The sequence below is a fragment of the Canis lupus genome, chromosome 24, assembly GCF_011100685.1.
Source record: "Canis lupus familiaris isolate Mischka breed German Shepherd chromosome 24, alternate assembly UU_Cfam_GSD_1.0, whole genome shotgun sequence".
Lineage (NCBI taxonomy): Eukaryota > Metazoa > Chordata > Mammalia > Carnivora > Canidae > Canis > Canis lupus.
In genome coordinates, this window is record NC_049245.1 from 19,933,368 (window position 1) to 20,005,456 (window position 72,089).

Consider the following 72,089-nt stretch of genomic DNA (forward strand, 5'->3'; position numbering starts at 1 on the left):
CAAGAGCCCCTGCTCTACCGATGAGCCAGCCAGGTGCCTCAAGCACATATAATTTCTGCGGTCCACACTGTACTGTACATTGGGGTGAAATTTTACCAGTTCCATCAATAAAGTGTTGGAATAGGGAGTCATTTCTGGAGCAGACTTCATTTTATCCGAAGTTCTTTAGGCCCTGTCAAACCTATTTCTTCCTCCAGCTGAGCAGCTCTTGGTGGAGAGTGGTACAGAATGAGGCCACAAGTCAGCCACTCGCAAGTGTCCTGGGCTCAGGAGTTTGGGACACAGCCACCAACCACAGATCCTTCTTGGCCTGGGGCTCCCAAGTGGAGGATCACCCTGAAGACCTCAAGATGGAGGGAAGGGCCCAGTGCAAAGGGCAGATGACCCAGGAGGGCAGGAAGCATCATTTCTGCTGGGCCTGTCCACTCTCTCTGAAACATAAGAAGAGGCTCTCCTCACCATGTGAGGTCTTCTTTGCATGACTTTTGTTTCACAATCCAGAAGCAGAATGCTCCCTCACAGCCATGTCGCTGCATCAGATGCTTCCTCTTACATCACAAGAGGGGCGGGCTTTTCCTCTACATAGAATAGAGGCCTGTTCTCCCCAGCACACACATTTGTATAGAGCAGAGTCCTCAGGCCTCCACAATGTCAGCTCCTGCCTCCGGACTCAGCCCTCCTACTTACCTGCTGCTGGCTCTGCTGTTGGGACTCACAGGTGAGCATTGCCTTAGGGGAAACTCCTCATTCTCTGCTCCCTCAATCTCCCCTACCCTTGGACATTTAGGGCCTCCAGGTGTGCTACCCAGGCCTGCCACAAAAGGCCAAGGACTGGGTGTCATCTGAGAGCATGAAATAAGGGCTAAGAGCATTCCCTCCATGGATCCATCACCTGTAGCTAGTTACCAGAGGCATCCAAGCTTCATTCAGCAGCAACAACAATTTTGCATGTATTATATGACCTAATCTTCATGACGTCCCTGCCTGATAGCTCAGACTGTACTCCTGATTGCAGATGAGGAAACTAAGGCAGAAAGAGCAATGGGCCCAATGTCACCTATGAAGTCAGCAGCGCAGCTAAGATTCATGTCCAGGCCACCCAGCTCCACAGATCATTCTGTTAACCATATCATGCTGCTTGGTTCCTCAGTGGAGGTTAACTGCAGATACGTTAGAAAACAGAGAGGCAAACAGAAGAAGAGCCATCACTTATCACACTCAGAAGTCTCAGAGTTCCACTTGTACTGTGCGTACTCCCAAACTTTCATTAATGATGTGTTAGGTGTTATATATGTGTCAATTTTTTTTACTGAACTTTAACATGTATTACAATTTCATTTAATCCTCAAAGTACTCTATATATTAGCTTGCTTAGCCATACTTTTTAAAAAGAAATTATTTATGGAGCCTCAGTCACTCAGTCCTTTAAGTGTCTGCCTTCGGCTCAGGTCATGATCCCAGGGTCCTAGGATGGAACCCTGTGATGGACTCCTTGCTCAGCAAGAGAGTCTGTTTCTACCTCTCCCTCTGTCCCTCCCTACTACTTATTCTCAGAGTCTCTCTCTATCTCTTGCTCTCTCTCAAATAAATAAATAAAAAGAGAAAGGAAGAGCCAGAGAAATCATAGAGCGAGAGGAAAAGGGAGAACTGACTCACCACTGAGCAGAGAGCTCAACGTGGGAGTAGATCCCAAAACCCTGAGATCATGATCTGAGCCAAAGGCAGACACTTAACCAACTGAACCACCCATGCGCCCCTAGGCGTCACTTTATATATGTTTGAGAACACACTTATGTGTATGTATGTATGCATATGAGTGGGCATGAGGAAAAGTACATACCCCAGGTGTGCACTCACACAGGATTCTTGAAAACACTATCTGTATTTTTCTCTTTACATCAGGTCCGGTCTACACAAGATGCACATTGAACAGATGCTTGGTTCCCTGTCTCTCAGCTATTCACCCTCTTTATTACTTCTCCTAATGCACGGCTCTCCCTCCACCAAGCTCTTAAGCAAATTTCTCTCTTGGTAAAGTGAATAGAAATTTGGACATTACTATCTTGGAAATCTTCCATGCTGGATTGGGGATGGGAGGAAAAGGGGGATATAAAATGCAGAGACTCCTGTCATATGATCTGCAACTATAATTATACCCATATCTACATCCCGATCCGTCATCTAGTGCCTGATGATGCCTCCATACCTCAGGAAATCTCATAAGTCATAACTTTCCAATTTCCTAAATACTCACCATGTGCTACCCATACCTGAAAATGCATGTTTGTTATGTCATGTGATCTTTGTATCCAACTTAGACTTTTTCATCACCCCTACCTTATAGGTAAGAAAAGGAGACCCAGAAAGGTCCAAGGTCTTTCAGTGGTAAATGATAAGGCTAGGATTTGAGCTCAGGCAGTCTGATTCTAGGTCTCATGTATCTAACCATTGCTCTTCTCAAACTCTGTGGCCCCACTTCCATCCCATGAGATTTTTACAGAACTGCCAATGATTGTAGGGAAGAGTGGGGTGGGGGAAGAGCATTTGTGGTTTGTTTCTCTCAGCTTTTTTGCTTCCTGGGTATATGCAAGTAGTTTCCCCCAGGCAACTATGTGGGAATCTCAGCTTCTGATATAATTTCCAGAGAAATTCTCCATTGAAAATAGACTTTAAGGTCTCAGGAGGGGGACACACTGGGCAATTCACATATTACAGAAATATTTCCTATATACCTACTTGGTGGCTAGAACTATTACAAGAACTTAGGTCACACTGTGGATAAAAGAGACAAAGTAGTTGCCTTCATGCTAGATCCTAGTGAAGGAAAAAACAGGAAACAATAGACATAAATGCAGACAGAATGCAGAAAGTAATGAGCATTAAGAAAAAAGCATGATGGTGCAAGTGAATAAGGCAATGAGAGAATCTTCCAGGATGGGTGTATTTAAACAGGTAGCCTGAATGGGTATCAGTGAGAAGGGAGATTTGAGCAAAGATTATAAGAAGGTGGGGGAGTGAGCCATGTGATTTCCTTGGAGAAGAGGCTTCCTGAACAGCATGAGAACAACATGTAAGTAGAATTCTCCAACTCTGTTCAAGGATTTGGGCTTTTATTCTGAGTGAAATGGTTGCCATTGCAATGTGTTTTGTTTTTTGTAGTAAGCGTTTTTATTTCTTTTTTTAAAATTAGTTTCAGCATTAGAATTTAGTGATTTACCAGTTGCATATAACACCAAGTGCTCGTTCCATCAAGTGCCCTCCTTAATGCACATCATGCAATTATCCCTTCCCCCCAACCACCTTCCCTCCAGCAACCTTCAATTTGTTTCCTAGAGTTCACCCTCTCTTATGGTTTGTCTCCCTCTCAATTTTCATCTTATTTTTTTCCTTCCCTTCCCCTATGTTCATCTATTTTGATTCTTAAATTCCACCTATGAGTGAAATCATATGGAATTTGTCTTTCTTGGACTGACTTACTTTGCTTTCACATCGCAAGGTTTTGAAGACAGAAATGACATGATCAACATGAGTTTTAAATTATTTTAGCATTTGATTGATAATAGAGTACCACAGAACATAGATAGAAGCAACTAGAGCATTAGAGCTCATTGCACTCAGGCAAACAACGAAAAGAGGTTTCATGAAGACAGCAGACGGCAGAGAAAGGGGAAAGAGGTCAGATTGTGGGTACATGCAGAGGGGAGTCAACAGGATTTCCTGATGCATGGAATTTGGGGTGGGAAAGAAAGGCTCCAAGGGCTTGGGACCTGAGCATCTGGGAGAATAATGTGTCTCAGTTAAGATGTGCAAGGATGTGGGGGACTGAGGAGTTCAGTCTGAGATGTGTTAACTGTGAGAGGTTTTGTTTGTTTGTTTTTGAGAGGTTTACTTCTATCTAAGAAAAATGTTGAGTGGCTGTTTGGACATACAAATTGGAGTTCAGGGGCAAGGCCTGGGCTACAGATGAAACATGAGGATTATTGATACATAGATGGCAGACTTTTCACCTTTTCCTGGCTCCTCTTAACCTTCTGATTCCTCTTACTTCTTGCCTTCCATATTCCCTCCGTTTCTCCCTCCATGATGCATTACTATTACTTATCCTTTTTATCCTAGAAGTTCAGCTTTCTCACCTCAATCTTCTGCAGTTTCAGAAACCAAACCATCTGATGTTCTTGGCATATCCAAGATCTGTCTGTAATAGCATATGCTCTCCTTAGAGGCATTTTTGGTAGCAAATAGTACTAAGTAGGGATCCCTGGGTGGCGCAGCGGTTTGGCGCCTGCCTTTGGCCCAGGGCGCGATCCTGGAGACCCGGGATCGAATCCCACGTCAGGCTCCCGGTGCATGGAGCCTGCTTCTCCCTCTGCCTATGTCTCTGCCTCTCTCTCTCTCTCTATGTGACTATCATAAATAAATAAAATTAAAAAAAAAAAAAATTAAAAAAAAAAAAAAAAAAAAAAAAAAAAAAACAAATAGTACTAAGTGCATGGTTTTTACCAACTCACACTCTGCAAAGGTGAACCACAAATGTTCTCGCTGAGGAGTAGCTAAGAAATAGAAAAGAACACTGGGTGTATGTGTGGTGCCACAACAGCCTGCTCCTCTGATTTATATCCCTGTCTGGTCTTCAGAATACTTGAAGTAAAAAGGAGTGATTTTGTATTTCTCGATGTCTCCAGAGACTGACTAGTCACTGAGGCAGGTAAATCCAACTGCAAAGTCTTGCACTCGCAGTTAAATGATTGCCTGAAGGTGATTCATGTTCCTTCAATGCATAACTCAATTGTCCAGATATAGGATCCCCTACAATTCTTTTCAGAACACGAATTTGAATCTTCTTGTTATTCTTACTTGATTGCTCCCATGGTTTTATCTCTCCCTTCAAGGGCAGGTTTCTCAAATCTACTAGCCCTTTTTTCTTGAGTCATTTAGTACAATCAATGGACTCTACAAGGGGTGATCCCTTTGTTTGAATACATATATCTTATTGAGCTAAAATTTAGATAACATGAAATCTTGTGTTTCAACCATTTTCAGTGGCATTAAGTACATTCACAATATTGTGAAACCAGCACAGCTGTACATTTCAGGAATGGTTTCAATACCTTAAGCAGACACTATGCACCCATTAAACATGAATTCTCCATTCTTTTTCCCCCATAGCCACTGACAACCTCTATTGTACTTTTTTGTGTCTGTGAGCTTGTCTTTTCTAGGTACTTCATATAAGTGGAATCATATATTTGTCCTTTTGTATCTGCCTTATTTCACTTCAAGTATTTTTTAGATTCATCCATATTCTAGAACATACTAGACTGTCATTGCTTATAAAGGCTGAATAAAGGTCCATTGTATATATCTACATACAACATTTTATTTACCTATTCATCTACTCATGAAAATGAATTTTGTCTGCTACCTTTCAGTTATCATCAATAATGCTGCTATAAACATTGATGTACAATTATCTCAGTACCTTCTTGTAATTTGGGGAAGGGGGTATTTACCTACGAATGGAGTTGTTGGATCATACGGTAAATTATATATATTTAAACTTTAAAGAAAACATTACTGTTTCCACAGTAGCTGCATCATTTTATATTCCTACCAATGGTGTACAAGAATTTCAAATTCTCTACAACTTATGCAACACTTATTTTCTGATATTTTTGTATTATATTTTGTTTTGCTTTGTTTTGATTTTGATAAAAGCCATTCATTCGAAGGAATGAAGAGTATCTCACTGTGGTTTTGAATTTCATTTTTTCTAATGACTAGTGAAGTTCAACTTCTTTTCATGTAAACATTCTCACCATTTGAATATCTTCTTTGGTCAAATGTCTTTTCCAGTCTTTCGTCCATTTTTTAATTGGGCATTTTGTTATTTTGTTGTTGAATTATAGGAGTTCCTTATATATGCCGATTATTAATCCTTTATGAGACATACACTTTGCAAATATTTTCTCCCATTCTGTGAGTTGTCTTTTCACTTTTGATATTGTCCTCTGCTGCACAAATTCTTAAATTTTGGTGAAGCCCTATTTATATGTTTTTTTATTTTGTTATGTATGCTTTTGGTGTCATGTCCAAGAAACCTTTGCCAAATCCAATATCATGAGTTTTACCTACAGTTTTTTCTCAGAATTTTATAGTTAAGTTCTTACATTTAGATCCCTTCATCCAACTCGAGTTCATTTACTTATACAGATAGGGTGAGGGTTCAACTTCATTCTTTATATATAGATATCCAGTTTTCCCAGAATCTTATGTAGAAAAGATTATTCTTTTTTGGGGGGGTTAGTCAGCCTAGCTAAAGTTTTGTCAACTATGTTGGTCTTTCTGAAGAACTACTCCTGGGCTTCCTGATTTTCTCTGTTGCTTTCTATTCACATTGTAGTTATCTCTACACTGTCCTTTTAGTTTCTTTTATTCTGCCAGCTTTTGGGTTTGGTGTTTATTTTTCTCATATTTTTCTGATTTATTAAGATGATAGTTGTTAATAGATTTGTGATCTTTCCTTTCTTTAAGTGTAGACATTACAATTATAAATTTCCCTCTTGTGCTGATTTCACTGCAAACTGGCATGTTCTCTTTCCATTTTCATTCATGTAAAGGTATTCTCTAATTTCCCCTATGATTCCTTCTTGGCCCTTTTGATTTTTTAAGAGTGTGTTGTTTTATTTCAATATATTTAAGAAATCCAATTTCTTCTTCTCCGTCCAGGAGATGAGTGTGGTCAACACAACAATGGTCCTCAAAAGACATTCATATCCTAATACCCAAAACTTGTGAATAGTTTTAAACAGCAAAAGAAATTTTGCAGGAATGATTAACTTAAGACTCTTGACATGAGGCAATTATCCTAATTCATCAAAGTGGCCCTGGTATATTCACAAGGGTCCTTTTAAGAAGGAGGCAGGAAAGTCAACATTAGTGAAGGACAAGAGACAATAGAGGCAAAATTTAGAGTGATAGGAAAGATGGGAACAATAAGTAAAGAATGTAGGCAGCTTCTAGAATTTGGAAAAGCAAGGAACACCCCTCCAGAAGAAATGCAACCTGGCTAACCCTTGGTGTTAGTCCAGCCACACCAATTTTGGACTCTAGGTCTCCAGAATTATAAAATACCACATATATGCAGTTTCCAGGCACTATATTTTTAATAATTTGTACAGCAGCATTTGGAAACTAATATAACATGATTGCACTATGGGGGGAAAAAATCCCAGAGATTTGAAACACTGTTTTGTTTCTCATTTAAATTACCTGTTCCTTGTGTATTGGAAGCTCTGCCACCACTGCCACTCAAGTATACAGACTAATGAAGGGACCCCAGCATGTGATGTGCATGTGGAAGAGGAAGCTGATCCATAGAGGTTCTTGAAGTTAAATGCACAGCCCGGGAAATATATCCATCCCTTTAGCTCACACACAGTGGTCTAAGGAGGTATTATGGTCCCACTGAGTGCAAGGGACCAGAAAGTGCAATACTCCATGAGGCTGGAAATGGACAACCAGAAATATTTGGTGAAACATGGTGCTTTCAGTGAGTGATGAGGCACTCAGACGTGCTGTGTGCCACATCACTGAGTCTCTCTGTCCCTTAGTTTCCTCATTTGTGATAGGGTCTCACCTTACAGGCTCATTGTGAGGGTCACATGCTATGTATGTGCAATGCGCTGAGTCAAGGCCTGCTCACGGGGTGCACTCAATCAATGAGCTGCTGTGAATAAACCCTTGAGGAAACATGCAGGATCACATAAGGATGGATAAATACTGCTTTGTTTCCCCTCCAGATGTGGCAGGTGAGGTGGAGCTACAGGTGATCCAGCCTGAGAAGTCAGTGTCTGTTGCAGCTGGACAGACTGCCACTCTGCACTGCACCCTGACCTCTATGCTCCCCACTGGGACGGTTAAGTGGTTCAGGGGGACAGGGCCAGGCCGACAATTAATCTTCAGCTTCAAAGGAGGCCACTTTCCCCGAATAACAAATCTTTCAGATGTCACAAAGAGAAACAACATGGACTTTTCCATCCGCATCAATAACATCACTCCAACAGACACGGGAACCTACTATTGTGTAAAGTGCCAGAAAGGAAACCCCGATGTGGAGTTCAAGTCTGGACCAGGCACTCAGGTCACTGTGAGTGGTGAGTATGGCATGACATCCTTCTTCCCCTGGTTGTGACAAGTCAGTAAGAATGTCCTCCCTCCATTGTCTGAGTAACAGCTAAGAATCAGGTGTTGTAGTGGGTGCCCCTGATTTCAGCCCCTTCCACAGATCAGAGAAGTTGAGGCCTAGAGATGTTATGCTATTTGCTCAAGGTGCCCCACTGGGAAAACAGTGGGAAACTCTAGAATCCCAGTCTGAGGGCTCCACAGCTCTTACCTTTTCCAATCCTAAACAGTCCTCTGGTTCCAGGAATGAGGGAATGAAAGTCTGAGTGACTTGTCTAGTCACGAGGTCTGACCTCAACCCTGGCTCCGGAGAGCACTCCCCTCAACGTATTACTGTTCTCTTTACTCAGCACTTATTGAGCACCTGCTGTGTGCAGGCTCTGCTCTGGGTGCTGGGGAAGCAGCAGGGAACAAAACAGGCAAGAGCTTCTCTCTCATGAAGTTTAAGTTCCCTTCCCTTCCGGTGAGGACATATGCACCCAGGGCAGAGAAGTGGGTCAATGTCTTTCTTTCAGCTTCAGAAAAATCAGTGAGAAGAGGCACAGGCTCACTGTTTACTCTGACAGCCCAGGTTGGAGAAGATGCCAGATTTTGGGCCTTTGCATGAGTCTGTCCAGAAAATCCTCAGCAGTTTACTGACTGACTATACAACAGCAACTGAGTCTCCCCACAGCCTCTGAACATAGGCAGGGAACGTGGTTTTATCCTGATGGTGCCGGTATTACAGAAGTTCCCAGTGGTGTATCCCTTGCCAGGCACCACAGTTAGTACATGGCTCCACCGCCAGACAAATTTGTGCCTCTGAGGCACTCCTTCCTCTTCCCCAATCTGCCCAGATGGTATTGCCCTAGATGGGAATGGATGGAGACAGTGGGGCCATCTCAGCCCCTTTTACAGGTGAGGACACTGAGGCTCAGGAAACCTAACCTGAGCAGGCAGAGGAGACAAGATTTAACCCAAGTAGCCTGACTCACAGCCTTGTTCTTTGCACAATCACTGTGCTGGTCAGAGTGGGAGAAAATTCTAACTTTTCTCCTGAAAATCTTGTATTGTTCTCTTTTTCAGCAGTAGGAATTTTTTTCCCGCCCCTCAGCAGTAGGAATTTTAAAACAATATGAGAGGTATTTGGGTAGCTTTGCACCCCCAGATCAGACAGATACACTTACATCTCATGAATTGTTAACCCTGTTGCTTGAGGACATGGTTCATCACACCCAAGAGCATCAGGAGTCTTTCCCATTGTGTAATGTTGCTCCTTCACTGAGCAGCCTGGGACAGTAGCTTAGACAGAGCAGAGGAGCCACTATATTCCAGCAATACTGGGCATCCCATTCATGGCTCTGCAGACTGGGGATGATTGGGAGACACATCTTGGAGGGTGTCTGGGGCCCCATGAGCAAAAGAGTTCATATTCTAGACTCAGCTATAGGGACCCCACATCTTTCCTCTGTTGCTGGAGGGTCAGCAGGTCTGGACACCAAGAAGGACTCTCACCATAACTGCTTGCAGGGGAGAATGTCGGAAGGACAAGGAAGGTAGAGGTCACTGTTGGGCTGGGAAGTTAGGACACTTACTCTGTTGTGGACAAGAAAACTGGAGGTCATAGGAAGTCCCCCAGGAATGCAGGGGTAGGAGTAATCCCTTTGTAGCTGGATCAAAGTAGTTTGGCTCCTTGGTGAGGTATAGACAGAGACTAGCTCAGGGGAGTTCCCTTAAAAAGTTGCCTTTATTTGTACAGATAAGGAGATCACAGGGAGTGATTTCCAAGGCCATGACCCCAAACGTCAAGCAGGCTCCATTTATTAGGGTTTGAGATCAATATTCAGAGAAGGATTTAATATTATAATGAAGCTGACTTAACTGTCAGCCACATTCTGATTTTTTTACTCCTTTCATCCGCATTTCCATGTTAAATTCCAAACAACTACAACATTGCCTCACTTGCCCCTCACTGCAACCCCAGGGAAAGAGAAATGCCCGCTGTCCCATTTCACAGATGGGGGAGCTGTGCTGTGCCATGGCCACACCTCTGGTCAGCCAGCCAGCCTGGTTCTGGCTTCCATGGGGTCCTGCTCCGCCCCTGCTTCCCCTGTAAGGAAGCTGCACAGGCTCTCTGAGGTTTCCAGGGAGGCAGCGAGGAACCCTGGATACCAAGAGTGAGAGCCATCAGAAATGTCCTTCCTGTGCCCAGATTGCTGGGAAGTCACCTGGCAGAGGAGAGAAGGGACTCTGAGCTCAGGCCTGGAACTGCACCTGAGCCCCTGGGCCCAACTCACAGTTCAGCTCTGGAACCTCGTGTCCTCCTCTGTTGATGAGGAGATGACACTGCCCTCCTCACACTATCAGGAGGGCTGAGGCTTCTCCACAGTGTCACACGTACGGTTAGTGCTGTTGACTACCGTCATGCTTACTGTTCATTGATGCTCCTCTTGTAGCCAAACCCTCTCCCCCCGTGGTGTCCAGCCCCACGGCCAGGGCCACGCCTCAGCAGACAGTGAGCTTCACCTGCAAGTCTCACGGCTTCTCCCCCAGAAGCATCACCCTGAGATGGTTCAAAAATGGGAATGAACTGACAGCCTCTCAGACCACTGTGTACCCAGACGAAGACAACGCTTCCTACAGCATCTCTGGCACAACCAAGCTGGTGCTGGCCCCGGGGGACGTTCGCTCCCAGGTCATCTGCGAGGTGGCCCACGTGACCCTGCAGGGAGGCCCTCCTCTTCGTGGGACTGCCAACTTGTCTGAGGTCCTCCGAGGTAGATCCCCCTCATCCCCAGTCCAATCCAGGTCTGGCCTCCAAGCCCTGGAGCCTGCCCCTCCCCCACTCTGCTCCAGGTCTTCCATTGCCTGGAGTCTGACTCCTGACAGACCCTCCCAGTCACCCTGCACCTGGATGTACACTCACCTCCCCTGTTTCCATGGCAGCTGCCTGGTGAACACCTACCATGTGCCAAGCACTATGCTAGGCAGTCTCATTTACTTTACTGTAGCGCTTCCAATTATTGAGCACCTGCTGTAATCCAAGCCACCGCGTGCTTGGTGATTTCATTTGTTTTGCTACAGTTACTCTGTTTTAACTGCATGCCAGGGGCTTGCAGTGTGTCTTGATTTCACTCATTCTTGCCCTAATAGGAGCTATCGGGTCCTTGAGCTCCTACTGTGTGCTGGCACTGTACTTAGGGGTGTCATTCATATGCGAAGACTGCCCTCAGTATTTGAGCACCAGCTGCATGCCTGGCAGTGTTCTGGGTGATTCCCTTGCTGTATGTGGTGGGAGCTAAGTACTCAAGCCCCTCCCCTGTGATGTGTCTGTTCCATAAGGTCAGAGCTTCTGCTCTGTGCTGTTTCAGTTCCGCCCACCTTGGTGGTTGCCCAGAAATTCGTGGCAGGGGATCAGGTGAATGTCACTTGTGAAGCCAAGAAGTTCTACCCACAGCATCTGCAGGTGACTTGGTTGGAAAATGGAAACATGTCCCAAACAGAAACAGTCTTGAGCTTCATAGAGAACAAGGATGGGACCTTTAACTGGATGAGCTGGCTCCTGGTAAATTTATCTGTCCACACGGAGGAAGTGGTGCTCACTTGCAAGGTGCAGCATGATGGGCAGCGGGCAGTTGCCAAAAGCTGTATACTGGAGACCTCTGCCCACCAAAAGGACCAATGCAGAGATAAAAACTTTGGTAAGACTCAATGCCAGGTGACCTGGTATTTAAATTTTATCTTTTGTTTTTTTTTTTGTGAAACTTAACTATTCCAGAATTCTATAAATACAAAGTAAAATGTGCACTGTGTTCCCTTCTCCCAAAGCCCACATGCCAAGAATGACCACTGGTAAGAGTTTGGTACATATCTTTATAGATCTTTTGATATAAACACACATTAGAGAAAGAAAGAAGAGGAGGAGGGAGATGATCCTGTTGTTAGTGTCCTACCTCCTGCTCCCTCACCTGACAAGGATTATGTCAGGACATAGGCCAGCCACCCCCTCTTCCTGCTCTTTCCTACCTGGGTCTGGTCTCTATCTCGTCTAGACCTTTTCATCTTCAACCCAGCAAACATCTCTTAAAACTAGAAGTATTCAGAAGTTGCATCATTTTGTCCACTAATGGATGCACATCTAGTTGCAAATAGAGTCCATAATTGTGTGCTCATGTGATTGATGACATTAGTTTTTCTACAAAACCAACACCATTACATAATATGAAAAATTAACAATAATTCCCTAATAGCATCTAAAATGGAGTATATATTCAGACTTCCCAAAATGTTTACTGTAACTTCATTTTGTACACCTACCTTGCTTTTAATTCATCTGTTAATGCTTCAAAGAATATTCCTGTGAAGCACCTGGGCCTCCACAATTCTTTTGCTGATTTGAAAAGAATCTGAATACCTAGAGCTACTCGAATTCATTTCATATTGGATGCTCATGGCAGGCTGTGCTCTTGAGGAATTTGGTCCATTTTCTCTGAGTTATCAGATTTCTGCCCATACATTGCTCATAATATTACCTTGTTATCCTTTACACATCTGTAGGGTCTGTAGTGATTTCTTATTTCATTCCTAATATTGGAAATGTGTCATTTCTCATTGTGTTCATTGTCAGAATTGCTAGAAAGTTTTCAATTTTATCAGTCTTTTCAAAGAATGTACTTTTGTTTCAATGATTTTCTATATTGATTCTGTTTTCTATTTTATTGCTTTTCTCCTCTTTCTTCCCCCCTTTTGCTTGATTTCTGTTTAATTTGCTCCTTCTCATTTTTTGAAATGGGAACTAAGATTATTGATACTAGACTTTACTTTGTCCAAATGGCACACCTGAGTTTCCTTCTGTGCCCAGGGAGTCAAGAGTGTGGAGACAGAATACTTAGTGTTGTGTTCTTCCTCCAGTCTGCAAGCACCTAGCCTGCCTGCCTTGCTCTTCCACCTTTCAGAACCCTTCTATGCTTGGACCTCATGTGATTTCCAGAGATCAGGCTTTTACTGAACAAGGAAAGCAAGGAAAGAGAAGTTCATCTTCTCTGAGGGGCTTAGGTTTAGTTTTCAGTCTTTGTCTTGCACTGAGCTAAGACCAAGGATGTTATTCTGGTGCTTCCAGTGTCCCTGAACTAGCAAGCCTGTTAGTGTGCTAAGCCTGTAAATAGATTATAGGATTGTCTGGGTTGGCATACTGGAGCCAAGTGCAAGATGCCTATGTGACCCTGCTGTACAAGGATGCTACCTCCCCTGGGCATCCCAAGTCTCTGACCACTGCCATCATGGGTCCAGTGGGTCTGGTGTAAAGATGCACATCTTTGGGGGAGCCCGGGTGGCTCAGTGGTTTAGCACCTCCTTGAGCCCAGGATGTGATCCTGGAGACCAGAGATCGAGTACCACAACAGGCTCCCTGCATGGAGCCTGCTTCTCCCTCTGCCTATGTCTCTGCCTCTCTCTGTGTGTCTCTCATGAATAAATAAATTTAAAAAATTTAAAAATATGCACATCTTTTTTGTTCATGTTATGGTATTTTACAATACTTTTACCTTAAAAGAATTCCCTTCTCTCAGCATAGCATGACCAAGTATGCTACTGTAGCTTGAGGCTAGTTGGTTTGTTTGGACAGTGGGAGAGAGGTTCTGAGTCCTCTGATCTTTCTTCTTCTTTCAGGACCCCATGTGTGCCTCCCACATTTTCCTTTATCCCTTCACCACTTAATTTTGAAACCGCACCTCTTCCTTCTTTTTTGCCTTTCCCCCCCAAAATATGCATTTTAAATCATGCCTGTCCCTTTTATTCACATCTATCCTTTTAAAATGTCCCTGCCTCCTTGTATTAGGTTCCTATTGCTACTGTAATAATTAGCACACATTTAGTGGCTTAAAACAACACACATTCATTATCTTCCATTTCTAGAGGTTGTAAAGTCTAAAATGGGGTGGGGGGGAGGCAGGACTCCGTTCCTTCTGGGGGCTCTAGGGAAGAGTCTGTGTCCTTAGTGTTCCAACTCTTAGAAACAGCCTCACTCCTCTGCCAAGGCCCCTGCATGCACTGACCTCTTCTGTGGTCATCACACCTCCTGCTCCCACTCTCCTACCTCCCTCCTTCACTTGGTAGAGTCCCTGCAATTAAGTTTTCTCTACCTCCCATAGTCCAAGATAATGACTCACTCAAGACTGTAGCTAATTACCATGTAGTCTCTCTTGCAGTATAAGGTACCATATTCACAGACTCTATGAGTTCTGAGCCAACCCTCTTGAGTCAGGCATATTTTGAACCTCTTTATATGATCTGTGTCCATATCTGCAGAACATATTTCCAATATTTTCTAATTTAAGCTGGATTTAGCATTGCTGGCGAGATTTCCAAATAACTCTCAGGCTCCTTGGCTGTCTACCCTTGTCTGTTTCTCCTGCCCTTTCCTGTGGCTGGTGAAGGTAAGAGGGCAATGACTTAAGGTATTGTGCATTTGAATTTCATTTTTCTCTATTGTCTCCTGGAGATTTTGCAGTTTGCGCATTGCTCCTCAATGACTACTGAAAGCAGTTTTCCATTGAGTTTACTGTTTTTTTTATTGTTTGTGTGTGTGTGTGTGTGTGTGTGTGTGTGTGTGTGTGTGGCGGGTGTGGAGGGACGTGGAGGGTGGTTGAGAGGCCATATTTGGACACAAATAGCTATGCTTCTGCCTTGTCCTCAGCAGCTCACAAGTGCCCTGAGGGCTTTGAATGCCTTAGCCCTAATGTTCCTATCCCACATCTCAGTATCTATTCCCATATTTCCACATCATGGCCCTATTCTGGCAGAGCAGGTGCACTGTAACTGAGAGTTCAATCCTCTCTACAGTACTGATGCTTATGAGTATGTCGGACCCAATTATGTACTCAAGCTTTTTCTGCCCTCCAGCTCTAAGAGGCAATAGTCTACAGTGTTGCCCAGAAGTCCTCTGATGTTTACACATAACCTTTCATGTGTGATCAGTTGGTCTTCAGGATGTACTGTCTTTCTGCGAAGGATTGATGCCCAGCAATAGCCATTCAACCTGTAGTTCTTATAATTACCAACGCATTTCCAGAATACCAGGGTACTCCCCTCTTCTGCTTACACTGTCCCAGGACAACACAGTGAGGTTTCAGCAGTGACAATAGCAGGGCTAGCTGGGACTTACCTTTCTACCTTCCACAAGAGCTGGGGGCTTCTTGGCCAGCCAACTGATAGAGACCCAAGTTCAAATCTGCACATTAGAGAGGGTTTTTCAGATCCCTCCCAGACAAACTCCACATGTCAGGTGCCCTGGGAAGCAGACTATAAGATGCTATTAGAAAGGGAAATTCACTATGGAGTGCTCCCTGATCCACATGCATGAGAAAGAGGAGGCAGGACTGGCAAAGTGAGATGTTGAACACAGTGCAGCACAACAAACATGGCTTTGGACAGATTGCTGGCTAACTGTATGCTCTGTGTGAGTTGTTTTAAATGGAATGAAAGACCTAAACCTCTATACTCCCACTTCTTCCAGTCCTTTAATGCGGGCTGCCCTCTAGAAGCAGGTGCAAAGTGGGCAATGCAATTCTTTCAACAGAGAAAGCCCAGAGGGCCACCCAGCTGAGGCCTGCCATCCTACAACAACCCAGGGGCAAATATGGTGAGGTCTCTGCTCCTTCCTTTAAGATTATCCCATATATTTCAAAAAATTATTTAAATTTCTTTATGTAAGTAAAAAGCAAAATCTGGTCATCATAAAACAAATCTTTTTTTGTATATTTTTTTATTGGCGTTCGATTTGCTTATAGCATAACACCCAGTGCTCATCCCATCAAGTGCCCCCCCAGTGCCCATCACCCAGTCCCCCCATCCCCCCACCCACATCCCTTTCCACTACCCCTTTCGTTCATTTCCCAGAGTTAGCAGTCTCTCATGTTCTGTCTCTCTCACTGATATTTCCCACTCACTTTCTCTCCTTTCCCATTTATTCCCTTTCACTACTTTTTATATTCCCCAAATGAATGAGAACATATAATGCTTGCCCTTCTCCAATTGACTTACTTCACTCAGCATAATACCCTCCAGTTCCATCCACGTCGAAGCAAATGGTGGGTATTCGTCGTTTCTAATGGCTGAGTAACATTCCATTGTATACATAAACCACATCTTCTTTATCCATTCATCTTTCGATGGACACCGAGGCTCCTTCCACAGTTGGCTATTGTGTACACTGTTGCTATAAACATCGGGGTGCAGGTGTCCCAGCGTTTCACTGCATCTGTATCTTTGGGGTAAATCCCCAGCAGTGCAATTGCTGGGTCATAGGGCAGATCTATTTTTAACTCTTTGAGGAACCTCCACACAGTTTTCCAGAGTGGCTGCACCAGTTCACATTCCCACCAACAGTGCAAGAGGGTTCCCCTTTCTCCACATCCTCTCCAACATTTGTTGTTTCCTGCCTTGTTAATTTTCATCATTCTCACTGGTGTGAGGTGGCATCTCGTTGTGGTTTTGATTTGTATTTCCCTGATGGCCAGGGATGCCGAGCATTTTCTCATGTGCTTGTTGGCCGTGTCTGTCTTCTTTGATGAAATTTCTGTTCATGTCTTTTGCCCATTTCATGATTGGATTGTTTCTTTGCTGTTGAGTTTAATAAGTTCTTTATAGATCTTGGATACTAACCCTTTACCTGATATGCCATTTACAAATATCTTCTCCCATTCTGTGGTTGTCTTTTAGTTTTGTTGACTGTTTTTTTTTTCTTGCTGTGCAGAAGCTTTTTATCTTGATTAAGTCTCAATAATTCATTTTTGCTTTTGTTTCCTTTGCCTTCATAGATGTATCTTGCAAGAAGTTGCTGTGGCCAAGTTCAAAAAGGGTGTTGCCTGTGTTCTCTTACAGGATTTTTTTCTTTTTTCTTGTTTTTTTGTTTTTGTTTTGTTTTGTTTTGTTTAGATTTTATTTATTTATTCAGACACACACACACACAGTTTGAGAGAGAGAGAGAGAGAGAGAGAGAGAGAGAGACAAGGGCAGAGGGAGAAGTAGGCTCCATGGAAGGAGCCCGACATGAAACTTGATCCCAGGTCTCCAGGATCAGGCCCTGGGCTGAAGGGAGACGCTCAGCCACTGAGCCACCCAGGGATCCCTCTTCTCTAGGATTTTGATGGAATTTTTTTAAAAGATTTTATTTATTCATGACAGACACAGAGAGAGAGAGAGAGAGAGAGAGAAAGAGGCAGAGACACAGGCAGAGGGAGAAGCAGGCTCCATGCAGGGAGCCCGATGTGGGACCCGATCCCGGGGCCTCAGGATCACACCCTGGGCTGAAGGCAAGTGCTAAACCACTGGGCCACCGGGGCTGCCTGATTTTGATGGATTTTTGTCTCACATTTAGATCTTTCATCCATTTTGAGTTTATCTTTGTGTATGGTGTAAGAGAATGGTCTAGTTTCATTCTTCTGCATGTGGCTGTCCAATTTTCCCAGCACAAAAGGCAACAAATCTTAAGCTATGCTTCCAGATCCAACTTTCTGTGCTCAACAGAAAAATGTCAACTGATGTTGGCACTGGCGTCGAGATGGGCAGGATGGGTTTTGAACGCCTTCCCCCAAATATTAGACCCCATTTCCTTACCTCTCCAGGATGCTATCCAAGAGCAGGTCTCATGAGGTCAGGCGACCATGAAGCCTCCCTTAGCACTTGAGTGCATGGGTTCATCAAGCCCCATGGAGCAAAGCAGGGAAGCCTTGCACCTTTCTCACCATGACACCTGTCCTCACTCCACTCAAGGTCAGGCTGACATTTATTTCTATGATCCTAAGAGTTTGGTCTTATTTTGGCCCAAAGACAAAGTCTGAGTCATCCTGTAGGACAGCAGTGAGGGACTCCCTGGGTTTGAATCCACTCATCTTATGACCCTCTCTAAATTATGAGCCTGTTCCTTCACCAGAAAGAGGATATAGGATCGGGCCCATAGGTCCTGGGAAACAAGTAAATCATGTGTGCATGTTACTAGGCACTCATTCTCTCCATCTCTTCCCTCAAGAAGGCAGCCTGAGAAAGGATTAACAAAATGGGGAACTTCTTATCCCAAATTCTGCCTGAGTCTGACTGCAGGGAAGATTCATGACCTTTAGAGAATTGATGAAGCCAGTCACCTCAGATAGAGTAAGTGGAGGCTCGAGGGAATGGACTCCTGGGTGCCCCATCTAATGGTGTCTCTGGTCCATTCATTTTCAGACCCAAAGCTATCTACTCTACTCCTGGTGATTGTCTTCCTGGGCCCCAAGCTGCTGTTGCTCATCACTGTCTCTGCCACTTATGCCCACAGGAAGCAAGGGCCTGACTATGAGTTTGTAAATAAAACTTGAACCATGTGTTGGGAGACTAATGTTATTTAACTGATCTGTGGCAACTGACATCAGCACCATGCAAAGTGAAAACTGCCTATGTGTGTTTGTCTCTTCCTCAAATAGGATGTCGACTCTGACAGAGAAAGGACTATCTGTGTCCTCAGTTGCCAGAACAATGACTGCCATGTGTTAGGTCATCACATTATTTAAAAGTAAATTGGCGACTACTTTGAAAACATGTTTCTATTAAATAGCGATTTTAAAATAAAATATTTCTTCATTCCATCACGTGGTGCATGTATCTAAAACCATTTTGCTAAATAATACTCTTTTAGGAGCTTAAAAATTCTCATAAACCATATCAGAAAACCATATTATCCAGAATGTAAGCAAGTGGAATTTAAAAAAAATAAATAAATCACTGATTGGAGTATGTCAAACGAGCACAAGAATAACCTGGAAGAGCCCTCAATGGCCAAACTACAACATTTTGAGCAACAAAGAAGTAAAATAGTATCTGGTTCTTCCATGCCCTAAATGTTCTTGTCCTCACAAAATTGAGTTTTGGAATTCTCAAGCCCATATCATGGTGTTAGAAGGTGGGGGCCTCTGGAAGGTGAGCAGGTCATGAGTGCTCCACCCTCATGAGTGGGATTAGCCCTTAAAAAAGAAACCCCCTGAGAGCTCCCTAGCCCCTTCTACCATGTGAGGAAACAATCAGAAATCCATGTAGGACCCTCTCCCAACCAGACAGGCCACCTGATATTGGACTCCAGCCTCCACAACAGTAAGCAAGAATTTATTTATAAGCAACCTGGGCTGGGATATTTTGTTATAGCTGCCTGAGTTGGCTAAGACTGGTTATAGCTTCACACATAAAATAAATATCTTTGAGCCCATATTGATATAAATAAATAATTGAATAAATAATTGAAAAGAAAAAATGGCCTGTGCAAGAAACTATGAAATTATTTAAACAGATACTTTACCCTAAGGAAGGGAAACTTAACTGCCCACTCCTGACATCCAGGCTACTTGAGGTGACTCCCTTCCAAAGAGGACAGAATGGGAGGACATATGACAAACAGTTCAGCCAGGTAATCACAAGTTTGCCAATAGTCATGAATCATGGCCATAGTGTGCACACTGATATAATGTCATGAAAACAGCACTTTTTCTCTTCCTCCCCAAACCCATCACCCCAGTCTGCTTATGAGAAGAGCATCTGACAAATTGAAAAGAGAAACATTCTGTGAGTAGCACTCCTCAAAACTGACAGGCCATCAGCCACAAGGAAAGTCAGAGAAGTTGTCACAGCTGAGAGGAGCCTAAAGGGACATGACAAGTAAATATAATGTGGTACGGAATTCTGGAAGACAAAGGGACATGCAGGTAAAAACTAAGGAAATGTTTTCTAGATTGAATGTTTGTGTCTCTCCCAAGTTCACATGTTAAAATCTAATCACTAGTGTAATGGGATTTGGAGGTGGGATCATCGATGGGTAATGAGGTTGTGAGGGTTGTGAGGGTCCTCATGAAAAGAGGCCAGCTCACCCCCCACCCCATTCACCAGGTGAAAATACAAGTAGTTGGCAGTCTGCAACCACAAAGAGGATTCTCTTCACAACCCAACTATCCTGGCATGCTGATCTCAGACTTCCAGCCTCCAGGACTGTGAGAAATAAGTTCCTGTTCAAGGCATCCAGTTTGTGATGTTTGTTATAGCAGCCAAAACTACAACAAAATCTCAATAAACCATGCCCTTTGGTTAATAATAATGTACCAATATTGGTACAATAAAATAATTACCACAGATGCACCAAATTAATGTAAGATGCTAATAAGAGGAGAAATTGTGTGCAGCTGTATATTGGAACTCAGTACTATTGTCACAATTTTTTTCTAAATGTAAAACTGTTCCAAAAAATTAAGTATATTTTTTAAAATGTCAACATTTTGTCATCAGCTGGATCTCTGCCTCTTACACCCCCTTCGGGGACAATGCAAAGACGTATGTGGTGACGAGACATTTGTGTTTCTATACTGAGGTTTCATCTCACTTCACAAGTCTGAGGTTCCCTTCTCCTCCTTCCTCTGTCCCCTGACAGAGCTCACTCCAGAGCACTCAGAGATCCCAGAAGAAACTGTTTCTCAGTCCCTCATGATATTCATCCTTAATGTTTCCAACTAGTAAAGCGCAAGTTGGTTAGACCAAGTGAGGCGAGAGAACTCTGGGCTCCTGGGTGCAGTGGGATAGCTTTATTTACTTATTTAAATTTTGTTAGTTAAATAAATAAATAAATAAATAAATAAATAAATAAATAAAATTTTGTTAGTTAACATACAGTGCAATATTAGTTTCTGGAGTAGAATTCAGTGATACTGGGGGCAGTTAATCCCTGTCATGTGCCCAAGGAACTGAGGTAGAAGGGGCTCTGCAGAGTGGATGCTGTGATGAACCAGGCTTCAGGAGATGGCCCTCAGCTGTCAGCCCTCTTTGGGATGGCCTCCTGAAAAGAGCCACTATGCCCAAGGTTATGTCTGGGAACTTGCCATATCCAGTGGCTCATCAACATGGAAACGTAAAGGAACAGCCCTCTCACCCCAGCTCAGGACAACTTTAAAGGAACATCCTAGCACCAGAGGTCCATGGAAAATCAGCTGAAGTTTTCTTTGGGACTTCATTGTAACTCAACTTCTTCTAAACAATTCTGCTCCCCTCTACCATTGGATCCTGAAGTATTCCTTAAAAATAACCTGCTTGTTAATATTTATCTCAGCCCCTATTTCCCAGGGAACCTGATGTGGAAGAGAAGCTGTGGTGGGTACCAGAAAAGATTGGGATCCCTTTGTCTGTGGGGGCCAAGCCAGTCATGGAAGGATGAATTGTTTACACTATCATATACCATATACCACATACCATATACAATAAATCACATACTATATGTCATACACCATATATCATCATACAGCAAACAGTCTTAATATAAGGAGCAATGAGAATCCACAGAATTCTTTATACAAAAAAAAAAAAAGGAATGCACTCAGATCTGTGTTGTAAAAGACCACTCTGGATGAAGTAGAAGGTAGATCTACAGCAGGCAAAAGATTTGAGGATAGCCTATTAAGAAGTATTAGTTATCATTCTAGCAGGAGATGACAATGAACATAGAGACATAGACTCAAGAAGTATTTAGGAGGTAAAATGAACAGGGTCTGGTACAGAGCAGACATGATTTGACAAGTGAGGGTGTAGAACATGGGCCCCTTCTCAGTTTGACCAAGTGGGTAGAGGATGTGCCACACACTGAACAGAGTATAAGGGGAGAAGAGAATGTCCGAGTTTTGAATATTTGAGCTATACAAATGAAAATTTCAAGGACAAAGGATATATAGGTCAGCCATGAAGAAGTAGACTCAGGATTGGAACCTAACTTGCATCTGGTTGCAAAGCCAGTGCTCTTGATCAGGGCACTAAAATCCCAGGCTCTGTAGAGTATTGGATCCAATGGAAGGTATGAGGTCTGCTGGAGGTAGAAGGGTAGGATGCTGGAACCTGGAGGAAAGATCCTGTCCAGCCCTCAGCAAGGGCCATGGATGGCCTTCCAGCATGGAATTCATCATTCCAGAACAATGTGATAAGATGGTGACATCACAAGAGGAGAGGAGTCTTGTCATCTCCTACAGGCAGTTTGCACTTACTGTGGACTCTCCTCTTGTTGTAACACCTCTCCTGGCCTTAACATCCTATTGATCTCTGAGAGGAGGCAGGGATCACAAGGAAGCAACAGGAAAATCACCCTAGAGTCAGTGCCTGACAGTAGACTTGTGGACATCAGAGGGTCACCAGCTGAGTGTGGACTGAGAGTCTCACCACAACCTTTGTGCTTGGGTAGAGTCTTTTGCAGAGGTGAGAAAAAAAGAAGCCGAAATTCTGGTTTCTCTCTCTTTCCAAGAGCATTTCTTATGTCCCTCCACTTCCTTCCTCCTGAGCTAGCCCCAAACTCAGCATAGACAGCAGAGGCAGCCTTCACCTTTCAAATGTATTTCTAGGTGCATTGCTTTCCATCCTGCAAAGTAGTCCCCCAGCCCCACCTTCCCTGTAGCCCCTTCTATCCTCTAAGACACAAATCATCACCATCTCCTAAGCTCCAATCTCTTTCCCACACCATATCTCTGGGCCTCTAAATTGGCAGAGATGCAGGGTGAAGAGACCTCAGATGAGAGGAGGCTCAGGAAAGAGCACAAGCCTATAAGTGTCATGCCCTCAACTATAGAAAACCAATCATTTCTAGCAGCTACTTATCAGTAGCTTGTGATCACCTTCTCTGTCCATTTGATAATCTCAAAGAAAAAGTGATAAGTCCTGCGGTCTTTCTTCTCATCACAATCCCCTTCCTCTGACCTCATGGAGGCAGGGAGTGTCTTCTCTCCTCAGAGCACAGAGTCCTGGGACCCGCTAGAACAACACTCAGACAGAGAAGGATCCAGGGGCCACCACAATGCCTGTACTTGCCTCCCAAACCTGCCCACTTCTGCCATCCCTGCTGCTGACTCTGCTGCTGAGATTCACAGGTGAGTTGTGTCTCAGATATGTGTGGTGGAGACCCGTATACTTGTTTACTTTTTCTCCTCATCTGTTTCCCTAGAATTTCCTGGGGAGGGGGGAGGTTCTCTATCACAGCCAGAATTTATAGAACTAGATTGGAATGGCTCCCAGCTCACAAAATTTCCCAATGGCCAAGTCTGTTCCAGACCCTTTTGTTTGGGAATGGACACCCCTAATGGTCAAAGGGTTGAGCACAGCACACATTAGAGCTCTCATCTCCTAACCCCTAGAAACAAAGAACCTATCTTTCAAATGTATTACCACCACACAGGTGCAGTTCTCTACAAAGAAAAACATGTTGGAGAACATGAAATTATGAAGCATGAAAAGAATCCACAATGTTTCCACCCTAAGATAGTCACTATTAAAAATTTGCAAAAGTTTGTGTGCTCATGGAATATTGGTGGGAAGTGGTCACTAGAGGTCTCTCTGGGTCAGTGATGGAAGCTGAACCCTGCAGGCTTGCTGAAACCCTGCTTGCTGAAAAAGCTGAACAAACATGTGGAATTTCTTCCCCAAGGCTATTGGTCCATCTTAGCAGAGGCTTTGAGTTCCAATTGCCAGAGTAGATGAAAGAGGAGGGGTTCAAATCAGATGAAAGAGAAAGCCAAGGCTCTTATCTGATCTAAGAAAGGAAGAAGAAACCTTGGGTGTTTTAGGAAAGAGTAAAATATATGAAACACCCAGGCCCACTGTAAAATATTAGCAAATATTTAAATGGGAATTAATACCAAGTTCATAAATCTCTTCCAGAAAATAGAAGAGGAGGAAACACTTCCCTACTTATTTTATGAGGCCATTATTATTTTGATAGCAAAACCAGATAGACTGTACATAAAAAAGAACTACAGACCAATATCCCTCATGAATCTAAATGCAAGAATCCTCAACAAAAGGTTGGCAAGTGAAATTTCACAATGTATAAAGTTATATACCATGACGAAGAAGGATTTATCCCAGGCATGCAAAGCTGTTTTAATATTTGAAAATTAATTACTGTAACCCATCACATCAACAAGTTAAAGAAGAAAAATGGCATGATCATATCAGTTGATGCAGAAAAAAAGCATTTGGCAAATCTAACACCCATTCACAATACAAACTCTTAGCAAACTAGAAATAGGGGAGAACTTCCTCAATTTCATGAAGAACATCTACAAAAATTCCTACAGCTATCATTATACTTAATGGTGAAAGACTGAATTTTTTTGTAAGATAAGGACTGAGGCAGGATGCCCCTACTCTAAACTTTTATTCAACACTGTTCTGGAACTTGTAGGAAAGAGGGACAGGAAGAAAGGAATGGAGGGGAAGGGACAGAAGGGGAAAGGAAAGGAAAGGAAAGGAAAGGAAAGGAAAGGAAAGGAAACTGAAAAGGAGAAATAAAACTTCCTTATTTGCAGATGACATGATTGTCTACATAGAAAATCCCAAAGAATCTACAAAAAAAAAAAAAAACAAACAAACAAAAAAAACAAAAAACAAAAAAAACAAGCCTTCTTAGGGTTAATAAGCACATTCAGCAAGGATACAAGATCAACACACAAAAATCAATAGTGTTTCTATATACCAAAAACACACGTGACAATTTACATCATCACCCCCCAAAAAAGAGAAATAGGTATAAATCTCATATTATGTGTAAAAGATCTATATAAAGAAAGCTAGGAAACTGATTGAAGCAATCAAAAAAGAACTGAATAGAGATACATCCCACATCATGGATGGGAAGACTCAATATTTTCAGGATATCCATTCTTCCCAACTTGATCTAAGGATTAAATACAATCCAATCAATATGAGCAAATTATTCGGTGAATATTGATTAACTGAATCTAAAGTTTATATGGAGAAGTTAAAGATCCAGAATAGCCAACTCAATGTTGGAGAAGAACAAAGTCAGAGAACTCACAACATTTGACTACAAGACTTACTAGAAAGGCACAGTAATCAAAACAGTGGCATTGGTGTGAGAAGAGACAGATCAATGCAACAGAATAGTCCAGAAATAGACCAACATAAATACGGCCAACTGATCATTAGGAATGGAGCAAATATAGTCTTTTCAACAAATGTTGCTGGAGCAATTGGACGTCTGGAAATCTATGTGCAAAAAGAAAAATTGATTCTAGACACAGACCTAACAGCCTTCATAAAAATAACTCACATATAAAACACAGAACTATAAAACGCTTACAAGATATCATAGAAGAAAATCTAGTTGACCTTTGATACGGTCATGATATGACTTTTATATATTGACTTCATATTTTTTAAAGCAGTTTTAGGGATCCCTGGGTGGCGCAGCGGTTTGGCGCCTGCCTTGGGCCCAGGGCGCGATCCTGGAGACCTAGGATCGAATCCCACGTCAGGCTCCCAGTGCATGGAGCCTGCTTCTCTCTCTGCCTGTGTCTCTGCCTCTCTCTCTCTCTCTGTGTGACTATCATAAATAAAAAATAAAAAAATTAAAAAAAAAAAAAATAAATAAATAAATAAAGCAGTTTTAGGTTCACTCCAGAATTGAGCAGAAGGTGCAGAGATTTCCCATAGGACTCCCCACCTCCACACATCACAGCTGCTGCCATTATCAATATCCTCCACCAGTGGTATATTTATTACAAATGATTAACCTACACTGATATGTCATTAACATCCAAAGTCCACAGTTCACATTATGGTTCACTCTTGGTTTTGTATAGTCTATGGGTTTGGACAAAGGTATAGTGATATCCACCTTTATAGAATTATACAGAGTAGTTTCGCTGCCCTAAAAGTCCTCTGCATTCTAAAGTCCTCTGTTTCCACCCTAACCCCTGGCAATCACTTATATATTTACCATCCCATAGTTTTGCGTTTTCCAGAATGTCATATAGTTAGCATCATGCAGTATGCAGGCTTTTCCTTTTGATTAATAATAAGCATTTAAGTTCTTTCATACCTTTGCAGGCCTTGAGAGCTCATTTCCTTTAGCACTGGATAATATTCCACAGTCTGCATGTATCACAATTTCTTTATCCATTCACCTACTGAAGGTCATCTTGGTTGCTTTCATATTTGGCAATCATAACTAAAGCTGCTATAAACTGTGAGGGGGAATCTGTTCCAGGCCTCTCTCCTAGCTTCTGGTAGCCTCAGACCACAATCTTCAGATTCTAAATGGCCTTCTTCCTGCATCTTCACATCATCTTCCTTCCCTCTGTGCATGACAGCTAGGCTAAACTGTGCCTGAACTCCTGGTCCACAGGAACTATGAAATAATATGTGTTTCCTTAAACTAAGTTTGTGATAATTTGTTATTCAGCACGTTCCCTTGTTTGTCTAGCACCTACTATGCTCCAGGCCATTCTCCTATTGTGATGCAGAAGAAAGGTACCTTTCCCCTTTCTGTACGTTGGTCGCCTTCCTCTCATCCCATATGGCAACCCAGTTTGTAATTTTCATATTTTGGCAAGAGTACATGTTGCTAAAAGAGTATGTATGTTGATGTAGAACCAGAACCTCAGAACATCTTGGGCCAAGACAAATAACATGGGAAATGATGCAAAATTTCTTTCCAGGAACTTCAGATCAAGAGTTCCAGGTGACCCAGCCTGAGAGTTCAATTTCAGTCAGAGCTGGAGAGATCTTAACACTGGGCTGCAACGTGTCTGCTCGCTCCCCAGCAGGGCCTGTCTTGTGGTTCAGGGAGAATGGGCAAGAACGACGATTAATCTACAATTTCAATGGAAGCCAATTTCCCCGAGTAACCCAAGTAGAAGACACAGAGTTCAACCAAACAGACTATTCCATCCGCATCAGTAATGTGTCACCCAAAGATGTGGGCACCTATTACTGTGTGAAGCTAACAATAGGCCATCCTGACATGTCGTATGTATCAGGTTCAGGCACCTATGTGTCTGTGAATGGTGAGTATAGTCTGACAAACTCCATCCCTTTGGTTTATAAAAATAAATTTTTTAAAATCTGAAACATGTATAAATCATCATACACACTAGATTCTGTTCCCTTTCAATCACAAACCACCTTTAAGTTAAGATTCTGCAGACGGCCCTACTGATTAACCATTCTTCAATCCTGTGCCTGATATTGAATCAAGCCATGTTGACAGGCCATGCCTTTCCCTGACAGACAACTCCACCAAACCAGTGACATATGGCAAGGGGAACCCTCACATAAAAAGACACCAAATAGACAAAATGCAACTACAGGTATGCACTTGATGATTCAAAAAGTGAGAAAAGTGAGACCTAGATGGCTGACTGGTTTTTCTAAGGTCTGGGGGACAATCCTGGCATGAAGTTATCCATTGAGTCTCTTCTAACCTATGCTCTGAGACCCAATTTTCATTCACTAACCCTTGTAGCCACATCTTATCTCACAGATTTAGGACAAAATCTTAACATGTACTCCCCTAAGCTTGATAATACCTCCTGAGCCAAAACAAAGGGATCCACAGGCTAGCAGAACCTCTACCAGCCTGCACCATTCCACTCACCCATTTCCAACTGGAATGTAATGGGCCCTGGTGGCAGGTCCCTGAGGGCCACCACAATGCAGGCAGGGACCCCGTTCCCCACACAGGAAGCCAGTGAGTGGGTGTGGTCTCCTATTATGGTTTCTGGGGAGCCAGAAGACCAGAAAGAGGGGTCTCGGATATCACTCACCCCCAGATCTTCTTTGGAAAAGCTGTCCTGGAGGGGTTGAGTCACTCTTCTGGCACTTGATCTTTCCCTGGTCTGCCCTTGTCTACCCCCAGCTCTGCTCTCCTCCTCTTTTCTGAGGACAACCAGTGCTTCCTGGTTCTTGCCACTCTCTGAATTCATTTCATCAAATACAGTGAGATCATGTGTCCATCGGTTCTTCTGGGAAAACCAGTAATGTTCTCTTCAAGCCCAGCCACATTCCATGCCACCCAATGGCCATGGGAAATTTACATATTTCCCTCAAGCTGAGAAATGAGAGTGTAGGCAGCTTACCTGCCATTCTCTCCCAGAGTTCCCTTGTTGCTCCAACCCACACCTTAGCCCATCTGTGGTTTTGACAGTTTGCCAACCTGAAAGGAGAGAGATTACCAGGACCTGACTAATATGGGGGAGTGATGCTGGTGGTAGCAAATGTTGGGGGTCAGTTGTGGGCCCTCCAAAATTGACAAGGTCCCTTGAGGTTCTACTCTTTTTTTTGTGTGGAGAAGAGGAAACTGTCTCTTCCCTCTTGACAGATAAGCAGAGGAAACATACTCTGCCTGCATGAACTTAGTAGTCCTAAATGGCTCCCGATTCTTTAGGCTTGCTGTCTCATGACTTACCCTTTCTCCACACCTCTCAGAATTAATATCTCCACAAGTTCAGTGGCTGCTCACCCTTCAGAAAAGAGATGAATGTCAATCTGAGGTTGGCAGAGGGCACTTGGACCCATCCCCAAGTGCACTGTGTGATTTGGGGCATTTAGATAGGGGAGAGACTAGTGTCTCTCTCCATGAATTCATAATCCCAGCCCTCTCCTTCCCTGTCCTCTTCTTTCCTTGGTTCAGAGCTGAGACATGGACCCGGGGAAGAAATACATCTGATCCACTGTACTGACTCCCCTCAGTCAGGTCAGGAGCTTCCACCACCTGCAGAGGCCTCTCTAAATTCAGTGTGTGTGTGCTCACACATGTCATTAAATGAAGTCCACCCATGATCTAGATCCAAGTTCTTCAGTCCTGCCTGGGTCAAAGGATGGGAAATGGGAAATGATTTTGTATTTCTTTGCAGGAACCACACATGAGATATTCCAGGTGCAACAATCTGAGATGACACAGACTGTATCAATTGGAGAGACAGTCACCTTGAGTTGCAGTGTACCAGATTCATTCCCAAAAGGACCTGTCTTATGGTTCAAGGGATCTGGGCCAAGCCGGGAATTAATCTACAATTTCAAAGAAGGTCTCTTTCCCAGAGTAAAAGAAATTGGACACATCACCAAAGCTGGCAACACAGACTTTTCCATCCGCATCAGTGATATCTCTCTTGCCGATGCCGGCACTTACTACTGCGTGAAGTTCAAAGAGGGGAAACCTGACAGAGAGTTCCAGTCAGGTCCGGGCACTGAGGTGTTTGTGACTAGTTGAGTTTGTCTCCTCCACCTCCTATCATGAGCTATCATCTCAGTTAACCAATCCTTCATTTATTGAATTACTAGATAATGCTAAATATTATTGTAGGTGCATTAAACATATGATATGTCATTCTCTCAGCAACCTGTGAGTTAAGTGTTTAACATGAGGAGAAACAGACTCAGAAAGGTCATTTGAGTAATGAGGGATATTTTGGTTGATGTCCCAATATTCTCCTAACAGCTAGACTAAACTAAGATAATTTCATGACTCCTTACTAGTGATTAGCTCAAATATGAGACTGGCTTAAGCCAATTTGTGTCCATAATGAAAAGGACAGACTTGCTGAGAAATCCGGGAAACTAATGCAATTCTCTCTCCTGTTGGCTAGGAACAAGCAATCATTTTGCCCCAGGTGATCCAGAGAGCCATCTTATGACCATGAGGGGAACCAAGTTGAGGAAAAATCTACTCTAGTGAAGTGCAAAGATGTAAAGAATGTGGGTTGACAACATTGCACGGCAATATTGTTCCTGGTTCCAACCCCACTTCTGGACCTTCAGTAATGGGAGAGAAAACATCTCCTTGTTAAGCCAGTTTGCTTAAAGTCAGCACTGTCCTAAGGGATGCCAGGTGATAAAGTTCCCACATCCACAGAGCACTGACGTACAATTTCAAATCATTTTTTTTTCTGTTCCAAAAGCCTTACTTTTTTATTTTGTCTATTTTGTTATAATCTCTGAACTCTGAGCAATATCCATCTTGAAAAATGATTAAATTGGTGATACTACAATACTACTATTTGTTGGGCATCTACTGTGTACTAAGCATCTACTTTTCCCATATTATTATATTTACCTGCATAGCAACTTGAGTATAAGAATGATTGTCCTTGTATGAATGAGGAAACTGAGACTCAAGGCGATTCAGAGATACAGATAATAGAAGAGGTAAAGGGTCTGGGCTCTCTCCAGAATGCTCTATGTATTAGTGAAGAACCTTTCTTTACAAGGGATAAGAACCCAAAATATTAGTTTAATGTGATCCTGTAGCTGAGAAGGATTCTAGGTTTCTCAAAGCATCCAATGCAGAGCTTTAGGACTAAGGGCTCAGTGCCACTGAGACTCTTATTCTTTGGAATTCTCTCATCTTTATTCATCTCTGCCTGGCTTTGTCTATCTTGCTGCACATAGATCTTTTTCATATAATGGAAGAGATTAAGTATAGAAAATGTTAATATCCATTACCTCATCTTAGAATCCCAGGGAATCATTTGAAATTTCCTTTCCTATGCCTTTCATTTACTCTTTATTACAAGGGACAGGAGGAGCTAGGTAGGGAATCCATCAACCCAATGAAATAGATGTTCAATAGACTAAAAACAACATTACGTCCATCTCAAGGTCCAATCCTTCATGTAACATAGGAGAAAGTTCAGATCCAGAGATTGGGCTTGCCTAAAATTATGCAGACAATGGATACCAGAACTCAAATCTCTTACTCCCATAATCCTGGGGTTTATGGCTTTGTCTTCTTCCTAATAGGAAGACTATAGTTAGAATTGGAGGTGTGGATATGCATGAAGATGATTTCGAGGAAAAATATTGTGAATGAGTTCAATCTCCCTGTTAAAAGCCAAAGAGTCAGAAATGTATTAGATTTACACCATTTCTACATAATAAATAAAAGGCATATATACATATAGTTTTAAAATATTGAGCTAAGTATATTTGCTATGGTTGATGTAACAAACTTTGTCACAAACTTTGGTGTTTAAAACAGGAATAGTCCTATGTGGATGGTATGACAGTGTGAGAAGTTCCATGCATCTACTCTCAGATACTGGTGAGAAAAATTTTTTTAAATCATTTAGGGTAGTGACAGCAGTAAAATGACAGACTACGAAGTCTCCAAACCCTCTCCAATGGAGACAACCAAATAACAACAATCTGTGGATTGTTTGAATGCCTTTGTAAGAATGCTAGAAACCAACTAAGAAGCAGCAGCAACCAGGCCAATGGAAAACCAGGAAAGGATTTCAATGAAAGTTATGGGAACTTTTGCAGAGTTTTGTACACTTGTACACCACCCCCAACCTGGTGTAGTGGCACCATTAGGAGGAAATTTCCCATATCTGCTCCACCCTCAGAATGAAAATAGAACAGACCATGCGTCGAACAATCTGGATTGTCTGAGGGATGCCTGAGGGGATGGATTCTGTGTCTTCTCATTCAGAACACTAGTAGGAACAGCAGAACTGTTTAGAAGTGACAGAGACCATTGAAGTGGTTCAGCTACAGACATTTTGCAGTTCCACAAGAAGACGCTGGGGGAATAAGATTGTGATCTCCTGAGAAGAAGAAAGGCAAGCTGCTTAGAGAATTTGAGATAGCTAAAAAAAAAACCCACAAAGACAGTATCTTCAACAAATGGTGTTGGGAAGACTGGACAGTGACATGCAGAAGAATGAAACTGGACCACTTTCTTACACCATACAGAAAAATTTTAAATGGATGAAGGAACTAAATGTGAGACAGGAAACCATCAAAATCTTAAAGGAGAAAACAGGCAGCAACCTCTTTGTCCTCAGCTGCAGCAACTTCTTTCTTTTTTTTTTTTTTTTTTTTTTTAGCAACTTCTTTCTAGACACGTCTCTGGAGGCAAGGAAAACAAAGGCAAAAATGAGCTATTGGGACCTTATTAAGATAAAAAGCTTCTGCAACACAAAGGAAACAATTAACAAAACTAAAAGCAACCAATAGAATGGGAGAAGATATTTGTAAATGACATATCGGATAAAGGACTAGTATCCAGCATCTATAAAGAACTCATGAGAATCAACACTTAAAAAACAAATTATCCTTAAGAAATGGGCAGAAGACATAAACAGACATTTCTCCAAAGAAGACATACAAACGACCAACAGACAAATTAAAAAATGCTCAACATCATTCATCATCAAGGAAATACAAATCAAAACCACAATGAGATACCACCTCACACCAGTCAGAATGGCTAAAACTAACTCAGGAAACAACATGTTGGCAAGAATGCCGAGACAGTTCGCACTGTTGGTGGGAATCCAAACTGTTACAGCCATTCTGGAAAAGTTAAGAGTTTCCTCAAAAAGTTAGAACTACCCCATGACCTAGCAGTTGCATTACTAGGTATTTATCCAAAGGATTAAAAATGCTTATCCAAAGGGGCACATGTACCCCCAATGTTTATAGCAACATTATCAATAATAGCCAAATTATGGAAAGAGCCCAAATGTCCACTGACTGATAAATGGATATAGAAGATGTGATTGATATATATTAGAATATTACCCAGCCATCAAAAAGAATATCTTGCCATTTGTAATGACATGGTGGAACTAGAGGGTTTTATGCTAAGTGAAATAAGTAAGAGAAAGATAAGTATAATATAGTTTCACTTATATGTGGGATTTAAGAAACAAAGCAGAGAAACATAGGGGAAGGGAGGGGAAAATAAGATAAAAATATAGAGGGAGGCAAACCATAAGCGACTCTTAACTATAGAGCACAAACTGAGTGTGCTAAGGGGAAGTGGGTGGGAGGATGGACTAAATGGGTTGTGGGCATTTAGGAGGGCACTTGTTGGAATGAGCAGTGGGTGTTATATATAAGTGATGAATAATTAAATTTTACTCCTGAAGCTAATACTAGACTATTATGATTAGTTAACTAACTTGAATTTAAAATATTTTGTGTGCAACTGAAATTGAGTTGTTATCAGCTTAAAATGGACTGTTATAACTTTAGGGTTTTGCAATGGTAACCACAAAGAAAATACCTATAGATATAGACAAAGCAACATGAGAAAGGAGTCAAAACATGTCACTACAAAAATATCAGTAAAAAACAAAAGAAGGCAGTAAGAGAGGAAAGAAAGAGTAAGAAGGGTACAAGACATACAGGAAACAATTAACAAAATATCTACAGTAAATCCTTCCCCATTAGTAAATCTTTAAATGTAAATGGATTAAACTCCCCAACAAAAAGATATAGATTGGCTAAAATAGATTTTAAAAGGGGACATAACTGGGTGGCTAAAGTCACTCGACTGAGTTGAGCATCTGTCTGACTGTTGATCTCAGCTCAAGTCTTGATCTCAGGGTTGTGTGTTCAAGCCCTGCATTGGGAAGCCATAAATAAATAAATAAATAAATAAATAAATAAATAAATAAATCCAACTATATACTGTTTATAAGAGATTCACTTTACATTTAAGAGCACACATAGGCTAAAAGTGAAAGAAGGGAAAAAGATGTTCCATGCCAATGGTAACCAAAAGAGATTAGATGTGGCTATTCTAGTATCAGATAAAATAGACTTTATATGAAAATCTGGTAGAACAGACAAAGCAGACATTACATAATAAAAGGGTTGGTTCAACCAAAAGTATATAAAAAGATTTATGCACCATACATCAGATCTCTAAATTTTTAAAGCAAATATCGGCAGAATTGAAGGGAGAAATAGGTAGAAACACAGTAACAGGAGATTTCAATACCTCACTTTCAATAATGGTTGGACAATCAGAAGATTAATTAAGAAACAGAGGAATTGAACACTATAAACAATCTGAATTTAACAGACATATATAGAACATGCCACCCAACAGCAGCAGAATATACGTTCTTCTCAAGTGTACTTGGAACATTCTCCAAGATAGACCATATGTTAGGCCATAGAACAAGTCTTCACAAATTTTAAAATATAGAAATTATAGAAAGCTTTTTTTCTGATTACAATGAAATGTAGAGATCAATAGCAAAAGAAAAAGAGGAAAATAAAAAATATGTAGAAATTAATGCAATCTTAAATAACCAAGAGTCAAAGAAGAAATCACTAAGTAAATTAGTAAATACCTTAAGACAAATAAAAACAGGGGCACCTGGTTGCCTCAGTTGGTTGAGCATCTGACCCTTGATTTTGGTTTAGGTCATGATCTCAGAGTCCTGGAATTGAGCCCTGAGTTAGGCTTCATGCTCAGCAGGGAGTCTGCTTGAAGATTCTCTCTCTCTCTCTCTCTCTCTCTCACTCTCTCTCTCTCTCCTCTCCTCTCCCTCCTCTCACTCATTCACTCTCTTACTCTCCAATAAACAAATAAGTAAAAAGACAAAAACAAAAATACAACATAACAAAACAGGGGACACAGTGAAGGCAGTTCTAAGAGGGAAGTTTATGGGGGTAAATGTATACATCAAAAAAACAAGGTATTACGCTAAGTGAAGTAAGTCAATTGGAGAAGGACAATCATTATATGGTTTCACTCATACGGGGAATATAAAAAATAGTGAAAGGGATTATAGGGGAAAGGAGAGAAAATGAGTGGGAAAAATCAGAGAGGGTGACAAAACATGAGAGACTTCTAACTCTGGGAAGTGAACAAGGGGTAGTGGAAAGGGAGGTGGGTGGGAGTGTGGAGTGACTGGGTGACGGGCAGTGAGGGGGGCACTTGACGGGATGAGCACTGGGTGTTATACTATATGTTGGCAAACCGAACTCCAAAAAAATACAAGAAGAAGAACAAGAAGAAGAAGAAGAAGAAGAAGAAAGAAGAAGAAGAAAGATCTCAAAAGCCTAATTTTCATCTTAAAAAAATTAGAAAAACAAACTAAACACAAAGCAAACAGGAGAAATTCAAAAATTAGAGCAGAAGTGGGCAGCCTGGGTGGCTCAGGGCAGCCTGGGTGGCTCAGCAGTTTAGCACCACCTTCAGCCCAGGGCCTGATCCTGGAGACCGGGGATTGAATCCCACATCAGGCTCCGTGCATGGAGCCTGCTTCTCCCTCTGCCTCTCTCTCTCTCTATGTCTCTCATGCATAAATAAATAAAATCTTTAAAAAAAAATTAGAGCAGAAGTAAACAATTTTTAAAATCCAGTGAAACTGAGAGTTGGTTTTTTTAAACCAACTGAGAGTTGGTTTTTTTAAAGACCAACAAAACTGAGAAATCTTTTGCTAGATTAAAAAAAGAAGAATATTCAACTAAAATTAGAAATGTAAGAGGGGACACTGCAACTAATGCACAGAAGTAAAATGGATTATAAGGGAATGCTGTAAACAATGATACGTCAATAAATTGGACAACCTAGAACAAATAAAAACCTAGAGTATCTAGGTTTATCAGACATGAATACTATCTACATATTGTAGATACAAGAAATACAAGACTTACCAATACTGAATCATGAAGAAATAGAAAACCTGAACAGACCAATAACTAGTAAGTATATTGAATTGGTTATCATAAACTACCCAACAAAGAATAGCCCAGGACTATATAACTTCACTGGAAAATTCTACCAAATATATAAAGAAGATTAAGCATCAATTCTCCTCAAACTCTTCCAAAGAATTCAAGAAGAGGAAACACTTCCAAACTTGTTTTATGAAGCCAGCATTACTCTGATACCGAAGTCAAAGACACTACAAGAAAAGAAAGACTACAGACTGTATTCCTGATAATAATTGATGTGAGAGATCTTCAGTGAAATACTAGCAAACCAGGGGCTCCTGGGTTGCTCAGTTGGTTAAGTATCTGACTCTTGATTTGGGCTCAGGTCTTGATCACAGGGTCATGAGTTCAAGCCCTACATTGGGCTCCACAATGGGTGTTGAGCCTTTTTAGAAAAAACATTAGCAAACCAAATTCAACCACATATTAAAAGGATTATACCCCCATGACCTACTGGGATTTATTCCCAGAACGTAAGGATGGTTTAACATATGAAAATCAATGTAATACACCACATTAACAGAATGAAGGAAAAAAAAAAAAAACACAGTCATCTCAATTGTGACAGAGAAGCATTTGACAAAATTCAGTAGCCATCATTAAAAAAAAAAAAAAAAAAAAAAAAAAACAGGAATAGAAAGGAACTACCTCAACAGAGTAAATACTATATATGGAAAGCTCACAGCTAATATCATACTTAATGTTGAAAGCCTAAAAGCTTTTCCTCTAAGATTAGGAGCAAACACCACTCTATTCAACATAGTATTAAAAGTCTTACAGGAATTAGGCAAGAAAAAGAAATAAAAGGCATTCTAATTAGAAAGGAAGAAGTAAAAGTATTTCTATCCACAGTTGATGTGATTTTATGGAAAACACTAAAGATTACATGCACACACTATTATGACTAATAAAATAATTCAGCAAAGTTACAGAGATAAAAAATCAGCATATAAAAATCAGTTTGTTTCTATTCAATGAATCATCCTAAAAGGAAATTTTTAAAAACAATTCCATTTATAATGGCAGCAAAAAGAATAAAATACTCAGGAATAAATCTAACCAAGATGGTGAAAGATTTGTATACTGAAAACTACAAAACAATGCTAAAAGAAATTAAATAAGGTATAAAAAAAGAAATTAAATAAGGTATAAATAAATGGAATGACGTCCTATGATCATGGATTAGTAATACTCAATATTGTATGTCAATACTACCAAAAGCAATCTGCGGATACAATGCAATCTCTATCAAAATCCCAATGACAATTTTTTTTCAGAAATAGAAAAATCCATCTTAATATTCATAGCAAATCTCAAGGAACCCCAAATAGTCAAATAATATTGAAAAAGAAGAGCAAAGTTGTATGTCTTACATTTCCTGATTTCAGACCTTTGTATGAAGAAACAGTAATCAAAACACTGTGTGATACCAGCACAGACATATAAATCAATAAAATAAAATAGCCAAAAATAAACCCTCATGTATCAATCAAATGATCTTCAACAAGGATGCCAAGAGCACTCGTTTGGGAAAGGACAATCTCTTCAAAAAATAGGGTTGAGTAACCTGAATATCCACCTGCAAAAGAATGATATTGAACCTTTATCTTACACCAAACATATATAAAATTTAGTCAAAATGGATTAACTAAGTTAAATTTAAGACCCAAAGCTACAATACTCCTACAAGAAAACAAGAAGGAAAATCTTCGTGATGTTGGCTATGGCAATAATTTCTTGGATATGACACCAAAAACACAGGCAATAAAAGCAAAAACAGACAAATGGAACCACATCAAACTTAAAAATTTTTATGTATTTGAGGACACAATCAAGTAAGAGTAAAAAGGCCACCTGTAGAATAGAAGAAAATATTTGCAAATCATGTGTCTGATAAGCAGTAATATCCAGAAAATATAATGAATTCCTACAAACCAACAACAAAAAATTAATGAACCTAATTAAAAAGTGGGAAAAGAAATAGAACAAATATTTCTCCTTCCAATTATCACATGAAAAAGTTGCTTAACTTCACTAATGATTAGAAAAATGTAAATCAAAACTACAAAGAGAAAAAAATTTAAAAAAAATAAAATTAAATTTAAAAAAACTACAAAGAGATATCACTTCACATCCATTTAGGATTTGATACAATTTTTTAAAAAGGATATAGTGATGAGGCTGTGGAAAAATTGAAACTCGTGTGCATGGAGGATTGCATAATGGTGTAGGCTCTATGGAAAACAGCATGAGAGTTCCCTGAAAGGTTAAAAACACAACTATCATATGTTCCAGTAATCCTACTTTTCGATTTACATCCAAAAGAATTGAAATCAAGGTCTCAAAGAGATATCAATACACCCTGTTCATTGCAGCACTATTTCAAAAGTCATGAAATATAAACTACTCAAATATCCATCAACAGATGAAGGATAAACAAAATGTTCTGTTTGTATACGAGGGAATATTATCCAGCCTTAAAAAGGAAGGAAATCGGGATCCCTGGGTGGCGCAGCGGTTTGGCGCCTGCCTTTGGCCCAGGGCGCGATCCTGGAGACCTGGGATCAAATCCCACGTCAGGCTCCTGGTGCATGGAGCCTGCTTCTCCCTCTGCCTGTGTCTCTGCCTCTCTCTCTCTCTCTCTCTCTCTCTGTGTGTGTGACTATCATGAATAAATTTTTTTTAAAAAATAAAAAAAAAAGGAAGGAAATCCTACCACAGGCTAAACATGGGTGAACGTTGAGAACATAATACTAAATGAAATAAGCCAATCACAAAAAGACAAATACTCTATGATTCCACTTATGTGAGGTATTTACCTACAGTAATAAAATTCATAGAAACCAAGTACCTTACCACAGCCTGGAAGAGCATGGAGGAAGGGAGTTGTCTGTGGGTACAAAGTTTCAGTCTTGCAAGAAGAGTTCTGAATACGTTGCATAATTATGTGAATGACAACACTAGACTGTGTTCTTAAAAATAGTTAAGATGGCGAATTTTATGTTGTTCTTACCACAATAAAAACAAAATAAAAAATATTTTTTAAACATTTGGCAGAAGACTTTGCAAGCTGGTGGAATTGGTGATAAACTGACAATAAGTTGTCCGGATTTTTCAAAGAACTAATTTATTTTGATCCAGAATTGGTCACCAGTATTACAAACTTTTCCAAGTATCACCCACCAAACTTTACAAGTATCACCCACTTTTACAAAACTATGCATATGCGGTAGAATCTAGATACAAGAATTACTACCTAAAAAATACAGCAGACACCTCAGTATAAGACTTATTAAGGTATCTGAGCATGTACATTCTGTATGTCAATTCAGAGTAATTTATTTAAATGATTAGTTTTCTTTACCTCTGTTTTTTTCTTTGGCCAAAAATATCTCGAACAAGCCTAATAGTCAGTAGATGCTCAACAAATATCTGCTATTAACAATGATAGAGGGGCACCTGGGTGGCTCAGTCAGTTAAGCATCTGCCTTCAGCTCAGGTTGTGATCCTGGGGTCCTGAGTTCAAGCCCCACATTGGACTCCCTGCTCAGCGAGGAGTCTGCTTGTTCTTCTCCCTCTGCCTCTCCTCCTGCTTGTTCTCTCACTCTCACTCTCAAATGAATAAAAAAAAAAATCTTTCTAAAAATTATAGGAAAAAGAGGAAGAAAATTCTGTCACCTGCTACAACATGGATAAAACTCGAGGATATTATGCTAGATGAAATGAGCTAATCATAAGAAGACAAATACTGTGGTTATATTGATATGAGGTATCGAGACTAGCCAAAAATGGACATCTTTGATTTTGGTTCAGGTCATGATCCTGGAGTCCTGAGATGGAGCCCTATGTTGGGCTCCCTGCTCAGCAGGCAGCCTACCTCTCCCTCTGCACCGACATCCACCCCCACCCTGCTCAAGATCTCTGTCTCGATCTTGCTCACTCTCTCAAATAAATAAATAAAACTTAAAAAAAAAAAAGAATAGTCAAACTCATAAAGACAGAAAACTTAATCATGGTTAAAAGGGGCTAGAGGGGGGAACCTGGGTAGCTCCGTGGTTGAGCATCTGCCTTCAGCTCAGGTCGTGATCCTGGGATCCTGGGATTGAGTCCCACATCTGGCTCCCCATAGGAAACCTGTTCCTCTCTCTGCCTATGTCTCTCCCTCTCTCTGTGTGTGTCTCATGAATAAATAAATAAAAATCCTTTAAAAAAATAAAATAAAAATAAAATGGGCTAGAGGAAGAGAAAAATGGGAGTTTTTAATGGCTATAGAGTTTCAATTTTGCAACATAAAAAAGTTCTGGAGATCTATTTACAATAATGCAAATATAGTGGACTGTACTGAACTGTCCACTTAAAAATGGTTAAGATGACTTTAAAAATACACAATGAAAAAGGACAGAGAGATTCAATTTCACTGAGTTTGCAGAACTGGCTCTATGACCGTTTTTATATCTAATTAGTAAGTGTGTGAGCAACAGAATTCAGACATTTCTCTCACTCACTGTAATACATGACTTAGTGGCAAAGTTTCGAGGGAAGAACTCTAGAAGCTTTTCCTGCCTCAACTATTGGAGACTACCACCGTCTATCTAAAAGAACCTAATGATTGTGCATGACCAAATTGGACTAGGTTATTTTGAAATAATAGTACAGATTTTTTTCTTCTGGAAACCTTAAGTTTTATTAATTATAGATAAACAGAAGCAACTATTACTCTCATTTTATAACAGGATTAAAAGCTTTAATGTCAAAGACATGTAATAAAAAACAATACTTTAAGTGAAATACATTTAGAATTTTGGCACAGTTTTACTGAGATATGATTGACATATCACATTGTTTTCATTTAAGATGTACAATGTAATGGTGTGATAGATGTATATATTACAGAGAGAGATTATATATAACATATGTATTTCAAAATGATTACCATAAGTTTAATGACCATCTATCACCTATCACCTCCCACAGTCACAAATTTTTTGTTTTACATATATATATTTTTTATTGGAGTTTGATTTGCCAACAATAGTATAACACCCAGTGCTCATCCCGTCTAGTGCCCTCCTCAGTGCCCATCACCCAGTCACCCCATCCTCCTATCCCCCCATCCACTTCCCCTTCCACTACCTCTTGTTCATTTCCCAGAGTTAGGAGTCTAACATGTTCTGTCACCCTCTCTGATTCTTCCCACTCATTTTCTCTCCTTTCCCCTATAATCCCTTTCACTATTTTTTATATTCCCCATTAAAAACTTTTAAGATTTACTTTCTTACCAACTTTCAAATATACACTACAGTATTGCTAACTATAGTGACCATGCTGTACATTGTAACTCCAGAACTTAGTTATCTCATAAGTGGAAGTTTGTACCTTTTGACCCCCTTGCCTCCCATCTTTAGTAATCACCAATCTGTTTTCTGTATCTATGAGTTTGGTTTTTTTTTAGATTCCACAAACAAGGAAGATCATACAGTATTTGTCTTTGTCTGTCTGACTTACTCAGCATAATGACCTCCAGATCCACCCACGTTGTTGCAAATGGAAGATTTTCCTTCTTTTTTATGGCTGATTAACATCCCATTATATATATTGTTATGTATATATCACATTTTTGCATCCATTCACCCACTGATGGACACTTACGTTGTTTTCATAACTTAGCTATTATAAATAATGCTGCAGTGAACACACTGTGCAGACACCTCTTCAAGACATGGTTTCATTTCCTTTGGGTATAGGTACTGGAGTGTACAGTAGCATAACATAGGATACATGATAAGATATATATGGTGCTGGATTATATGACAGACGTATTTTTAACTCTTTGAGGACCCTCCATACATTTTCCATAGTGGCTGCACCAATTTACATTCCCACAAATTATGCACAAGGAATCCTTTTCTCCATATCCTTACAAACATTTGTTATCTCTTGTCTTTTGACAAAGACAATGTCTTTGACAGCCATTCCAACAGGTGTAAAGTGGTATCTCATTGCAATTCTGATTTGCATTTCCCTGGTTATTAGTGATGTTGGTTATCTTTTCATGCACCTGTTGGCCATTTATAGGTCTACTTTGAGAAAAAATGTCCATTCAGTTGCTCTGCCAATTTTTTAATTATATTGTTTGGGAGTTTTTTTGTTGTTATTTTTGGGGTTTTTTGCTATTGAGTTATAGGAGTTCCTTTTATATTTTAGATATTAACCCCTTACGAGATACATGATTTGCAAATATTTTTTCCCATTGATAGGTTACCTTTCCATTCTGTTGATGGTTTCCTTTGTTGTGCAAAGCTTCTCCATTTGATTCAGTCCCACTAGTCTATTTTTACTTTTATTGTCTTTGTTTTAGTATCAAATCCAATAAAACTCTGCTAAGACTGATGTGAAGGAGTTTCTTCCCTGTGGTTTTTTTCTAGTTTTATGGCTTTAGGTCTTATGTTCAAGTGTTTAATCTATTTTGAGTTGATTTTTATGTATGGTGTAAGAGAATAGTTCAGTTTTGTTATTTGTGTGTGTGTGTGTGTGTGTCTGTTTGTTTAAGTAGACTCCTTGCTCACCTTGGAGCCCAATTCAGGGCTTGAACCCATGACCCTGAGATCAAGAGTTGAATGCTCAACTAATGGAGTCACCCAGGTGCCCTAAGAATACTTCAGTTTTATTCTTTTGCATTTAGCTATCTATTTCTCCCAACAGCAATTATTGACAGGACTATTCTTTCCCCGTTGTATATTATTGTCCCCTTTGTCAAAATGTAATTGATTATACGTGCATTAGTTTATTTATGGGCTCTCTATTCTATTCCATTAACCTATGTGTCTGTTTTTTTAATTTTTTATTTTTTCGATGCATTAGAGTATTTAATGCTATGTTAAGGGCATTTTTAAATTATTTTTTATTTTTATTTTTTTAATTTATTTTTTATTGGTGTTCAATTTGCCGACATATAGAATAACACTCAGTGCTCATCCCATCAAGTGTCCCCCTCAGTGCCCATCACCCATTCACACCCACCCCCTGCCCACCTCCCTTTCTACCACCTCTAGTTCGTTTCCCAGACTTAGGGGTCTCTCATGTTCTGTCTCCCTTTCTGATATTTCCCACTCATTTTTTCTCCTTTCCCCTTTATTCCCTTTCACTACTTTTTATATTCCCCAAATGAATGAGAACATATAATGTTTGCCCTTCTCCAAATGACTTATTTCACTCAGCAAAATACCCTCCAGTTCCATCCACGTCGAAGCAAATGGTGGGTATTCGTCGTTTCTAATGGCTCAGTAATATTCCATTGTAGACATAGACCACAGCTTCTGTATCCATTCATCTTTCGATGGACACCGAGGCTCCTTCCACAGTTTGGCTATTGTGGACATTGCTGCTATGAACATCAGGGTGCAGGTGTCCCGGCGTTGCACTGCATCTGTATCTTTGGGGTAAATCCCCAGCAGTGCAATTGCTGGGTCGTAGGACAGGTCTATGTTTAACTCTTTGAGGAACCTCCAAACAGTTTTCCAGAGTGGCTGCACCAGTTCACATTCCCACCAACAGTGCAAGAGAGTCCCCCTTCTCCATATCCTCTCCAACATTTGTGGTTTCCTGTCTTGTTAATTTTCCCCATTTTCACTAGTGTGAGGTGGTATCTCATTGTGGTTTTGATTTGTATTTCCCTGATGGCAAGTGATACGGAGCATTTTCACACGTGCTTGTTGGCCATGTCTATGTCTTCCTCTGTGAGATTTCTGTTCATGTCTTTTGCCCATTTCATGATTGGATTGTTTGTTTCTTTGCTGTTGAGTTTATTTATTTATTTATTTATTTATTTATTTATTTATTTATTTAATTTTTATGAATTTATTTTTTATTGGTGTTCAATATGCCAACATATAGAATAACACCCAGTGCTCATCCCATCAAGTGCCCCCCTCAGTGCCCGTCACCCATTCACCCCACCCCTCACCCACCTCCCTTTCTACCACCCCTAGTTCGTTTCTCAGAGTTAGGAGTCTCTCATGTTCTGTCTCCCTTTCTGATATTTCCCACTCATTTTTTCTCCTTTCCCCTTTATTGCTGTTGAGTTTAATAAGTTCTTTCTAGATCTTGGATACTAGCCCTTTATCTGATATGTCATTTACAAATATCTTCTCCCATTCTGTGGTTGTTTTTTTAGTTTTGTTGACTGTTTCTTTTGCTGTGTAAAAGCCTCTTATCTTGATGAAGTCCCAATAGTTCATTTTTGCTTTTGTTTCTCTTGCCTTCATGGATGTATCTTGCAAGAAGTTACTGTGGCCAAGTTCAAAAAGGGTGTTGCCTGTGTTTTTTTTTTTTTAAGATTTTATTTCTCTATTCATGAGAGACACAGATAGAGAGGCAGAGACATAAGCAGAGGGAGAAGCAGATTCCCTTCAGGGAGCCTGATGTGGGACTCGATCCCAGAACCACAGGATCATGTCCTGAGCTGAAGGCAGACTCTCAAGCAGAGCCACCCAGGTGTCCCTTTGTGTCTGCTTTTATACCAATACCATACTGTTTTGATTACTATAGCTTTCTAATACAGTTTGAAATCAGGAAGCATGATGCCTCCAACTTTATTCTTCTTTCTCAAGATTGCTTTAACTATTTGAGGTCTTTTGTGGTTCTATACAAATTTTAGGACTGTTGCTCTATTTTGTGAAAAATGTCATTGGAATATTGACAGGGATTACCTTGAATCTATAGATTGACTTGGGTAATATAGATATTTTAATAATAGTAATTCTTCCAATCCATGAGCACAGACTATCTTCCCATTTATATATGTCTTCTTCTATTTCTTTCATCAATATCTTACAGATTTCAACATATAAATCTTTCAGCTTTTTGGTTAAATTTATTCCTAGGTATCTTCTTCTTGATAAAATTGTGAACGAGATTGTTTTCTTTTTTTTTTTAGCATCCTTGCATTTTTTTTAATAATAAATTTATTTTTATTGGTGTTCAATTTGCCAACATACAGAATAACTCCTAGTGCTCATCCCATCAAGTGCCCCCCCCCAGTGCCTGTCACCCATTCACCCCCACCCCCCCACCCTCCTCCCCTTCCACCACCCCCAGTTCACTTCCCAGAGTTAAGAGTCTTCATGTTCTGTCTCCCTTTCTGATATTTCCCACCCATTTCTTCTCCCTTCCCTTCTATTCCCTTTCACTATTCTTTTTTTTTTTTAAGATTTTATTTATTTATTCATGAGCGAGAGAGAGACAGAGACACAGGCAGAGGGAGAAGCAGGCTCTATGCAGGAAGCCCAATGTGGGACTTGATCCCAGGACTCCAGGATCACACCCTGGGCCGAAGGCAAGCGCCAAACCACTGAGCCACCCAGGGATCCCCAGATTGTTTTCTTAATTCCTCTTTCTGTTGATTATTAGTAACATAACAGATTTTTGTATATTGATTTAGTATCCTGAAACTTTACAAAACTCATTTATTAGTTCTAATAGTTTTTTGGTAGTCTTTAGGATTTCCTATATACAATATCATGTCATCTGTAAATAGTGACAATTTTACTTCTTCCTTTCCAATTTGGGTGTCTTTTATTTATTTTTCTTACCTGATTGCTCTCACTCATATTTCTAATACTATGTTGAATAAAAGTGATGAGATCGGACATCCTTGTCTTATTTCTAATCTTACAGGAAAGCTTACATCACTGTTGAGTGTGATGTTAGCTGTGCCTTGTTATATATCGCTTTCATTATGCTGAGGTACACTCCCTCTATACCCACTTTATTGAGAGTAAATGGCTGTTAAGCCTTCTTTCTAACATGTAGCTTAGGTCCAAAGTTTTTTAAATATTTTTTCTCAGGATAATCAATCCATTGTTGAAAGTGACATATTGAAGTTCCCCACTGTTACTGTATTGCTATCTGTTTCTCCCATTAGATCTGTTCATTAGATTTGTTAATTTTGCTTTCTATATTTGAATGCTCTTATGTTGGTTGCATATTTACAAATGACATCAATTCTCGTTGGGTTGACCCTTTATCATTATATAATGATCTTCTTTCTTTCTTATTAGAGTCAATCTTTGACTTAACATCTATTTTGTCTAACATAAGTATAGCTACCCCTGCTTTCTTTTGTTTCCATTTACATGGATTTTTTTTTAAATCCCTTCATTTTCAGTCTGTGTGTACTCTTAAAGCTGGAGCAAGTCTCTTGTAGGAAGCATTGAGTTGGTTTTGTTTTATATCCATTCACCCACTCTATGTCTTTTGATTAGATAATTTAGTCCCTTAGATCCTCATAACCTTTAAGATTTTTCACAAACTTTCAATAGACAGTTGAGGAAACACACGGAAAATTTTTTTTAAAAAGATACTCCCAGGGGATCCCTGGGTGGCTCAGCGGTTAGCGCCTGCCTTCATCCCAGGGCGTGATCCTGGAGTCCCGGGATCGAGTCCCACATCGGGCTCCCTGCATGGGGCCTGCTTCTCTCTCTGCCTGTGTCCCTGCCTCTCTCTCTCTCTCTCTCTCTGTCTCTCATGAATAAATAAATAAAATCTTAAAAAAAAAGATACTCCTAAATTTTCCTTCCCATGAAATATTAAGTTAAATAATGGGAATTTTTTTAAGATTTTATTTATTTATTCATGAGAAACAGAGAGGCAGACACAGGCAGAGGGAGAAGCAGGCTCCATGCAGGGAGCCCGACGTGGGACTCGATCCTGGGTCTCCAGGATCATGCCCTGGGCTGAAGGTGACGATAAACCGCTGAGCCACCCAGCCTGCCCAAATAATGGGAATTTTTAAGAGATTAACAAATTAAGAAACATTCTTTGTTACAAAGTTAAACTTAAAATATTTTTATTTTGCACTAATTATAGGAAAAGAGGGTAAGCCTGAAGGAAGAGTAGTTGAATAAGTCTAAATATATATATATATTTAGGTAGATAGATATTCCATATATATCCATATGTATAAGAGAGATTCTTTTTTTAAAAAGATTTTTTATTTATTTATTCATGAGAGGCAGAAAGAGAGAGAGCGAGGCAGATACAGGCAGAGGGAGAAGCAGACTCCATGCAGGGAGCCTGAGGTGGGAATCGATCCTGGGTCTCCAGGATCAGGCCACTGGGCTGAAGGCAGCGCGAAAACGCTGAGCCACTCGGGCTGCCCTGTAAGAGAGGTTCTATCTTAAAACTAATATAAATAGATCTTACTTGAGTATATAATTCGTTGGAGAAATATTGCTTCACATGGCAATATGTTTTTATTTGAAATTTCATGCATTGCTCAAATTCATATATTGCTGATTTTTCACTTTAGAATTTTTCTATCTTCACTTTGGGGACAGGGACTGAGCATGAATGCTTGAAAGGGGAATCAGCTAATAGCCAAAACATTAATAGATGTCTTTTCTCATTTATATATTTGATTAATATTTAATACATAAATGCCAGGACTTTTTATTTAAACTTATCTATTGATTTTAGGAAAAGTATCTTTTATTTTTTTATTTTTTATTTTATTTTTACCCATCAGAAAAGTATCTTTTAATTTGAACACATCCATTCAAATAGTTTTCATCCAAATAAGATATAAAAAAAGGAAAATGAACTGCACAGCTAAGATTTCCAAGGAATCACTTTCTTCACACTAAGGAAATTAATAACCCCAGGGGCCCCTGCCCTAGAAATCCCTCCATTGAGGTTCTCTGACTCAAGCAATATGAGGGATGAAGGTGTCTATTTTGCCTTTCATGCCTAAAATCAACTCCCATCTGCTGACTCTGACAGCCAAAGTCTTAGCTTTTGGCTGAGTCAGAAAAGAGTCTCAGTAGTGATAAACTGTGTCCCAGATGCACTTTATCTCCTCATCAAAGGGGGAGTCATTCCACTTTCTGAAGTCTCTCCAGCCTACACTTACCTTCCATTATGGACTAGAGTATGACTAGGCTTATAAGCAGGGACCTAAGTGGCCACACAAACCAATCTGGGACCACATTTCCCACACTGGACATAAGTGAATGAGTATGGTCTCCTATCACAACTTTAAGCTGTATTTGGGGGATACCAGAGCAAAAGGATCAATCTTGTTTATCACCCTCCCTTAGACCTTGCTTTTTGGAACCCAGGCAAAGGGAGCTAAGTTCCACTCCACATTCCACAATATTCGGGGAGGTCTGAACTGAGATGTCTAAACCCAACAATGCAGTCCTCTTTGTTCTCTCAGCAAACCTCCCTCTACCCCTCCTATCTCCCAGCTCCTGGTGGCCTCAAGCATCTCTTAGGTAACCAATGGCATTCTCTCCATCTGCTTGTCCTCTTTCCTCTGTATATATCTATTTCTCTGTCAGTTTCACCTTTTGTGAGAACATCAGGCATGCTCAAGTAGGACCAGTCTTAATGACCTCATTTTATTCCTCAGGTCAATTTCTTGGGTGTTCAAAATGACTTGATATTTATTTAGCTGTGTTTGAAGGATGAAGTAAGCATAGCGCCCCCCTACTACTCCACCATCTTAACTCCTCCCCCTCCTAATGACTTCATTTAACTTGATTACCTCTGTGAAGACTATTTCCACTTAAGGTCCCATCCTGAGGCACTGGAGATGAAAACTTCAATATTTTGGGGGGGCTACACAATTCAGTCTGTAATGATTCTGCCATGAAATTTTAATAACTCAGATATATGTACTTTCATTTATGTACTATATGTATGTGTGCATGTGCACATGCTTTATACATGGTAAGAGTACATACAAAGCTTGCTTTTTTCATTCAATTCAGGGTTAAGATTCACAAAATGCAAAATTTAAGGTAAAAATTAAGACACTTAACACTATTAAAATTCGCTTTAATGTAAAATTGTATTTGCTGAGTGTGGTGCACAGACCACATAGGGTAACCCTCAATAACTCTATGTGTATGTAAATGGTAAATACAGTGTGACATACCCCTGAGTTTATAAAGGTCAACTTCTAAAAATCTGCAACATGCACCAAATCATTATTGCACATTAGATACTGTGCCTCTTCATCCGCAAACAACACTGTAGGCTAGGATTCTGCAGACAGCCCTGCTGATTAACCATTCTGCAGTCCTGTGCCTAATACTGAATCAAGCCATGTTGACAGGCCATGCCCTTCCCTGACAGCCAACTCCACCAAACCAGTGACATATGGCAAGGGGAACCCTCACATAAAAAGACACCAGGTAGACAAAATGCAACTACAGGTGTGCACTTGAAGATCCAAAAAGTGAGAAAACTGAGATCTAGATGGGCTGACTGGCTTTTCTAAGGTCTGAGGGACAATCCTGGCATGAAATTTATCCATTGAGACTCTCCTAACCTATGCCTGAGAACCAATTTTCATTCACTAACCCTTGTAGCCACATCTTATCTCACAGCTTCAGGACAAAATATTTTTTAAATTTTATTTATTTACTCATGAGAGACACAGAGAGAGGCAGAGACATAGCCACAGGGGGCCTAATGCAGGACTCGATCCCAGAACCCTGGGATCACAACCTGAGCCAAAGGCAGACATTCACCAAGGAGTCAACCAGGTGTCCCAGATTCAGGACAATATCTTAACACAGGGTAGAGTTTGCCCCTAAGCCCAAAACCTCCTGAGCCAAAACAAAGGGATCCACAGGCTAGCAGAACCTCTACCAGCATGCATCATTCCACTCACCCTTTTCTAACTGGAATGTAATGGGCCCTGGTAGCAGGTCCCTGAGGGCCACCACAATGCAAGCAGGGACCCCATTCCCCACACAGGAAGCCAGTGAGTGGGTGTGGTCTCCTATTATGGCTTCTGGGGAGCCAGGAGACCAGAAGAATCTCGGGTATCACCCACTCCCAGATCTTGTTTGGAAAAGCTGTCCTGGAGTGGTGGAGCCATTCTTCTGGCACTTGATCTTTCCCTGGTCTGCCCTAGTCTACCCCCAGCTCTGCTCTTCTCCTCTTCTTTGAGGACAACCAGTGCTTCCTGGTTCTTGCTACTCTCTGAATTCATTTCATCAAATACAGTGAGATCATGTGTCCATCGGTTCTGCTGGGAAAACCAGTAATGTTCTCTTCAAGTCCAGCCACATTCCATGCCATCCATGGCCATGGGAAATTTACATATTTCCCTCAAGCTGAGAAATGAGAGTGTAGGCAGCTTACCTGCCATTCTCTCCCAGAGTTCCCTTGTTGCTCCAAACCACATCTTAGCCCATCTGTGGTTTTGACGGTTTGCCAACCTGAAAGGAGAGAGATTACCAGGATCTGACTAATATGGGGGAGTGATGCTGGTGGTAGCAAATGTTGGGGGTCAGTTGTGGGCCTTCCAAAATTGACAAGGTCCCTTGAGGTTCTACTCTTTTTTGTGGAGAAGAGGAAACTGTCTGTCTCTTCCCTCTTGACAGACAAGCAGAGGAAACATACTCTGCCTGCATGAATTTAGTAGTCCTAAATTCTCCCGATTCTTTAGGCTTGCTGTCTCATGACTTACCCTTTCTCCATACCTCTCAGCATTAATATCTCCACAAATTCAGTGACTGCTCACCCTTCAGGAAAGTGATGAATGTCAATCCGAGGTTGGCAGAGGGCACTTGGACCCATCTCCAAGTGCACTGTGTGATTTGGGGCATTTAGATAGGGGAGAGACTAGTGTCTCTCCCCATGAATTCATAATCCCAGCCCTCTCCTTCCCTGTCCTCATCTTCCTTTGGCTCGGAGCTGAGACATGGACCCGGGGAGGTGATACATCTGATCCACTGTACTGACTCCCCTCAGTCAGGTCAGGAACTTCCACCACCTGCAGAGGCCGCTCTAAACTCAGTGTGTGTGTGCTCACACATGTCATTAAAAAAAGTAATGAATGAGAGGAGAACACAGGCAACACCCTTTTTGAACTTGGCCACAGCAACTTGCAAGATACATCCATGAAGGCTAGGGAAACAAAAGCAAAAATGAATTACTGGGACTTCATCAAGATAAAAAGCTTCTGCACAGCAAAAGAAACAGTCAACAAAACTAAAAGACAACCTATAGAATGGGAGAAGATATTTGCAAATGACATATCTGATAAAGGGCTAGTATCCAAGATCTATAAAGCACTTATTAAACTCAACAGCAAAGAAACAAACAATCCAATCATGAAATGGGCAAAAGACATGAACAGAAATTTCACAGAGGAAGACATAGACATGGCCAAAAAGCACATGAGAAAATGCTCCATATCACTGGACATCAGGGAAATACAAATCAAAACCACAACGAGATGCCACCTCACCCCAGTGAGAATGGGGAAGATTAAAAGACAGGAAATAACAAATGTTGGCGAGGATATGGACAAGGGGGAACCCTCTTACACTGTTGGTGAGAATGTGAACTGGTGCAGCCACTCTGGAAAACTGTGTGGAGGTTCCTCAAAGAGTTAAAAATAGACCTGCCCTACGACCCAGCAATTGCATTGCTGGGGATTTACCCCAAAGATACAGATGCAGTGGAACGCCAGGACACCTGCACCCCGATGTTCATAGCAGCAATGTCCACAATAGCCAAACTGTGGAAGGAGCTTCGGTGTCCATCGAAAGATGAATGGATAAAGAAGCTGTGGTCTATGTATACAATGGAATATTACTCAGCCATTAGAAACCACAAATACCTACCATTTGCTTCGACGTGGATGGACCTGGAGGGTATTATGCTGAGTGAAATAAGTCAGTCAGAAAAGGACAAACATTATATGGTCTCATTAATTTGGAGAATATATAAATTAGTGAAAGGAAATAAAGGGAAAGGAGAGAAAATGAGTGAAAATATCAATGAGGGTGACAAAACATGAGAGACACCTAACTCTGGGAAATGAACAAGGGGTAGTGGAAGGGGAGGTGGGTGGGGATTGGTGTGACCGGGTGATGGTCACCGAGGGGGGCACTTGGCAGGATGAGCACTGGGTGTTATGGTATGTGTTGGCAAATTGAACTCCATTAAAAAATTTTTAAAGAGCATTCAGAAGCTATTTTAGCTAATAAAAATAAATAAATTTATTCAATAACTAAAAAAAAAGTAATGAATGAAGTCCACTCATGATCTGGATCCAAGTTCTTCAGTCCTGCCTGGGTCAGAGGATGGAAATGGGAAATGATTTTGTATTTCTTTGCAGGAACCACATTTGACATATTCCAAGTGCAACAATCTGAGATGACACAGACTGTATCAATTGGAGAGACAGTCACCTTGAGTTGCAGTGTACCAGATTCATTCCCAAAAGGACCTGTCTTATGGTTCAAGGGATCTGGGCCAAGCCGGGAATTAATCTACAATTTCAAAGAAGGTCTCTTTCCCAGAGTAAAAGAAATTGGACACATCACCAAAGCTGGCAACACAGACTTTTCCATCCGCATCAGTGATATCTCTCTTGCCAATGCTGGCACTTACTACTGCATGAAGTTCAAGGAGGGGAAACCTGACAGAGTTCCAGTCAGGACCAGGCACCCAGGTGTCTGTTATTGGTAAGTATGTTTCCTCTACCCCTTGTTTTATGATATATTATCTCAGTTATAATATCCTTCATTCATTGAACAATTGCAATATGCTTAATATTCTTAAGTATTATATACATTTGACATTGTTTAATTCTCTCAGCAACTGATGAGTTAAGTATTTTACAGGAAGGTACACTGAGACTCAGAAAGATTAATGAAGTGATGAGGATTATTTCCGTTTACTTCTTTTTTATAAAAATATTATTTACTTATTTATTTGAGAATGAGAGAGAGAGCACACATAAGCAGAGGGGAGCAGCAGAAGGGGAGGGAGAAGCAGATTCCCCACTGAGCAGTGAGCCTCACACAGGGCTTGATCCCAGGACCTTGAGATCATGACCAGAGCTAAAGGCAGTTGCTTAATCGACTGAGCCACCCAGGCACAATCATTTTTTTTTGTTAGATTTTATTTTTAAGTAATCTCTACACCCACTGTATGGCTCAAACGTACAACCCCAAGATCAAGAGTTGAATGTAGTACTGACCAAGCCAGCCAGGCATCTCAATGGTTGCTTCTTAACTATCAACCCACCCCCAAAAGCTAGAGTAAATCAATTAAGGTAATGTCAGTAGTTGACATGACTTAAGCAGTATTTGAATCTATAAGACAAAAGAACAGACTTGCAGAGAAATCTGGGGAATTGATTAATTCTCTCTCCTACGGGATGAGAACAAGCAATTATGTTGCCCGTGAGCTCAAAGGAGACATTATCTCATCATGAAAGGAATCCATTGAAAACTCTGCTCTAGAGGAGTACAGAGATGTAGAGAGTATGAGTTGACAGCATTGTGTGTCCATATTGTCCTGATCCAATTCCACCTCTGGAGCCCCTCCCACCCAGTTCTGGGAGAGAAACATATTGTTAAATCAGTTAGCTTAAAGTCAGCACTGTCCTAAGAAATGCCAAGTGATAAAGGTCCCACATCCACAGATTGTTGAAATATAATTGCATCAATTTTTCTACTCCCAAACCTTAATTTTTCTTAGTGTTTGTTATTTGCATGGCCCTCTAAACTCTGAGCAATACCCAACATAAGAAATTACCTAATTGGTAATATTATAACACTACCATTTATTGGGCATCTGACATATCCAAATATTTTCCCCATATTACTATATTTATCTACACAGCAAATTGAGTATAAGGATGCTTGTCCTTGTTGTAAAGATGAGGAAACTAAAATTCAAGCAGATTTGGGGTTACAGATAGTAGGGGAAAGAGGTGAGGTTGGTCTGGGCTTCTACAGCATGCTCTACATATTAGTGAAGAGCCTTTGTTTACAAGGGATAAGAACATAACACATTAATTTAAACCAAAAGTAGAAGTTGAGTGATCCTGTAATTGAGAAGGATTCTAGATTCCTCTAAGACACAACTTTAGGAATCAAGAACTAGAAGTCAGGACTTAAGGTTCAGTATCACCAGTACTCTTATTGCCTAAGACTCTCATCTCTATTCATCTTTCCCTGGCTTTGTTCTCATCTGGTTCACATGGCCCTTCTCTGTATGATGAGGAAAATAAATAAAGAAAATTTAATATTCATTCCCCAAGCTTAGCAGCCAGGATGGAAAGAGAGCATCTTTCCCCCAGCCTCCATAAATAAATCCCAGGGAATCATTTGAAATTGCCTTTCCTACATCAGTGCCCAACATTTCACTGACTCTTATCACAAGGGAGAAGAGGTACTAGGTTAGGGAACCCATCACCCAGTGAAAAAAACACTAAATAGACGAAAACAATACAGGACACCACAAGGTCCAAACGCTGCATGTAACATAGGAAGAAGTTCAGAACCAGAGATTTGGCTTGCCTAAAGTTACATAGGCAATGGACTAGAACTTAGAACATCTAGTCTCAGAATCCTTTGGGTTTATACCTTTACCTCCTCCCTAAATAACATTCTAGGGATGCCTAGTTGGCTTGGTGATTGAGCATCTCCCTTTGGCTCAGGTCATGATCCCGGGGTCCTGGGATCAAGTCCCACAGGGAAGCTGCTTCCCACGGGGAGCCTGCTTCTCCTTCTGTCTATGTCTCTGCCTCTCTCTGTGTGCATGTCATGAATGAATGAATGAATGAATAAATAAATAAATAAATAAATAAATAAATAAAATATTTTTTAAAAATAACATTCTAGTAAGAGTGGAGCTGTGAGAGTGCCTCGAAGTGTTTAGAGGGGGAATATTATGAGTAAATTCAATAGCCCTTTAAACATTCAGAGTCAGAAATGGACTAAATTTATGCCACCTCTACATAATAAATAAAAACACAGGGGGACCTGGGTGGTTCATTCAGTTAAGCGTCTGCCTTGGCTCAGGTCATGACCCCAGCCAGCCCTGCATCAGGCTCCTTGCTCAATGGGGAGTCTGGTTCTCCCTCTCCTTTCCCCTACTTGTGTTCTCTCTCTCTCAAATAAATAAATAAAATATTTTTTTAAATTAAAAATAAATAAAATAAGACACATATGTACTTTTTTTTATGGTACTGACCTATGTATTACTCTCCTGTAGTTGGTGTAACTACTTAACACAAAATAAATGGCCTAAAGAACAGAAATAGATCCATTCCATGAAGACTGCTGAATAATTTTTTTAAAACGTTTAAATTTGGGCAGCCCCAGTGGCTCAGTGGTTTACTGCCGCCTTCAGCCGGGGGTGTGATCCTGGAAACCCGGTATCAAGTCCCACGTCAGGCTCCCTGCATGGAGCCTGCTTCTCCCTCTGCCTGTGTCTCTGCCTCTCTGTGTGTGTGTGTGCCTCTCATGAATAAATAAATAAAATCTTTTAAAAAGTTTAAAGTCTCTGGAATTGGCAGTAATGGTGTAATATAAATGAGGAAACATTTATTTTATTGGTATTAATTTAATATCAATCTGAAGCTGATTCTGATGAGTCAGCATGTATATCATAAGCTCTAGAGTGACCACTAAGGAAATGACTCATACTAAATTTTTTAATAAGATGCACAACTGGAAAATATTTACTTAATGCCAAAGAAATAAGTGAAGGAGAAAGAGAGGAACAAAAAAGATATGAGAAATATAAAAAACAAAAAGTAAAATTGCAGGCATAAACCTAACTATATCAATACTGTTAAATGTGAATGGATTAAATATTCTAGTCAAAAGGCAGAGAGATGGTCATGTAGGATTTTTTTAAGAGAAAGAGGGAAAGGGGTGCCTGAGTGGTTCAGTCAGTTAAGCATCTGCCTTCAGCTCAGGTCATGGTCCTGGAATCTCAGGATCAAGCCCCAAGTTGGGCTCCCTGCTGGTCAGAGTCTGCTTCTCCCTCTCCCCCTGCTCCTTCTCTCTGTCTCTGTCTCTGTCTCTCTCTCTCAAATAAATAAATAAATTTTTAAAAATAAATAAATATAGAGAGAAAGCATGTGTGTGAGTCGGGGGATGGGAGGAAGGTGCAGGGACAGAGGGAAAGAGAGGATCTTAAGCAGACTCCACACCCAGGGTGGAGCCCAAAGCAGGGCTTAGTCTCCTTGACCTGAGATCAGGACTTGCTCTAAAGTCAAGAGTCAGCCACTTAACCAACTAAGCCACCCAGGTGCCCCTTGTGCTGCACTTTTAAAAAAAGATCCAACCATATGCTGTCTACAGGAGATATACTTTAGATTCAGTGATACAAACAGATTGAAAGTAAAAGGAAGCAAACGATATATCATGCAAAAGGCAATCACAAGAAAGCAAAATTATCTATATTAATATCGAGAATATAGACATTAAAACAAAAAATGTTATTTGAGGTTAAAAGGGTCACGATGAAAGTTTTAATCCATCAGCGAGATAAGACCATTATAAACTTACATGTACATAGCAACAGAGCACCAAAATATGTAAAACAAAAATTAACAGAAATAAAGGGAGAAATAGATAATTTAGCAATAATATTTAGAGATTTCAATATTCCACTTTGGGTAATATATAGAACAATTATGCAGAAAACAAACAAGTAAATAGAGGAGTTGAACAGTAATAAAAAGCAACTAGCCCCAGCAAGCATCTAAAGAACACTTCACACAACATCAGCAGAATACATTCTTCTCAAATGCACATGGAACATTCTCTAGGATATACCATCCAATAATACATAAAACAAAACTCAGTAAATTTAAGACAACAGAAATAATACAAACTATATTCTCCAACCACAATAGAATGCAATTAGAAATGAATTTTAGGAAGAAATATGAAAAACTACCAAATATGTGGAAACTAGTACATTCCTAAATCATCAGAATCAAAAAAGAAATCAAAAAGGAAATTATGAAATCTTTTGTGATGAGTGAAAATGAAAAAATATGCAAAAACTTACAGAATACAGCTAACAAATTGCTTAGAGGGAAATTTATAGCTGTAAACACCTGTTATTTAACAAGATGATCTCAGATCTATAATGTAACCTACTTAAGACACTTGAAAAAGAGCAGCAAGTTAAATCTGAAGAAAAGAGAAGGAAGAAAATGGTAAAAATTGCAATGGAAGTTCATGAAACAAACAATGGAAAAATGAAGTCAATAAAAACTAAATTGGCTCTTTAAAAATATCAACAAAATTGACAAACGTTTAGCTAGACTGACCAGAAAAAAATAAAGACAAATTACTAGAATCAAGTGAAATAAGGGACATTACTACTGACCTTACAGAAATTAAAAAAGGATATAAGGAAATACTGTGAGCTATTGTGTGCTGGTTAACTAGATAACTTTGATGAAATGGACAACTACCAAAATTGACTCATGAAGAAATAGAGTATTTGAACTACCTATAACAAGTAAACAGGTTATATTAGTGATTGCATAAGTCCCCTGATATCAAAGCCAGGCAAGGACATCACAAAGAAAAAAACACAGGCAAAGATACCTCATGAATATAAACATGAAAATCCTCAACAAAATACTAACAAAGTGAATCCAGTAACACATAAAAAGCATCATACACCATACCCCATACACCACAAGTGGGACTTAACCCATTCATGCAAGTTCATTTGAATATCCAAAAATCAATTAATGTATGTTATCAATAGGATAAAAAGAAAACCACATGATCCTCCCAAGAGACACATAAAAATCATTGACAAAATTTAAAACCCTTTCATTATAAAAATACTTAACAAAGTAGAAATATAAGGTAACTTCCCCAACCCAGTAAAAGGCAAACACTCATAACCCATAGATGACCTCATATTTCACGGTGAAAGGCTAGATGCTTTCCCCATTAGTTAGATCAAGAACAAGACAAGGATCACTATTCTCATCAATTCTATTCAACATTGTACTAAAGGCTCCAGCCCGGGTAAGTAGGTAAAAAAGACATCTAAATTAGAAGTAAAATTATCCCTATTCACAAAAAAACATGATCTTCTATTTAGAAAATTTCTAAGAATGCACAAAAAGAGCAATCAAAACTACTAAATGAGTTCAACAAGTTTGAGGATACAAGGTCAATACACAAAAACCAATTGTATTTCAATATTTAAGATCAACAATCTGAAAATAAAATTAAGAAAATATTTCTGTTTACAATAAAATCAAAAAGGAAAAATATTTAGGAACAAATTTAACCAAAAAGGTGCAGGGTGCAGTTGTGAACTCTGAAAAATATCAAACATTATTGACTAGATTTCAGATCTAAGCAAGTGGATCATCTGAAAAATTGCCAACCACAATAGTTCTCAGTAACTATTAGGACAGGCAGATGAAACATCAGTAAGGATACAAAAGATTGGATCAGTATAATTAACAAATTTGAGCTAATTGACATATACAGAGCACTACACCCAACAACTGGGAAATATATATTCTTTTTAAGTGCATGTAGAACATTAACCAAAATTACTTATGCACTGGTTCATGAAGCGAGTCTCAACACATTTCAAAATATCGATATTATATGAATATATTTTCTGGTCAGAGTGGAATTAAACTAAAAATCAATTACAAAAGTGATCATCAGAAAATTTCCATGTATTAGATATTTGAAGAGATAATCAGAACAAACCATCTAAAGAAATTACAGTGGAAATTAGAAAATACTCTGAATTAAATAATAATGAAATCTTAAACTTAAGGCATGCAGCTACCACTGTGCTTAGAGGAAATATATAGTTCTAAATGTCTAAATTAGGAAAGACAAGACTAAAAACTAGTAATCAAAGCATCCATCTTGAGAATTTAACAAAACAAAGGTTTTAATTTCAATGTGGTCAAATTTGTCAATCTTTTCCTTCATTGGTTATAGCTTTTAGTGCTTGTCTAAGACATCTTTCCTTACCTTCAAAGATACACCCTTATATACCTCATTAAAGCCTTATGGTTGTGCCCTTCACATTTAGGCTGTAATACACATTTCTGATATGACATAGGAGTCCAATTTTGTTTTTTTCCATATCAATACCTAATTGTCCCACCTTGGTTTCTAGGGGAAAAGATTCCTTGTCTCCAGTGCTCTGTGGTGCAAACTTGTTAAAAATCAAGCTTCCATATATGAGTTGGTCTGATCAGAGGCTTCGTAATTTGTTCCAATGTTTGTTGTTGTTGTCTATAATAAGATAATAAGATAATAACCACTATCTTGACAACTACAGCTCTATTTTAAGTTTTACATGATAAAACAAGTAATTCCATCCTATTCTATTCTTGGTTATGCTTGGCCTTTTTCATTTACATGAAAAATTTAGCATATCTTTGTTAAGTTCAGCAAATGCACACATCTTTTAGAATTTTAATTAGGATTGCATTGACTAACAATTAGTAATTGAAACGTTAATATCTTGTCATATGTCTAAATATACATCTCTTTACAATATCATACATATCTTTACACTATCATCTTTCCATCAATGAGCATGATATACCTTTTCATTCATTAAGGTCTTCTATAATGTCATTCAATAAAGTTTTGTTGTTTTTCCTGTAGACACAGCACAGGGTGGGTGAGGGGGGTTGGTGCAGAGGGATGCAATTTTTTGAAGAAAAATAAATTAGATACTAGCAGAGCTATTAGCCACTCACCCACTGACAGCTTGTATCACTTACTCAGTACTATATTAAACAGTGTATTGGAAGATAGATTAACTAATAGCTCCAAGCCTCCTAAAATTTTATTTTTTTCTTTTTTTTAATTTAAATTCAATTAGCCAACATATAAGTACATTATTAGTTTCAGATGTGGTGTTCAATAATTAATCAGTTGCACATAACACCTAGTGCTCAACCCATCATGTGCTCATAACACCTAGTGCTCAACCCATTCCTCTGTAATACTCATCACCCAATTACCCCATTTCCTCACCCACCTCCCCTCTAGCAATCCTTAGTTTGTTCCCCAGACTTAAGAGTCTCTCATGATGTCTCCCTCTCTGATTTCTTCCCAGTTTTCTCTCTCTTCCCATATGATCCTCTGTACTGTTTCTTATGAGTAAAGCCATAGGATAATTGTCTTTCTCCAATTGATTTATTTCACTCAGCTTAATACCCTCCAGTTCCACCCACATCAGTGTAAATGATAAGTATTTGTCCTTTCTGATGGCTGAGTAATATTCCATTCCATATATATATATACACACACACACACACACACACACACACACACACCATATCTTCTTTATCCATTCATCTGTCGATGAACATCTTGGCTCTTTCCACAGTTTGGCTATTGTGGACATTGGTGCTATGAACATTGGGGTACAGGTGTCCCTTCAGATCACTACATTTGTATCTTTATTTTTTTAAGATTTATTTATTTATTTATTTATTTATTTATTTATTTATTTATGAGAGAGAGAGAGAGAGAGAGGCAGAGACACAGGAGGAGGGAGAAACAGGCTCCATGCCGGGAGCCCAACGCAGGACTCGATCCCAGGACTCCAGGATTGCACCCTGGGCCAAAGGCAGGCGCTAAACCACTGAGCCACCCAGGGATCCCCTACATTTGTATCTTTAGGGTAAATATCTAGTAGTGCAATTGCTGAGTCATGGGGTAGATCTATTTTTACTTCTTGAGGAACCCCCATACTTTTTCCCAGAGTGACTATACCAGTTTGCATTCCCACCAACAGTGTAAGAGGGTTCCCTTTCTCCACATCCTTGCCAACATCTGTTGTTTCCTGTCTTTTTAATTATAGCCATTCTGACTGCTGTGAGGTGGCATCTTATTGTGGTGTGGTTTTTTTTAAGATTTTATTTATTCATTCATGAGCGATACAGAGAGACAGAGAGAAGCAGGCTCCCTCTGGGGAGCCTGCTGTGGGATTAGATCCCAGGACCCCAGGATCACAACCTGAGCTGAAGGCAGATGCTCAACCACTGAGCCACCCAGATGCCCTCACTGTGGTTTTGATTTGTATTTCCCTGGTACCAAGTGATGTGGAGCATTTTCTCATGTGTCTGTTGGCCATTTGTATATCTTCTTTGGAGAAATGTCTGTTCAAGTCTTCTGCCCATTTCTTGATGGTATTATTTGTTCTTTGGTAGTTGGGTTTTGATAAGTTCTTTATAGATCTTGGATACTAGCCCTATATCTGAGATGTCATTTGTAAATACCTTCTCCCATTCTGTAAGTTGCCTTTTGGTTTTATTGACTGTTTCCCTTGCTGTGCAGAAGCTTTTTATCCTGATGAAGTCCCAATAGTTCATTTTTGCCATTGTTTCCCTTGCCTCTGGAGATGTGTATAGCAAGAAGTTGCTGCGGCCAAGGTCAAAGAAGTTGTTCCCTGTGTTCTTCTCTAGGATTTCGATGGATTTTTGTCTCACTTTTAGTTCTTTCTTCCACTTTGAGTTTATCTTTGGTATGGTATAAGAGAACGGTCCGATTTCATTCTTCTACATGTGACTGTCAAATTTTCCCAGGACCATTCATTAAAAAGACTGTCCTTTTCCCTTTGGATATTTTTTCCTGCTTTGGCACAGATTGGTTGACCATTGAGTTGAGGGTCCATTTCTGGGTTCTCTATTCTGTTCTATTGATCTATGAAACTGTTTTTGTGCCAGTACCATACTGTCTTAATGATTACAGCTTTGTAATATAGCTTGAGGTTAGGCATTAAAATGCCACCAGGTTTGGTTTTGGCAATTGGGTGTCTTTTCTGGTTCCATACAAATTTTAGGATTATTTGTTCCAGCTCTGTGAAAAAAATGTTGATAGTATTTTGAAAAGGATTGCATTGAATGTGTAGATTGTTCTAGGCAGCAGAGACATTTTAACAATATTTATTCTTCCAATCCATGAGCATGGAATGTTTTTCCATTTCTTTGTGTCTTCCTCAATCTCTTTCAGAAGTGTTCTGGTTTTTTTTTAGAGTATAGATCCTTTGCCTCTTTCATTCAGTTTATTCCTAGGTATATTGTGGGTTTTGGTGCCATTGTAAATGAGACTGATTCCTTAATTTCTCTTTCTTCTGTCTCATTGTTAATGTATAGAAATGCAACTGATTTCTGTGCATTGATTCTGCCACACTGCTGAATTCCTGTATGAGTTCTAGCAATTTTAGGGTGGAGTCTTTTGTGTTCTTCACATAAAATATCATGTCATCAGGGGGCGGGGCAAGATGGCGGAGGAGTAGTCCCCAGCTCACCTGGCCCCATCAACTTACCTAGATAAGTTTGAAATCATCCTGAAAACCTATGAATTCGACCTGAGATTTAAAGAGAGAACAGATGTAACGCTACAGAGAGAAAGGTTTTCGCTTCTAACAAAGTAGGAAGGCGGAAAAAAAGAAAAAAGAATCAAGTGGGGGAGGGGCCCGGCAAGGAGGCAGGCTAAGGCCCGGCAGCAAAAGCCTCCAGGACAGGAAAGGCCAGCCCCGCTGAAGCAGGAACTTTAACAATCCGCACCGGATTCTTCCCTGATGGAAAGGTGCTCAGCAGGGAAATAGAGCAGTATCGCAGGAGGAGCAATGGAGCCTCCAGTTTCCTGGAGTCACTAATACAGGAAGTGCACCCTGGGGAAAGTGCGCCACACACCGCTGGCTGATCTCGGTAAAGGGCTGGAGCGCCTCAGGAGAAGCTCAAGCAACAACTCCGGGCGGAGGGGACTGCGCCCTGCTGCCTTCAGGAGCCAGCTCGAGGAATGAGATCCAGCAGCACAAGCCCCAGATCCCAGGGTGCCGAGGGGACACAGCCCAGGATCCTGTGCCCCCCCCAGGACAGACGGAGCTGAGGAGGGCACAAGACAGCGAGGACTCTCCTGCCACTGGGTGCCTCCAAGCTGTGCAGATCAGCACCCACGCTGCCCAGGCAGCATCCAGGCCAGCACAGACTGGGAGACTGCAGTAGTTACTGTGGGAGCTGACTCCAGAGCTGGAGAGCTGGCCGCTGCCAGTGTGGTTGTTCCTCCTTGTGTCACCGTGTGCCTAGGAGGAGTAGGGCCACCAGGGGACAAAGGCCTCAGAGAATAAACAGCTCCCACTGAGCCCGAAATTGGGGGGGGGGGCAGCTCCCCCAGGTGCACATACCTGAGAATCAGCACAGCAGGCACCTCCCCGAGAAGACCAGCTGGAAGAACAAGGGAAGAGCAAGTTCTTGACCAAGCAGTGCTGGAAAGCTCCAGGGGAAGTCGAGGGCCTTACAGTATATAGAACCAAAGGAATCATCTAGGTTGGAATTTACTTAGATGGCAGTTGATATTCTTGACGCAGCCCACTTATACAGTCACTCTGAACTGAGCAAACTGACTAGAAAGAACTCACCACAAAATAAAGAATCAGAAACAGTACTCTCTCCCACAGAGTTACAGAATTTGGATTACAATTCAATGTCAGAAAGCCAATTCAGAAACACAATTATAAAGCTACTGGTGGCTCTGGAAAAAAGCATAAAGGAATCAAGAGACTTCATGACTGCAGAATTTAGATCTAATCAGGCCAAAATTAAAAATCAATTAAATGAGATGCAATCCAAACTGGAGGTCCTAACAACAAGGGTTAATGAGGTAGAAGAGAGAGTGAATGACATAGAAGACAAGTTGAAAGCAAGGAAGAAAGCTGAGGGAGAAAAAAATAGAAAAACAAAAGACCATGAGGAAAGGTTAAAGGAAAAAAATGATAGCCTCAGAAGGAAAAATCTACGTATAATTGGAGTTCCGGAGGGCGCCGAGAGGGACAGAGGGCCAGAAAGCATATTTGAACAAATCATAGCTGAGAACTTCCCTAATTTGGGGAGGGAAATAGGCATTCAGATGCAGGAGATAGATAGGCCACCCCCAAAAATCAATAAAAATCATTCAACACCTCCACATTTAATAGCGAAACTTGCAAATTCCAATGATAAAGAGAAAATCCTTAAAGCAGCGAGAGACAAGAGATCCCTAACTTATATGGGGAGAAATATTAGATTAACAGCAGACCTCTGCATAGAGACTTGGCAGGCCAGAAAGGGCTGGCAGGATATATTCAGGATACTAAATGAGAAGAACATGCAGCCAAGAATACTTTATCCAGCAAGGCTCTCATTCAGAATAGAAGGAGAGATAAAGAGCTTCCAAGATAGGCAGAAACTGAAAGAATATGTGGCCACCAAACCAGCTGTGCAAGAAATGTTAAGAGGGACTCTGTAAAAGAAAGAGGAAGCCCACAGAATTATCCACAAAAACAGGGACTGAATAGGTATTACGATGACACCAAATTCATATCTTTCAATAGTAACTCTGAACATGAATCTGCTTAACAACCCCATCAAAAGGCGCAGGGTTTCAGACTGGATAAAAAAAGCAAGACCCATCTACTTGCTGTCTACAAGACACTCATTTTAGACCTAAGGACACCTACAGCCTGAAAATGAAAGGTTGGAGAACCATTTACCATTCAACTGGTCCTCAAAAGAAAGCAGGGGTAGTCATCTTCATAGCAGATAAATTAAAGTTTATCCCAAAGACTGTAGTAAGAGATGAAGAGGGACATTATATCATACTTAAAGGGTCTATCCAACAAGAAGACCTAACAATCATGAATATTTATGCCCCTAATGTGGGAGCTGCCAAGTATACCAATCAATTAATAACCAAGGTTAAGACATACTTAGATAATAGTACACTAATTCTGAGAGACTTCATAGTGGCACTTTCTGCAAGTGACAGATATTCTAAGCACAACATCTCCAAAGAAACAAGAGCTTTAAATGATACACTGGACCAGATGGATTTCACAGATATATATAGAACTTTACATCCAAACGCAACTGAATACACATTCTTCTCAAGTCCACATGGAACTTTCTCCAGAATAGGCCACATACTGGGTCACAAATCAGGTCTCAATCGATACCAAAAGATTGGGATTGTCCCCTACATATTTTCAGACCATAATGCTTTGAAACTTGAACTCAATCACAAGAAGAAATTTGGAAGACACTCAAACACGTATAGGTTAATCAGGAAATTAGAGAAGAATTTAAAAGATTCATGGAAACTAATGAGAATGAAGATACAACCGTTCAAAATCTTTGGGATACAGCAAAAGCAGTCCCGAGAGGGAAATACATCACAATACAACCATCCCTCAAAAAACTGGAAAGAACTCAAATACACAAGCTAACCTTGCACCTAAAGAAACTGGAGAAAGAACAGCAAGTAACACCTACACCAAGCAGAAGTAGAGAGTTAATAAAGATCTGAGCAGAGGATAGTCTTTCCTCCTTCATCGAATATTAGTTGACCATAACGCTGAGGGTCCACTTCTGGGTTCTCTCTTCTGTTCCATTGATCTATGTGTCTGTTTTTGTGCCAGTACCACGCTGCCTTGATGACCACAGCTTTGTAGTACAACCTGAAATCTGACATTGTGATGCCCCCAGATATGGTTTTCTTTTTTAAAATTCCCCTGGCTATTCGGGGTCTTTTCTGATTCCACACAAATCTTAAAATAATTTGTTCTAACTCTCTGAAGGAAGTCCATGGTATTTTGATAGGGATTGAATTAAATGTGTAAATTGCCTTGGGTAACATTGACATTTTCACAATATTAATTCTGCCAATCCATGAGCATGGAATATTTTTCCATCTCTTTGTGTCTTCCTCAATTTCTTTCAGAAGTGTTCTATAGTTTTGAGGGTATAGATCCTTCACCTCTTTGGTTAGGTTTATTCCTAGGTATCTTATGCTATAGATGGTGCTGGGAAAATTGGACATCCACATGCAGAAGAATGAAACTAGACCACTCTCTTTCACCATACGCAAAGATAAACTCAAAATGGATGAAAGATCTAAATGTGAGACAAGAGTCCATCAAAATCCTAGAGGAGAACATAGGCAACACTCTTTTTGAACTCAGCCACAATACTTCTTGCAAGATACATCCACGAAGGCAAAAGAAACAAAAGCAAAAGTGAACTATTGGGACTTCATCAAGATAAGAAGCTTTTGCACAGCAAAGGATACAGTCAACAAAACTAAAAGACAACCTACAGAATGGGAGAAGATATTTGCAAATGACGTATCAGATAAAGGGCTAGTTTCCAAGATCTATAAAGAACTTATTAAACTCAACACCAAAGAAACAAACAATCCAAACATGAAATGTGCAAAAGACATGAAGAGAAATCTCACAAAGGAAAACATAGACATGGCCAACATGCAAATGAGAAAATGCTCTACATCACTTGCCATCAGGGAAATACAAATCAAAACCACAATGAGATACCACCTCACACCAGTGAGAATGGGGCAAATTAACAAGGCAGGAAACCACAAATGTTGGAGAGGCTGTGGAGAAAAGGGAACCCTCTTACACTGTTGGTGGGAATGTGAACTGGTGCAGCCACTCTGGAAAACTGTGTGGAGGTTCCTCAAACAGTTAAAAATAGACCTGCCCTACGACCCAGCAATTGCACTGTTGGGGATTTACCCCAAAGATTCAGATGCAATGAAACGCCGGGACACCTGCACCCCGATGTTTATTGCAGCAATGTCCACAATAGCCAAACTGTGGAAGGAGCCTCGGTGTCCATCGAAAGATGAGTGGATAAAGAAGCTGTGGTCTATGTATACAATGGAATATTACTCAGCCATTAGAAACGACAAATACCCACCATTTGCTTCAACATGGATGGAACTGGAGGGTATTATGCTAAATGAAGTAAGTCAATCAGAGAAGGACAAACATTATATGTTCTCATTCATTTGGGGAATATAAATAATAGTGAAAGGGAATATAAGGGAAGGGAGAAGAAATGTGTGGGAAATATCAGAAAGGGAGACAGAATATAAAGACTCCTAACTCTGGGAGTTAGGTGAATGGGTGACGGGCACTGAGGGGGGCACTTGATGGGATGAGCACTGGGTATTATTCTGTATGTTAGCAAATTGAACACCAATAAAAAATAAATTTATTATTTAAAAAAAAAGATCTGAGCAGAACTCAATGAAATAGAGAACAGAAGAACTGTAGAACAGATCAACAAAACCAGGAGTTGGTTCTCTGAAAGAATTAATAAGATAGATAAACCATTAGCCAGCCTTATTAAAAACAAAAGAGAAAAGGCTCAAATTAATAAAATCATGAATGAAAGAGGAGAGATCACAACCAACACCAAGGAAATACAAACGATTTTTAAAACATATTATGAGTAGCTATATGCCAATAAATTAGGCAATCTAGTAGAAATGAACACATTTCTGGAAAACCACAAACTACCAAAATTGGAACAGGAAGAAATAGAAAACCTGAACAGGCCAATAACCAGGGAGGAAATTGAAGGAGTCATCAAAAACATCCCAAGACACAAAAGTCCAGGGCCAGATGGCTTCCCAGGGGAATTCTATCAAAAGTTTAAAAAAGAAACAATACCTATTCTACTAAAGCTGTTTGGAAAGATCGAAAGGGATGGAATACTTCTAAACTCATTTTATGAGGCCAGCATCACCTTAATTCCAAAACCAAAGACCCCACCAAAAAGGAGAATTATAGAACAATATCCCTGATGAACACAGATGCCAAATTGTCAACAAGATACTAGCCAATAGGATCCAACAGTACATTAAGAAGATTATTCACCATAACCAAGTGGGATTTATACCCAGGATGCAAGGCTGGTTCAACACTCATAAAGCAATCAATGTAAGATCACACCAACAAGAGAAAAAACAAGAACCATATGATCGCCTCAATAGATGCAGAGAAAGCAGTTGACAAAACACAGCATCTATTCCTGATCAAAACCCTTCAGAGTGTAGGGATAGAGGGAACATTCCTCAGCATCTTAAAAGCCATCTACAAAAAGCCCAGAGCAAATATCAATCTCAATGGGGAAGCACTGGGAGCCTTTCCCCTAAGATCAGGAACAAGACAGGGATGTCCACTTTCACCACTGCTATTTAACATATTACTAGAAGTTCTAGCTTCAGCAATCAGACAACAAAAAGAAATGAAAGGCATTCAAATTGGCAAAGAAGAAGTCAAACTCTCCCTCTTTGCAGATCACATGATACTGTACATAGAAAACCCAAAAGACTCCTCCCCAAGGTTGCTAGAACTCATACAGCAATTCAGCAGTGTGGCAGGATACAAAATCATTGCCCAGAAATCATTGGCATTTCTATACTCTATGAGACTGAAGAAAGAGAAATTAAGGAATCAATCTCATTTACAATTGCACCCAAAAGCATAAGATACCCAGGAATAAACCTAACCAAAGAGGTAAAGGATCTATACCCTAAAAACTAAAGAATATTTCTGAAAGAAATTGAGGAAGACACAAAAGAATGGAAAAATATTCCATGCTCATGAATTGGAAGAATTAATATTGTGAAAATGTCGATGTTACCCAGGGTAATTTACACATTTAATGCAATCCCTATCAAAATACCATGGACTTTCTCCGAGAGTTGGAACAAATAATAGTAAGATTTGTGTGAAATCAGAAAAGACCCCGAATAGCTAGGGGAATATTGAAAAAGAAAACCAGAGCAGGGGGCATCACAATGCCGGATTTCAGGTTGTACTACAAAGCTGTGATCATCAGGACAGTATGGTACTGGCACAAAAACAGACACATAGATCAATGGAACAGAATAGAGAACCCATAATAGGGCCCTCAACTCTATGGGCAACTAATATTCGACAAAGCAGGAAAGACTATCCACTAGAAAAAGGACAATCTCTTCAATAAATGGTGCTGGGAAAACTGGACAACCAAGTGCAGAAAAATGAAACTAGACCATTCTCTTACAACAAACACAAAGATAAACTCAAAATGGATGCAAGATCTAAATGTGAGACAAGAATCCATCAAAATCCTAGAGGAGAACACAGACAACACCCTTTTTGAACTTGGCCACAGCAACTTCTTATAAGATACATCTATGAAGGCAAGGGGGAAAAAAGCAAAAATGAATTATTGGTCTTAATCAAAATAAAAAGCTTCTGCACAGCAAAAGAGACAGTCAGCAAAACTAAAAGACAACCACAGAATGGGAGAAGATATTTGCAAATAGCATATCAGATAAAGGGCTAGTATCCAAGATCTATAAAGAACTTATTAAACTCATCAGCAAAAAACCCAAACAATCCAATCATGAGATGGGCAAAAGACATGAACAGAAATTTCACCAAAGAAGACAAAGACATGGGCAGCCCCGGTGGCTCAGCAGTTTGGAGACGACTTCAGTCCCAGGCGTGATCCTGGAGACCCAGGATCGAATCCCACGGCAGCCTCCCTGTATGGCACCTGCTTCTCCCTCTTCCTCTCTCTCTCTCTCTCTCTCTCTCTCACTCTCTCTTTCTCTCTCTCATAAATTAAATCTTAAAAAAAAATAAGAAGACAAAGACATGGCCGACAAGCACATGAGAAAATGCTCCGCATCACTGGCCATCAGGGAAATACAAATCAAAACCACAATGAGATACCACCTCACACCAGTGAGAATGGGGAATATTAACAAGGCAGGAAACAACAAATGTTGGAGGGGATGCGGAGAAACGGGAACCCTCCTGCACTGTTGGTGGGAATGTGAACTGGTGCAGCCACTTTGGAAAACTGTGTGGAGGTTCCTCAAAGAGTTAAAAATAGAACCACCCAGGACCCAGCAATTGCACTGCTGGAGATTACCCCAAAGATACAGATGCAGTGCAACGCCGGGACACCTGCACCCCGATGTTTCTAGCAGCAATGTCTACAATAGCCAAACTGTGGAAGGAGCCTCGGTGTCCATCGAAAGATGAATGGATAAAGAATCTGTGGTCTATGTATACAATGGAATATTACTCAGCCATTAGAAATGACGAATACCCACCATTTGCTTCGACGTGGGTGGAACTGAAGGGTATTATGCTGAGTGAAATAAGTCATTCGGAGAAGGGCAAACATTATATGGTCTCATTCATTTGGGGAATATAAAAAATAGTGAAAGGGATTAAAGGCGAAAGGAGAGAAAATGAGTGGGAAATATCAGTGAGGGTAACAGAACATGAAAGACACCTAACTCTGGGAAACGAACAAGGGCAGTGGAAAGGGAGGTGGGCAGGGGGATGGGGTGACAGGGTGACGGGCACTGAGGGGGGAAGTTGATGGGATGAGCACTGGGTGTTATGCTATATGTTGGCAAATCAAACTCCAATAAAAAATATACAATAATAAAAAAATATATATCTTGTCATCTGCAAAGAGTGAGAGTTTGACTTCTTTGCCAATTTAAATGCTTTTTATTTCTTTTTGTTGTCTGATTGCTAAGGCTAGGACTTCTAGTACTATGTTGAACAACAATAGAATGGGCTTCCCTGTCCTTTTCCTGATCTTAGGGGGAAAGGTCTCAGCCTTTCCCCATTGAGAATGATATTCACTGTGGGCCTTTCATAGATGGCTTTTATGATACGAGGTATGTTCCCTCTATCCCTACACTCTGGAGAGTTTTAATCAAAAAGGACACTGTAGGGATGTCTGGGTGGCTCAGCAGTTGAGAGTCTTCCTTTGGCTCAGGTGTAATCCCAGGGTCCTAGGATCCAGTCCTGCATCAGGTTCCCCACAGGTAGCCTGCATCTCCCTCTGCCTATGTCTCTGCCTCTGTGTGTGTGTCTGTCAAGAATAAATAAATAAATCTTTTTTAAAAAGGACACTGTATTTTGTCAAAGGATTTTTCTGCATCAATTAAGAGCATCATATGATTCTTGTCCTTTCTTTTATTTATGTGATGTATCACACTGATTGATTTGCAGATGTTGAACTATGCTTGCAATCTAGGAATAAATCCCACTTAGCCATGGTGAATAATCCTTTTAATGTACTGTTGTATCCTATTGGCTAGTATCTTGATGAGAATTTTGGCATCCATGTTCATCAGGAATACTGGTCTGTAATCGTTCTTGATGGGGTTTTTGTCTGGTTTGGGGATTGAGATAATGCTGGCCTCATAGAATGAGTTTGGAAGCTTTCCTTCCATTTCTATTTTTTGCAATAGCTTCAGAAGAATAGGTATTAGTTCTTCTTTAAATGTGTGGTAGAATTCCCCAGGGAAGCCATCTGGCCCTGGACTCTTGATTATTGGGAGACTTTTGATTACTGCTACAGTATCTTTCCTGATTATGAGTTTGTTCAGTTTTTCTATTTCTTCCTGCTTCAGTATTGGGGTTTATATATTTCTAGGAATGCATGCATTTCTTCCAGATTGCCTGATTTTTTGGCATATTTTCTCTTAATACGTTTTTATAAGTGTTTGTATTTCAACACTAATTCTCCTAAGGGAAGAGGAGTGAAGTGGTGGGGACGCGGCAGCAGCGGCAGCACTTAAAAGGAGTTTTTTTGGAGGCTTTTTTGGACCCATTTGTGAGATCGATGTTGTCCTTAATGATGGGGAAACCAGGAAAATGGCTGAAATGAAAACTGAAGATGGCAAAGTAGAAAAGTACTATCTTTTCTATGATGGAGAGTTTGTTTCAGAAAAGGTAAACCTAGCTTTTAAGCAACCTGGAATGAGGCTAGAGCACCAAGGAATTAGAACTGAATTTGTAGATCAAATTGAACTTTTCAATGACAGGAATAATACTCATGAGTTTGTAGACCTAGTGAAAGAACTAGCCTTGCCTGGAAAATTGACTCAGAGTAGAAGCTATGATTTTGAATTTATGCGATTTGAAAAACTATATGAATCTTATATCAATGCCAATGTCCCCTTGAGGTATTTTCTTAAAGTGACAATAGTAAGAAGACTGATAAACTTGGTAAAAGGATATGATCTTATTGTTCACCAACTTGCCACATATCCTGATGTTAACAACTCTATTAAGATGAAAGTGGGCATTGAAAATAGTCTACAAGTATAATTTGAATATAATAAATCAAAATATCATCTAAGGGATTTGATTGTTGGAAAAATTTACTTCTTATTAGTAAGAATAAAGATCCAACATATGGAGTTGCAACTGGTAAAAAAAAAAAGGATCACAGGAATTGGACCCAGTACCACCACAGAAACAGAAATAATTGCAAAATATAAAATAATGAATGGTGTACCCATAAAAGGTGAATCAATTTCAATAAGACTATTTTTAGTGGGATATGACCCAACTCTGACAATGAGAGATGTGAACAAAAAATTTTCTGTAAGGTACTTTTTGATTCTAGTCCTTGTTGATGAGGAAGACAGAAGGTACTTCAAGCAGCAGGAGATCATCTTATGGAGAAATGCTTCTGAAAAACTGAGGAAACAGAGAACAAACCTTCACCAGCGATTTGAATCATCAGAATTAGAGGCATCTGCTGAACAGCCTAAAATGTGAACTGAATAGAAGAAAAAACAAAAAAATGCCTATATCCATTGAGATTAAATTCAACAGATTAAAGATGGTTGCAGCTTGTAAGGAGTGGAAAGGCCAAAACTCCATTTATAATAGTATTCCTTTATCTTACGGTGCTGCATTTATTCTATGTGCTTTTTAAAATGTATATACAACTAAATGTTCTTCATGTTTATACATTTTAAAAAGCATTTTCTTTGAAAAAAATTGTGTTTCTTCAGTGTTGGTTGTGATCTCTCCTCTTTCATTCATATTATTAATTCAGTCCTTTCTCTTTTCTTTTTAGTAAGTCTGACCAAGGGTTTATCAATCCTATTAATTTTTTCAGAGAACCAGCTTCTAGTTTCATTAATCTGTTCTACTCTTCTGGTTTC

General features: G+C 40.2%; 3 protein-coding genes across 7 annotated transcripts; all 3 read left to right on the forward strand.

Annotated features, from left to right (window-relative positions):
- The first annotated feature begins 583 nt into the window (after positions 1–583).
- Positions 584–18,769, forward strand: LOC485809 (signal-regulatory protein beta-1). Of its 2 annotated transcripts, none has more exons than XM_038571820.1 (5): positions 584–718; positions 7,800–8,153; positions 10,617–10,937; positions 11,532–11,861; positions 18,382–18,768. In XM_038571820.1, the coding sequence occupies exons 1-5, from the start codon at positions 649–651 to the stop codon at positions 18,510–18,512; spliced, it is 1,206 nt and encodes a 401-aa protein (XP_038427748.1). In that variant the 5' UTR covers positions 584–648; the 3' UTR covers positions 18,513–18,768. The 2 variants fall into 2 exon arrangements, with proteins under 2 accessions (XP_038427748.1, XP_038427749.1); XM_038571821.1 differs by having other exon boundaries at positions 607–718; positions 8,004–8,153; positions 18,382–18,769.
- A 3,379-nt stretch (positions 18,770–22,148) lies between these two features.
- On the forward strand, positions 22,149–29,995 carry LOC609513 (signal-regulatory protein delta-like). Of its 4 annotated transcripts, none has more exons than XM_038571822.1 (5): positions 22,149–22,404; positions 22,909–23,069; positions 26,661–27,008; positions 28,857–29,207; positions 29,589–29,995. In XM_038571822.1, exons 2-5 carry the CDS (start codon positions 22,997–22,999, stop codon positions 29,672–29,674), a joined length of 858 nt encoding a protein of 285 aa, XP_038427750.1. In that variant the 5' UTR covers positions 22,149–22,404; positions 22,909–22,996; the 3' UTR covers positions 29,675–29,995. The 4 variants fall into 4 exon arrangements, with proteins under 4 accessions (XP_038427750.1, XP_038427754.1, XP_038427752.1 ...); XM_038571826.1 differs by having other exon boundaries at positions 28,857–29,194; XM_038571824.1 differs by having other exon boundaries at positions 28,857–29,180.
- A 21,647-nt stretch (positions 29,996–51,642) lies between these two features.
- On the forward strand, positions 51,643–71,697 carry LOC102151523 (vacuolar protein sorting-associated protein 26A-like). Its single transcript, XM_038572985.1, is given in 2 exon segments — positions 51,643–51,953; positions 70,677–71,697. Coding segments are annotated over 2 exon segments (1,332 nt in total).
- Positions 71,698–72,089: the final 392 nt, after the last annotated feature.

What these genes read in the sequence shown, in the direction of transcription:
- LOC485809 (XM_038571820.1), top strand. Translation starts at nt 649, where the DNA reads ATGTCAGCTCCTGCCTCCGGACTCAGCCCTCCTACTTACCTGCTGCTG. An exon ending in CTTGTCTGAGGTCCTCCGAG is followed by an intron (nt 10,938 to 11,531) that starts GTAGATCCCCCT and finishes GTGCTGTTTCAG; the next exon opens with TTCCGCCCACCTTGGTGGTT. An exon ending in ATGCAGAGATAAAAACTTTG is followed by an intron (nt 11,862 to 18,381) that starts GTAAGACTCAAT and finishes ATTCATTTTCAG; the next exon opens with ACCCAAAGCTATCTACTCTA.
- LOC609513 (XM_038571822.1), top strand. Translation starts at nt 22,997, where the DNA reads ATGCCTGTACTTGCCTCCCAAACCTGCCCACTTCTGCCATCCCTGCTG. An exon ending in CACCTATGTGTCTGTGAATG is followed by an intron (nt 27,009 to 28,856) that starts GTGAGTATAGTC and finishes ATTTCTTTGCAG; the next exon opens with GAACCACACATGAGATATTC. An exon ending in CACTGAGGTGTTTGTGACTA is followed by an intron (nt 29,208 to 29,588) that starts GTTGAGTTTGTC and finishes CCTGTTGGCTAG; the next exon opens with GAACAAGCAATCATTTTGCC.